This window comes from Dama dama, chromosome 21 (assembly GCF_033118175.1).
Source record: "Dama dama isolate Ldn47 chromosome 21, ASM3311817v1, whole genome shotgun sequence".
Taxonomy (NCBI): Eukaryota; Metazoa; Chordata; class Mammalia; order Artiodactyla; family Cervidae; genus Dama; species Dama dama.
Window position 1 is genome coordinate 74,527,180 of NC_083701.1, and position 64,123 is coordinate 74,591,302.

The 64,123-nt window shown below is 43.1% G+C and overlaps 1 protein-coding gene across 2 annotated transcripts; it reads right to left on the reverse strand.

The window, feature by feature from the left end:
• Positions 1-12,675: 12,675 nt before the first annotated feature.
• Positions 12,676-53,261, reverse strand: CA13 (carbonic anhydrase 13). 2 transcript variants are annotated; one of them, XM_061123835.1, is made up of 7 exons: positions 53,156-53,255; positions 45,173-45,370; positions 34,873-34,991; positions 28,284-28,379; positions 26,940-27,002; positions 26,254-26,409; positions 12,676-14,248 (listed from the first exon to the last, which is right to left on the reverse strand). In XM_061123835.1, the coding sequence occupies exons 1-7, from the start codon at positions 53,190-53,192 to the stop codon at positions 14,129-14,131; spliced, it is 789 nt and encodes a 262-aa protein (XP_060979818.1). In that variant the 5' UTR covers positions 53,193-53,255; the 3' UTR covers positions 12,676-14,128. The 2 variants fall into 2 exon arrangements, with proteins under 2 accessions (XP_060979818.1, XP_060979819.1); XM_061123836.1 differs by lacking the exon at positions 34,873-34,991 and having other exon boundaries at positions 53,156-53,261.
• Positions 53,262-64,123: the final 10,862 nt, after the last annotated feature.

The window sequence follows — 64,123 nt, forward strand, 5'->3', positions numbered from 1 at the left end:
TCCTAATGCCACCAAGAATCTCAAAAAGACTGTGAAGTGAAAGTGAAAGTCGGTGAGTCATATCGGACTCTTTGTGATCCCATAGACTATACAGTCCATGGAATTCCCCAGGCCAGAATACTGGAGTGGGTAGCCTTTCCCTTCTCCAGGGAATCTTCCCAACCCAGGGATCAAACCCAAGTCTCCCTCATTATAGGCGAATTCTTTACCAGCTGAAACACAACGGAAGCCCAGGAATACTGGAGAGGTTAGCCTATCCCTTCTCCAGTGGATCTTCCCGACCCAGGAATCCAACCAGGGTCTCCTGTGTTGCAGGAGGATTCTTTACTGACTGAACTATTTGAGGTGGTGCCAAACAGAAGAACAATATGGTAAAAATGACAGAAATGCCTTCATAAGTGGGTGCCTGATAAGAACGCTTTTAATGAGTAAATTTCTGATTATCTGCTGATGCATCCTGAACACTGCTTACAGATCCCTGACCCAGTCCATGCCTTTAGCAGAGAAAGAGAAGAGCACTCACAGATGAGACTTTATGCCATTTGTTAAAAAAAAGAAAAAAAAAAAAAAACAGGAATAAAGGATAACATATTTACAGAAGTGAAGAGCTGCAGCTCAGCTTTAAGGCAGGCCTGACTCCAGGAAAATGTCATCACCCTGAGGACGCTTTCCTGGTTTTGCACTAGTAAAGGTAGACTGCAGAGGGCAGGGACATCCAGTGTTTACTGTTAATGAGTGCTTCCTCAGCTTTCTCTCCCTGGCAGGGCAGAGGCAGCACAGTGGAATCTGTACTGGGCTCAGAGGACTACGAGACACCCAGAGCAGGGGGCAGGGCTGCACCCGGAGGGCACGGTAGCCTGGAGATGTACCTGAGGGAGAAGGGAGAAGAGGAGGTAAGAACAAAGGAGAAGGAATTAAGGACACCAAGTGCGAGCTGACTTAAACATGAGCACAAAGGAGACACTCGGTCTCATAATAAGAACTAAAGGAGGGGGCGCCTTTGGCAGGGACTGGAATCCTGCACCAGGAGGTGGAAGGAAAGCATGGGGTTCCCCTTAAAGGCCCAGGATGGGCGGTCTCCCTGCAGCCTCGCCACTCCCAGGGGAGCCCATCCGCTTTTCTTCTCCAACAGCACCATCTGGGGGCTAAAAACGGAACAGGTCGCGGCTATCCTGTGCCTGCCTCCTTTTTCACCCCTGAGGGAGATTCTGCTCACACAAATATTTCCTCTAAAAAGCTATTTTTTTTTTTTTTAAATTCCTGACAAAATTCTCTTTTTCTTTCCCCAAATGTTCTCCCTTTCAGATATGGACTGTTTACGGCAAGAACATGTTTCTCCTGCTCCGCGTCCTGTCCCGTGTGTCCTTTCTCTGCTTTCTCTCACTGTGTCTCTCATACGAGCAGCGCCGTTCCGGGAGCTTGTCTCTCAGCGTGTCTCTCACACTAGAGCCACATTGTTCCGGAAGGTTGTTTCCCAGTGTCTCTCACACGGGCACTGTTGTCTGGAAGGTTGTCTCTCAGCGTGTCTCTCACACAAGCAGCGTTGTTCTGGAAGGGTGTCTCTCAGTGTGTCTCTAACACGGGCAGTGTCGTTCCGGAATGTTGTTTCTCAGCGTGTCTCTCACATGAGCAGCGTTGTTCCAGAAGCTTATCTCTCAGTGTGTCTCTCACATGGGCAGCGTTGTTCTGGAATCCCGTCTCTCAGTGTGTCTCTCACATGAGCAGCGTTGTTCTGGAAGCGTGTCTCTCAGCGTGTCTCTCACATGAGCAGCGTTGTTCTGGAAGGTTCTTTCTCAGTGTGTCTCTTACACGAGCAGCGTTGTTCCGGAAGGTTCTTTCTCAGTGTGTCTCTTACACGAGCAGCGTTGTTCCGGAAGGTTCTTTCTCAGTGTGTCTCTTACACGAGCAGCGTTGTTCCGGAAGGTTCTTTCTCAGTGTGTCTCTTACACGAGCAGCGTTGTTCCGGAAGGTTCTTTCTCAGTGTGTCTCTTACACGAGCAGCGTTGTTCTGGAAGGTTCTTTCTCAGTGTGTCTCTTACACGAGCAGCGTTGTTCTGGAAGCGTGTCTCTCAGCGTGTCTCTCACATGGGCAGCGTTGTTCTGGAATCCCGTCTCTCAGCATGTCTCTCACATGAGCAGCGTTGTTCTGGAAGCGTGTCTCTCAGCGTGTCTCTCACATGAGCAGCGTTGTTCCGGAAGGTTCTTTCTCAGTGTGTCTCTTACACGAGCAGTGTTGTTCCGGAAGGTTCTTTCTCAGTGTGTCTCTTACACGAGCAGCGTTGTTCCGGAAGGTTCTTTCTCAGTGTGTCTCTTACACGAGCAGCGTTGTTCCGGAAGGTTTTCTCAGTGTGTCTCTTACACGAGCAGCGTTGTTCCGGAAGGTTCTTTCTCAGTGTGTCTCTTACACGAGCAGCGTTGTTCTGGAAGGTTCTTTCTCAGTGTGTCTCTTACACGAGCAGCGTTGTTCTGGAAGCGTGTCTCTCAGCGTGTCTCTCACATGGGCAGCGTTGTTCTGGAATCCCGTCTCTCAGCATGTCTCTCACATGAGCAGCGTTGTTCTGGAAGCGTGTCTCTCAGCGTGTCTCTCACATGAGCAGCGTTGTTCCGGAAGGTTCTTTCTCAGTGTGTCTCTTACACGAGCAGCGTTGTTCTGGAAGGTTGTCTCAGTTGTCTCTCACACCAGAGCCACATTGTTCTGGAAGGTCTGGTGTCCAGGGCAAAGTGACCACCTGAGTTGGAAATACGTCATCCATTCAGCCATGATGGAGGATCTTGGAGGGAATCAACGACTTGGTAGTAAAATTTATACACTTATACACTGCATGAAAACTTGCAAAAACCATTCGAAATACTAAAGCACTATTGCAAATAGTCTGTGCACATATATGTATATGCATTACTGTACTAACTCACACCTTAAAGATTGCTAAATCTTGAAAAAGGTTTTTTAAGGAATACTGCACACTGTATATGAATCCAAAGCTGACATTTAATTGTAAGTCTACACTCAGACATCTACAGAAGCACAAAACGGCTCCAGAAAATTAAAGATTATATTGTGAATCATGGTGTTATTTCACTTGTTTTTATTGCAATATAATTAACATACAACACTGTGTAATTTTAAGATGTACAATGTATTGATTTGATATATATTGCATTAGCTAACACCTTTCTCATGCCACATAATTATCACTTCTTTTATATGGTGAGAGCATTTAACGTCTAGTCTGTCAGCAACTTCAAAATGTATAACACAGTAGCATTGTCTATAATCACGGTGCTGTGCATCAGATCTTCAGAACTTTCTTTCTCGAGTTGCAAGTTGGTACCCTTCGACTATGTTTATTTTAAATTTGGGTGAAAAAAATATCCATTTGTTCATCAAATAAATATTTATTAATGTCTGTCATGTACCAAAGACTATTTCAGTGCTCAAAACACTAGTCAACAAAGTAAACCCCTGTTCCTAAGAAGGTTAACCTTCTTGTAGGAGATGACATTAGAAATGGACAATATTATGTTATATTAACTGCTATGAGAAAATAGGCAGGCTACCTCAGTGTGGTCAGGGAAAGCCTCTCTGAGGGGGTGACCTGCGGATTAATGAAGGAGTGATCCATGAGAAGATCCAAAGGAGGGCCTTAAAGGTGAAGAGACTGTGAGATGGAAGGACTTGAAAGGCCCGCTGGAGGAAGCGCAGAGGCGTGCGGGCAGCGGGGACAGTAGGTAGCAGGTGGGGGCAGCGGGACAGAGAGGCGGCCAGCACACGTTGCCACGGGCCCCAGCCCTGTGAGGACTTGGGCGTCTGTTCTGAGTGACAGGAAGTCCCTGAATGCGGCGCTCCACGGAACGAAGCACTTTGACCTACTGGTGTCCGTTTGAAGGTTTCCTCTGGCTGCTTTGTGGAGAAGGCAGTAGGCGGCGACAATGGAGCAGGGAACCCAGTTAGGAGCTGCTATTTAAGAGTCCACAGGGCTTGCTGAGAGACTGGCGTGGTTTGAAAGAGAGGGTTGAGGGATGGCCATGAGTTTGGAGCAGCTGGTGGTGCCGCTCCCTGGGATGGAGCTCCTGGGAGAGCGCAAGAAGCAGGGAAGAGCGGGGGTCTGTCCGGACGTGTCAGTTGTGGGTGTCCGTCAGAAACCCCATGCAGCTGTCCTACAGGCAGCTGATACATGGCTTAGAAGTTCAGAGGACAGGTTGGGGCTGGAATATACGTATGTGTATCATTAGTATATTTAAATGTTGTTTAAAGTCACGGAACGAGAAAACAACTCACCCACAGAGGGAGTGAAGAAGAGAGAAGACCAGATGGGAAAGATACAGCTGGAAAGGACAGAGGAAACCAGGAGGTGTGTCTCAAGAAAGTGGAGAGATGCCTACACGTGTGTGTGTCTGTGCGTGTGTGTAGGGGTCTGTGTAGGGCTTCCCTGGTGGCTCAGGCAGTAAACAATCTGCCTGCAATTCAGGACACCTGGTTCAATCCCTGGGTCGGGAAGATCCCCTGGAGGAGGGCATGGCAACCCACTCCAGTCTTCTTGCCTACAGAATCCCATGGACAGAGGAGCCTGGCGGGCTACAGTCCATGGGGTCACAAAGAGTCGGACATGACTGAGCAACCACTTTGACTTTCAGGAGTGTGTGTGTGTGTGTGTGTGTGTAGGTATGTATGTGTGTATATCGATGTATATATGTGTGCCTGTGTATGTATATATATGTATGCATGTATGTATATCCATGTCTAGTAGTAAATAATTAAATTCATAATTTCAGGGATGTGTGTGTGTATATATATGTATGTGTGTATAGAGGTGTGTGTGTGTGTGTATATAGATGTATATGTGTGTGCCTGTGTATGTATATACATGTATGTGTGTATGTATATCCGAGTCTAGTTTTTAATTAGTTTATTTAGTTATTAATTAGTAAATAATTAATTTCATAATTAGGCACATATTGTTTCTCTGATTCTGTCTCAAGACTACAGGAAATTAAAGGAAAGTTGGGGAGAAGGAGCACAGACAATTTGGGGCTTTGATTTATGACTTCATTGCAGAACATTCACATCTAAGCCCACATATCAGAAATTATTACAGAACAATAGAAGGTGATTAAGTTTTACCAAATAATTTGTAACATACAGTCTGACCTGGTGATTAATTGACACATCTACACATAATCTATTATGGGGACTAATTCAAGAATGAACTGTTATTGTACATTAGCAGTTTGGAGATGTATATGAAATAATTCTTTTATTAAAAATATTTTTAAAAGAATATGCCTCATAACCTTGTCAATCTTCCTAATTTTTTAAAAGGAATCATCTTCATTGAATGCTACAGAGACTTTCTTGCTTGGATAGCCATGTAGTGTATCTTCATAATAAAGACAGTAGGTAGAGTGCTCTGCTTCCTCCTTTCCTTAATATTGCTTGCAAAGCCAGATTTGGATTTTCTTTTTCTATTATATAAGAGAATAATCAGGGCTCAAATCTCAAAGTGATTAGTGAGTACATTTGGCCAAAAAGTGTGCTTCTGGGTAGTTTCAAAACACCACAGAAGCCTTGGACCTTCCATTGTTTAAGGAAGGAGCACTTCAAGCTTGTGTTTGTCCAGGCTCCCATTTCTAAAGGAAAAACACAGGAAGTATATTGACCACACAGCAAATAAAAGGAGCTTAAGGAATGATTGTTTCCCTGCTCTACTTCAGGACTGAGTGGCGGCTAGAAAACCCCACACCCCATAGCAGAGTTCCTATGACAAGAGAAAAAGGCATGGGGAGGTAAACAGTATTCGAGAGACCCCTTGGGATCAGGGCTGCAGGAGACTTCTGAATCCCAAAGATGTTTATTGTATAACAGACCTGAAAATTGTCTTTAAAAGCCTTTATACATGCAAAATCTTCTGTCAGAAAACTGGGAATAGTCTGATTTGTATTTACCACAGTCAATGCCTCCCATCTCTATCCCTGATTTCATCCTTTGGTTTCTCATCTTGACTGACTTAGTAAACAGTGCATCTGTCTGTAGCACATATTAGGCTTGCCCAACCTAAATGTCCGTCAAAGATGAATGCAAAAAGAAGATGTGGTACATATATACACAATGGAATACTACTCAGCCATTAAAAATAATGAAACAATGCCACATGTAGCAACATGGATGGATCTAGAGATTAGCGTGCTAAGTGACATAAGTCAGAAAGACAGACACCATATGACATCACTTATATGTGAGGTCTAAAATATGACACAAATTGATCTATCTACAAAACAGAAACAGACTCCCAGACACAGAGAACAGAACTGCCTTTGCCAAGGGGGGGAGGGAGGGAGGGATTGAGAATTTGGGACTAGGAGATGAAAGCAATGGTATACAGAATGAATAACAGCAAAGTCCTGTGATAAACCATCATGGAAAAGAATATGAAAAAGAATATATACATATCATTTTAATGTACAGTAGAAATTAACACAACATTGCAAACACAACATTAACTACACTTAAATAAAATAATTTGCCATCAAAGCTATGGTTTTTCCAGTGGTCATGTATGGATGTGAGAGCTGGACTATCAAGAAAGCTGAGCACCGAAGAATAGATGCTTTTGAACTGTGGTGTTGGAGAAGACTCTTGAGAGTCCCTTGGACTGAAAGGAGAGCCAACCAGTCCATCCTAAGGGAGATCAGTCCTGAATATTCATTGGAAGAACTGATGCTGAAGCTGAAACTCCAGTCCTTTGGCCTCCTGATGCAAAGAACCAATTCACTGGAAAAGACCCTGATGCTGGGAAAGATTGAAGGGAGGAGGAAGATTGAAGATTGAAGGGGATGACAGAGGATGAGATGGTTGGATGGCATCACCTACTCAATGGACAGGAGTTTGGGTAAACTCTGGGAGTTGTCAATGGACAGGGAGGCCTGGCATGCTGCAGTCCATGGGGTTGCAAAGAGTCAGACATGACTGGGCAACTGAACTGAACTGAACTGAAATAAAATAAAATAAAAGGTTGTTCCTAGGAGAAAGTCACCATAAAAATAAAACAGAATAAAGTGAAGAAAAGGGATATATTGAATTCTCTTTAGTATGCTGTCTCATTTTTTGTTTTCTTTTTTATCTATTCAGTAAATAGATTTAAACAATACCATTATTAGTCTTGAAAGATTTACTGAGACTTTCCAAGGGGAAAAAAAGCCTTGAGAATAAGAAAAATAAGTTGAAAAGTTTATGTATCCGCTAAATAGCTCTATGAGTTTGGTTTTATAATCTATATATTATGAATAAGAGCAGACATTTGAAAACTTTCCTTAAAGGGAAGAGTGGCCTTCAGATTTTAAACTCTAACTTGAGTGAATGTGACTTGTTCAAAAACAAGAGTGTGCCAACTAGGGCAAAGGTTGATTCGTCACAAAAGAACAGAAAAAAGGAAAACTGCAGAGGTGCATATTAATAAAGTTTATCCAAGCATGACCCAATGCTGAGAAAATATTAGCCAACAGACCAAAATCCTTCTGCCAAAATTTCCATATTTTAGAGGCAGTGCTGTGGAGATACAACCAATAAAATTCTATCATTATGGTCTCATTTTTAAAAGCACCCTTTCAGGGACTTGGATGTTTCATACTCTTCCAGGTCTAGTCATATAAAACACTTACTGCTTCTATTTATCCTCTTTGTTCTGAGTTCCATACTCACCAAGCAAACTTTTGATTCAGTTTTCTGTGTATGGTACCCTTCCTAGCGGAACTCAGTAAATGTCCCTTGAATGAATGACCCAGCTAAGGACCATACTCAAGGTCCAGCTTGAATATCCCAAGCTAAGGTAAGACTCGTATCACTCTTCCTAAATTAATAACTTGAGTTTTGTTTTATATAACAGCCTGCAAACTCACTTATTGTGGGTGTGCACTTGAAAAAGGTATTCATTGTTGTGATGAATTGGGTTTCAGACCTCGCAGAGTTGAGGCCCTTTGTCTAGACCTGGAAAGTTCCGTCAAGGCAGATCAGCTTGTGAGACTTCTTCGGAAAGTATTGTGTCCGCCAACACCTGGTCACACATCCCGCTCTTGTATTGCTATGACCCAGCAAGAAAGCAGAATTGTAACTGACCTGCCAAGACAGCTACTCTTTTCCAAGAGGAGAAGCAAGAACTGGAAGATAGAAGCCCTGGAGAGATAATACGGAAGAGAAGGAGATACGGAAAAGGGGATTGTTAAATGTAAAAGACGGGGTTAGGAAAGGATGTGGCAAGGAAACTTGAATGAACATCCAATCAGAAAAAGAGAAAGGGCTGCAAAGAATTTTTCCCAAGCTAAGTACTTAGAACAGAAAGAAGAGAAGTTTGCTAGGAGCAAAAAGTCAGTTGAAAATTTCTCTTAGCAGAACCCAGGGAACTACTAGGCCAGGAACTGGAGGGACTACAGTAAGTAGTGTGACCTTGGATTCAAGGAGTTAACCTAAATTTATAAAAAACTGTGTTGTTCCTTCAGCACCTAAACAAGAACTGATGCAAGTTTCTTGACCTTGAACTTGATGTTAGGAAGAATAAATCTAGAAGTACCCGAAATTAAGTAATTAATCCTATGTCAAATACGGTGAGACTATGTGACTACCATTTACCTTTTCTATGTTAGTAATACATATATATATGTACATATATACATATATATATGTACATGGGCTTCCCATATGGTGCTAATGGTAAAGAACCTGCCTACCAACGCAGGAGACTTAAGAGACATGGGTTCGATCCCTGGGTCAAGAAGATCCCCTAGAGAAGGAAATATCAACCCACTCTTGTATTCTTTCCTGGAGAATCCCACGGACAAGAGGAGCATGGTGGGCTACAGTCCATCGGACATAACTGAAGCAACTTAGCACCCACACATGCATATGTATGACTACTAATACCATTTATGGCCACAACCCTAATGCTAAGAAAGCAGCAGTTTTAAACATCATGGCTTTTGCACTAGCATTGCAAGTGTCCAGTAGTGAAAAAGGCAAATAGCTTCCTGGGACAATTAGACAATAGTTTTCTTTTTCTTTGGGTTTTGTTTTTTTTCCATTGTTGTTCATTTGTTTGTTTGCTGTTTGTTTATCTTTATTGAATTTGTCACAATATTGTTTCCATTTTTTATTTTAAATGCTTTGGCTTTTGGCTGTGAAGCATGCGGGATCTTAGTTCCCTGGCCAGGGATCAAACCCCCTGCCTTGGAAGATGAAGTCTTAACCACTGGTCTGCCAGGAAAGTCCCTGTTTTGTTTGGTTTATTTGCTTGTGCTAGGATCTTTCATATTTTCAGTGGTACCTGGGATCTTCGGTTGTGGCATGTGGGATTTAGTTCCCCGACCAAGGATTGAACCCAGGATCCTTGCGTGGAGAGCATGGAGTCCCAGTCACTGGACCACCAGGGAAATTCAGAAAATAGTTTTGACTTCACTGATCCCTTGAAACTGTCTCAGAACCCTCAGGGGTGTTCAGACGAGACTGAGGGCCACTGATCTGTACCATGTTCTGTAGAAGGAAATTCTCCAATTGTCCAGATGAGGGCTGTAGAAGGTTTTGCTCGGAGGAGAGGTATGAGAACCTTGGCTTTTGCAAGAAGGGCAATAACTTGTCTGGAGATGGTCCTGGGGTCCCTGGCGGCTCAGATCGCAAAGAATCCACCTGCAGTGTGGGAGACCTGGGTACAGAGTCGGACCGACTGAGCGACAGGCACAGCATATCCTGGGGAGAGGGTGTCCCGTTTGGTTACAACGCAGGAATGCAACCTAGAGCCCCTGCACATTTACCTCGGCTTGATTCCACGACTGGTAAAGTAACATCTCCTTTACAGAACAGATTGCTTGGATTTTTAGCTTCCCTGGTGGTTCAGGCAGTAAAGAATCTGCCTGCAATGGGGGAGACCCGGGTTCGATCCCTGGGTCGGGAAGATCCCCAGGAGGAGGGCATGGCAACCCACTCCAGTATTCTTGCCTGGAGGATTCCACGGACAGAGGAGCCTGGCGGGCTACAGTCCATGAGGTCACAAAGGGTTGGACACGACTGAGCTACTAACACACAGAGTTACAGATCAGTAACTTATGGGCACTCGCCAGTGTGTTGAGGAAGGACAAATTTCAGGATGTGCTAAGTTTACACAGAATCAGAGCAGTTATCCATTTGTGTGTTGACTGGTTAATTCTTTGGACAAATGCTTCTTGAGCCATCCATAAATACATCCTGTGACTCGTAGGCATCATCACTCCCCACTGGTTGATGGACAAACCCGAGGGAGGCTGAAAGAGGTCTAACCGAGACACCTTGCCTCCGGGAACTTGAGAGCTCACCGGGAGACAGACCACCGTGGTCAGAACCTGGTGTCTACACGCAGAAGACCCGCTGATCCGGTCGGCAAGAGTCTCTGTCCTGCGTAGGCCAGGTTACCCGGTTCCACTGTGGGTACCACATCTGCCGATCTCCGTTCTTCCTTCTCACTAGGGGAAAGGACCCATTTATCACTTCATCAAAGCATTAGTAGAAAAAATATTTTTTTTAAAATCTTGTGTCCTTTTTTTTTTAATGGGCTGGGGTTTTTTAATGTGTTTTAAATTTTATTTATCTGTTTGTGACTGCGCTGGGGTTCCATTGCTGAGTGCGGACTCTCTCCAGCTGCGCGGTCGGGCTTCCCCTTGCGGAGGCTTCTTGTTGTCGCGCAGAGGCTCCGGGATTCAGAAACTGCAGCGCAAGGCTCTGGAGTGGCGGCGCGTGAGTTTAGCCATCCCGCAGCGTGTGGGATGTTCCCGGGGCAGGGATTGAACCCGTGTCCCCTGAGTTGGCAAGCGGATTCCTAACCGCTGGACCACCAAGGAAACCCTCCTGTGCTCTTCTCCTCCCGCCTTCAATCTTTCCCAGCATCAGGGTCTTTTCCAAAGAGTTAGTTCTTCGCATCAGGTGGTCGAAATCATAAAACCGAAGACAGACTGAGGACCAGTGCCCAACCGAGAGAAGCATGACAACCGCAAGGAGATCCAACCAGTCCATTCTAAGGGAAATCAGTCTTGAATACTCATTGGAAGGACTGATGATGAAGCTGAAACTCCAGTACTTTGGACACCTGATGCGAAGAGCTGACTCATTTGAAAAGACCCTGACGCTGGGAAAGATTGAAGCGGGAGAAGGGGACCACAGAGGATGAGATGGCTGGATGGCATCACCGATTCCATGGACATGAGTTTGAGTAATCTCCGGGAGTTGGTGATGGACAGGGGAGGCCTGGCGTGCTGCAGTCCATAGGGTCACACAGAGTCGGACAGGACTGAGTGACTGAACTGAACTGAAATGATTGAGCTACTTTCAAATGTCATAGGCAGTGATAAAAAAGCAACATTAACCTCATGGAACTGACTCATTGGAAAAGACCCTGATGTTAGGAAAGATTAAAGGCAGGAGGAGAAGGGGACAGCAGAGGATGAGATGGTTGGATGGTTGGATGGTGTCACCAACTCAATGAACATGAGTTTGAGCAAGCTCCGTGGTGGACAGGGAGGCCTGGTATAATACAGTCCATGAGGTTGCAAAGAGCTGGACACAACTGAGCAGCTGAACTGAACTGAACTGAATCTCATGGCTATTTTAGACATACTATGGTTGTGTATGGTTTCCCAGGTGGCACAGTGGTAAAGATTTTGCCTGCCAACACAGGAGACATAAGACACACAGGTTTCATCCCTGGGTTGGGAAGATCCCCTGGAGGAGGGCATGGCAACCCACTCCAGTATTCTTGCCTGGAGAATCCCATGGACAGAGGAACCTGGCAGGCTACAGTCCATAGGATTGCAAAGAGCCGGACATGGCTGACTGACTGAGCGTGCGCACACACACACACACACACACATAGAGTTCTGTAGGATCATGTCCTAACTTGTGAAAATATACACTACGGGTTCTGAGATGATGCAGTAACCTGTTGGCAACTTTACTCTCAAATTCAGAGGGGAAAAAAAAGGTGTTTACAATTTTTCTGTGGATTTGAAATTGTCTTCTAAATACAGAGTGTAAAAGTGTAATTTCATTCTGTATCTTGCATCAACAAGTTCAAAATTTGTCTCATTATCTTTATTGTGATTGAATCCAATTTAAGTTAAAATACAAAATGCTTAACAAATATAAATCCAATCTAGGTGGGAAACAAAAGATTAGTATTTACAACTCTTTAATCTTTTCAAAAGATAACAATTTTGGATAACAGGTAGACCTTTTGCCTCTGAGAGATAAATAAATTAGCAGACAATCTTCAAGGAAATCAGTGCTGTGTGGACTTTTTTTGTCTACTAAAGTCCAATTTGTAGCATAGAACTGATGGAATACTGTGGCAGGAACCGTGAATTACAAAGTGGTAATGCTCATACCCAGTAATTAGAATCCCTGTCTTGCATGCTAGTTACTTTTTCTGAGAAAACAGACTTCTTTAACTCACTAGGGTACTTCACAACATGTCTTTCCAAACTAAATAAATTCATTCAATACTGGTCTTTCTAAATCCATTAGAACTTCTGGTTACACAGAGAGATTTAACAAGTATTCCTTTAAGAAAAAAATAATTTTCAAGAGATAAATTGCACTTTACTTGTTATATGAACTTAACAGTACATTTGATTGCAGGCAGCAACATAATTACCAAAGATACAAAATAAAGTTTTTCAAATATTCAATTAATTACATATTTATTATATGTCAATCTCCTACAAGGCCTCAAGCTAGATAACGTAAAGTGGAAAAGAAAATCAAAGGCATTTCATCTTAGGAGCTCGTCTTAAAGCAAACATATATGTCATTATTACACAATTTACTGGATACTTCCAGTTATGAAAATCTACAACCAGAGGAAGACAGGTGTCTGAAACAAATCATCACAATTAAGGAAACTCAATTAACTTCTTTCAGAAGATGACAGAAGTGTAGTATGTATTCGTCTTAAATTTGATTATTAAGTTAATGCTTAGTGTCACTCCCTTTGTCCCAGAAAGAGCAGAAGGACCTCTCCCTTTCTTCTTCACCAAAACCAAGCAAAAATACATGAGATAACAGATTAAAGTGAGAATCAAGAGCCAGCTTACAAAACTGCTTAAGAGATGGAGGGACATGTGCGTCAGGAGAGATAGGTGTTGCTATGGAAATGGTTGATGGGACTGTGGACTGAGTAAGTATTTGAGACTCAAGTAATTTTCCCCATTAGTTGACAAAACAGTGATCTTCACAGGCTGCTCTCTGCCCTGCTGCCAAAACACAGGGCAAAATCAGGCAATCTTTTCCTCGAGCCCATGGGCAGCTCTGCCTGCATGGTACCTCATTAGTTTCAAACCATGCCATGAACATCATTTATGCCATAAACTGACAATCACTGTGTCTGATCAATTATTAGCCAGTTTATTGTTAGCATCACCAAGGGAATGAGATAGATGCTGTAAGTCATTAAAGTTTAAATAGCTATTTATATCCTGGGGAAGTCCTCACAAACACTGGATGGGCTCTTCTTGAGCTGTGGAATAGATGCTTTAATTCACTATATCCCATCTCTCCATAGCTCTCATTCTGTTTGTTTTGTTAGAAGTACTCTGAAACGAAAACCAGCAACATAATCCAAATGCAAATTCACTTTAAAAGGAAATAGTATCTACTTTTATGAATTGGAAAGACATCAAGATATTCAGCAGAATCACTTGTTTAGAAAAAGGTACCACAATCCTATCATTCTGGGAATGAATTTAAGTATATCGCCAACACCCTGAGAGATGTGACTGGTCAGTCTGTATGGCAAGGGATGATTCCTAGTACATTCTGAGGTTTACAATGCCCGCCATGTGGTCACACAGGTTGAAACAGATGCATTCAATGGGCTTTAATACACATCAAACAAGGTTTGTTGCCTGTATACCCAAGAGTGCAAACCTGAGACAGGTGACTTAAGTCAGTTAGATTCAAAAGATCTGATTTTCTTTGGGCACAAGCTGATGGCAAAACGGCTATGTCACCCCATAAAAGGCACCCTATAAATTACAATTCTAGGAAAGAACGGTTAGTAGGGAATTTTGTGTTTGTTTTGTTTCCACAGACATGTCTGGGGTGGTCTCTTGGTGATGACTTTTAACGGAAAGAGGCTCTCACTTTTCGGCCCTTCAAAGGCTGTGGTGGACGGTGATTGCTCAGCAGAAACGCCGCTGCTTCACCCTCCCTGCTGCAGAGGAGGGTGCGGAACGTGGCCAGCTGTGGACGGAAAGAGAAGAATTATTAGTAGAAAGAGTCACGCCAGTGAGAATGAACTGCCTCCCTAGAAAGTTAAGAAGCGTATACGCTCTCTTCTACTAGGAATTGAATGTATTTCAATGAAAATTTTCTAAGGTATGGTTCATATATCATAAAGCAACTCTTCTGCTAGATTCTTACCACTATACAAATACCTATGGGTTCAAAAACAAGTACAGAAGCATTCTTCATTTAGAGATCAAATAAGAAAAAACATTCAGAATGTGGTTTAGAGAGAACATATGTAGAAATCAGAAAATGTGACCTCCAGTGGCAGAATGAGCGTGGGAAGGGCTTCCCAGGCCGGGTCCCACTCCTAGTTCTGCCACTAGCGAGCTGTGTAACCTCAGGAAATTCACTTATTGTCTTTAGTCTTCTCTTTCCTCACCTATAAAGTGAAGCATCGGGTTAGATTACCTCAACAGGAGCCATCAGCTCTTTGAATTACACTGAACACTTAGGAACACTCCAATATAACATGGCCCACACTTTCATGGGAACCACTTGGTGTTCATCCTATAGAATGTTCATCTTTTATGTACTTTTTTCCTTAAACAGTGATTTACCCCTCACCATAACTGTGCCTTATAAGCAACTAACTAGGGGAAAAGCCTACAGTCCTTCACTGCTGACAATGTCAATACAACTTAAGGCATATTTTTCATCACAAAAGTTTACCTTTCCTTATCACGCACATAACAAAATGCTTACTTACCTTATAAACTTCATATAGTACATAAAGTGTCAAGAAGAAAATAGAAATTACTAGTAATCATGTCATGAAATTTAACCACTGTTCACATTATGGAATATATCCTTCCAGAAGTTTCTCTATGTATAAACACTATGCACTGGTGCACGCATTTGACAATTTTAGTGCAAAATAAGCTCAATATATTTACTCATCTGAAACCTTATTTTTTCACTTAATATATATCCTTTGCATGTCAATACATATTAGTTTATGCCACTTTTTTTAATTGTTGAAAAGTTTATGTTATAAGCGTGTTTATGAGTTATTCAGCAATTCCTCGGTGATTTAACATTACTGTCTAAGACTAAGAACAGGTTTATAGTAGTAAAATGAAAGTTGGGTAAAGTATCTGGATAATTCTGCTGTCTCAAAAACATTCACTAAAAACATATTGCCACATGAGTAAGTTTTTGGTGTTTGTTTGCGTGTGCACAAATTATTAAACTGTTGAAAAGAGACTTTATTCTTTAAGCTTTGATAGTCATCTGATCAAAGAGTCACAGAAATTCAGACCAGGACATGTCACTTAGGTTTCCATCATTACCATTTATCTAAAGCCTAAAATAGTTCTCTTCCAGTACTAGCTGGGATGGGGGACAGAGGTGATAGCGGTCCTTCATAATAAATAGGCAACAGTTTATAACCACACTCTACAGAGAAAAGTTCAAGTATCATATACAAGCAGTCATGTGTTTCCACAAGTGATATTTTGAGGTGACTTTTCAAAGAGGAGAGATATGAGGAGGATAAGATAAATATTTACAACTTGCTATTACTCATGTTTCATTAGACCACATCACTATGGCAAAAGCAAGATGAGACATAAATAATTCTCTGGTAAAGTCAAGCTGGAATCAAGCTTGCTAGGAGAATATCAATAACCTCAGGTATGCAGATGACACCACCCTTACGGCAGAAACTGAAGAAGAACTAAAGAGCCTCTTGATGAAAGTGAAAGAGGAGAGTGAAAAAGTTGGCTTAAAGCTCAACATTCAGAAAACTAAGATCATGGCATCCAGTCCCATCACTTTGTGGCAAACAGATGGAGAAACAGTGGCAGACTTTTATTTTTTTGGGCTCCAACATCACTGCAGATGGTGACTGTGGCCATGAAATTAAAAGACGCTTACTCCTTGGAAGCAAAGTTATGACCAACCTAGATAGCATATCACAAAGCAGAGACGTTACTTTGTCAACAAAGGTCTGTCTAGTCAAGGCTATGGTTTTTCCAGTGGTCATGTATGGATGTGAGAGTTGGACTATAAAGAAAGCTGAGTGCAGAAGAATTGATGCTTATGAGCTGTGGTGTTGGAGAAGACTCTTGAGAGTCCCTTGAACAGCAAAGAGATCCACCCAGTCCACCCTAAGGGAGATCAGTCCTGAATGTTCATTGGAAGGACTGATGCTGAAGCTGAAACTCCAATACTTTGGTCACCTGATACGAAAAACAGACTCATTGGAATAGACCCTGATGCTGGGAGGGATTGTGGGCAGGAGGAGAAGGGGGCGACAGAGGATGAGATGGTTGGATGGCCTCACCGACTCAATGGACATGAATTGGGTAAACTCCGGGAGTTGGTGATGGACAGGGAGGCCATGCTGTGCTGCCCCAGGCCATGGGATCACAAAGAGTCAGACACAGCTGAGGGACTGAACTGAACTAAAGTGAAAGTCAAGTTGTTGTTGTTGTTGAGTTGCTAAGTTGTATCCAAATCTTTGCAAACCCATGGATGGTAGCCCAACAGGCTCCTATGTCCATAGGATTTCCCAGGCAAGAATACTGGAGTGGTTTGCCATTTCCTTCTCCAGGGGATCTTGCCGATCCCAGGATCAAACCGTCCTCTCCTGTATTGCAGGAGGATTCTTTACTGCTGAGCCACCAGGGAACCCCAATATACACCCTTAGCCCCCTTCAATGCCTCTGCAAACTGATAGTGGCTCCCTACCTCTGCAGCGGTTTAGCCTCATCAGTTTAGAACTGGAACAACGCTAGATCTTTCTCTGACCAGTGTGCTCATTTTGTGAAAGTCTCTGAGCCTGTCCTGATGTCTCGTCAAGCTCCTTCCCCTTCCGGCTCCGGCTCGCCCTCCTAGCCCCTTAGCCCAGCTCAGCAGACCCTGCATCTGCCAGGCCCTGCTTACATTGTTTTCTCTCGGCTGTGGGGTCCTCCACCGCCGCACTGGCTGCAAAATGCAGCCCCTTGACTGGCCACTACCGGCCTCCTGCCCGCCCCAGGCCTCTGGCTTCATTCCAGCAGAAAACCGGTCCCTCTGTTCCTCAGGCTGACACAGCCTCCTCAGAGCTCCTGCAAGAACCTCCGCAGCTCAGCTGGAAGGCTGAGGAAGGTATGACCTGTCTGTTTTCTTGGGCTCTAATACTGAAAGTTTACATTTCTTCTGTAGTAACCCCAGTAAGCAGAAATAGCTTTTCTAATGTTTTGGAAACAGTTTTTTGATTAGTCACTCTCGGGTTCGAATGTTTTTAATAGCTCTCTATTGCCTGCCAAAGTTGACTAACAATAAAAATAAGCTCTCTTATAAAATATGATGGGCCAGGTACTGTGCTAACTGTTTCACATTACATACTGCATTTAATCCCTGAAGAACACTATCCATGATATACTATTATCCCTATTCTAAAGGTGAGGAACTCGGTGGCTCGTTAAGAAATGTCAACAAATGAGCCTTCTGGTAAATAAGACATGCACTAACCACTGCACTACTCCGCATCTCTAAGTGTTGTTTTTGTTTTGTTTTTTCACCATTTTCTTCTGTTCTTTTCTTATTTATTTTTTATTATGGAAACTTTCAGACATACACAAAGGTAGATAGGGCAACATAATAAACCATCACCCAGCCTCGGCAGTCATCAACACATGGCCACTTCTGTTTCCCCCACACGCTCACCCATTCTCTCCCTCCATTTCTGAATCCTGCCCAAACTGTATTATTTTTTAAGCAAATTCCAACAATCAGGTATAAACATTTCAAAATATATCTCTAAAATATACGACACTGTGAACTTTATTCAGGCCCCAAAACAAACTTGTTGGAACAGCTGCTAAGCCTCTTGGCCACCTGATTCCAAATCATCTTTCCAAATCATCTCCTATTATTCCACACACAGGTCCCACTCTAAGGCAGTCTTGTGAAGAGGGTGGGGAGGGGGACCCAGAGAATCTGAATGAAAAGACTTTGGGGTTATTTTTAAAACTTCAGATTCCCGAACCTCATCTCAGACTGCTAAATCAGTTTTCTAATAAGGCTCGAGGACCCACATAGCTTTCTCAGGCGATTCTTTACATATATATATATAAAACTTTATGTAGCTGTTTTTGGCCGTGTTGGGTCTTCGTTGCCGTGAGCTTTTCTCTTGCCGTGGCCAGCGGCGCTCCTCCCCAGCCTCCCTGCACGGGCTTCTGATACGCAGCCTCTCTCGCTGGGGAGCAGGGCTCTGGGACCCGCGGGCTCCGCCGTTGCAGCTTGCAGACTCTAGAGCGCAGGCGCAGTAGTTGCTGTGAGCGAATTTAGACTCCGAGGCGTGCGGGATCTTTCCAGCTCAGAGCTGAACCGGTGTCTCCTGCACTTGTGAGGGGATTCTTCACAACTGAGCCTCCAGGGAAGCCCTGTCCGGTGATTCTTGCATACACTAAACTTTGAGATCCACAGGTGCAAAGTTACCCACATGGTTTTTGCATTCCTTCTTGCCTTTATTTATGCTACTCCTTCTTGAAATTACCCCCTTTCTTTTCATCCCCAAACAGCTCCCACTTTTGAAACCAACCCAAATGCCAGCTCTTTCATGAAGTCTTTTCCTGATTTCTCCACTGAGAATTAGTCTCTCCCCATCTGAACTTCCCTTAGACCTTATAATTCTCTTATGGTACCAAGCAAAACCACTGTGTTACAGTTTTTGTGCATTTATTGTATCCTCTGTATTAGTTTCTAAACTGCTGGAAAAGGATCTTTTAAACACTTGTCTGTATCTCTTGCATCATGCCTTGTAAGAATTGGCCATTATCAAACAATTCCAGAAATGACTTGTAGTATCTTCTGTGATTTAAAACTTTAATTTTAAAGCTAGGTAGATAGAGTTTTATATATTAGGTCAAGCAATGTTGAAGTGAATGAATTCTTTCCCCCATTTCACATATAGTCTAAAGAGGCAGAAGTCAGAAAAACTTTCCTGGACTGTTAATTATCATTAATTACAAAATACAAAATGTTACTATTAAAAAAGGACATTAGAGTTTTGATTCCAGATATATTGGACTAAAAACCCTCAGACAACCTTCCTATAGAAGACAACTCTAAAACCCAGACACCATACAAAAAAACAACCAGCTGCAGTTACTGGAGTGAACAGAAGTACAAGGATTCAGATGAGAAGCTCATGTTCACTCAGAAAGGTGGGTTCCCCTGTCTCTACAGTTTTTCCCCTGGACAGGGTGCCGTCTGCACTGGAGACATACCTGCCTTGCAAGGCATACCTCCCCAAACTCTACACCAAGAACCATACATGGCTCTACTGAGACTGAAACTACCGCACGAGAGAGAAAATGTCCAATTCAAGTCAAGCCAAGAAATGTATCTGCTAATACAAAGGAAACTAGTCATCAGAGAAAAACAACAGATCCAGAATCTCCACAACTTAATGTTCATAACATCTAGGTTGCGATACAAAGTTACTCAATGTACAAAGAATAAAGAAAATGTAAACATGATCAAAGAAAGAAAAATCAACGAAGTCAGACTCAAAATGAACCAAATGTGGAACTTACAAGGATTTTAGAATGACGGCTTTCACTACCTGTGAGCTACATGAAGTTAAATAAAGCATATTTCTTAGTGCATGAGAAATCCCAGTAGAGTAATGGGGATTCTCAGAAAAGAAATAGAAATAAGAAGAAAATGAAACAGAAATTTTAGAACTAAAAACTACAATTTCTGAAGCAAGAAATTCATTGGCTAGAATTAACAGTCAAATTGACACAACAGAGGAAAGATCAAATGACCTTGAATATAGATCAATAGAAACTATCCACAGTGAGCTCAGTTCAGTCTCTTAAGTCATGTCCAACTCTTGGCGACCCTATGAATCCCGGCACGCCAGGCCCCCCTGTCCATCATCAACTCCCGGAGCTTACTCAAACTCATGTCCATCGAGTTACCATCTCATCCTCTGTCATCCCCTTCTCCTCCCACCTTCAATCTTTCCCAGCATCAGGGTCTTTTCAAATGAGTCAACTCTTCGCATGAGGTGGCCAAAGTATTGGAGTTTCAGCTTCAACATCAGTCCTTCCAATGAACACCCAGGACTGATCTCCTTCAGGATGGACTGGTTGGATCTCCTTGCAGTCCAAGGGACTCTCAAGAGTCTTCTCCAACACCACAGTTCAAAAGCATCAATTCTTCTGTGCTCAGCTTTCTTTATAATCCAGCTTTCAAATCCATCCATGACTACTGGAAAAACCATAGCTTTGACTAAATAGACTTTTGTTGGCTAAGTAATGTCTCTGCTTTTTAATATGCTGCCTATGTTGGTCACAGCTTTTCTTCCAAGGAGCAAGTGTGTTTTAATTTCATGGCTGCAGTCACCATCTGTGGTGATTTTGGTGCCCCCCAAAGTAAAGTCTGACACTGTTTCCATTGTCTCCCCATCTATTTGCCATGAAGTGATGGGACCGGATGCCATGATCTTAGTTTTTTGAATGTTGAGTTTTAAGCCAACTTTTTCACTCTCCTCTTTCACTTTCATCAGAGGCTCTTTAGTTTTTCTTCGCTTTTTGCCATAGGGGCGGTGTCATCTGCATATCTGAGGTTATTGATATTTCCCCCAGCAATCTTGATTCCAGCTTGTGCTTCATCCAGCCCAGCATGCATTATGAAGAGCAGAAATTTAAAAATATTTAAAACTAATAGAGCCTTGGGGGATCTGTTTTGAAAAGGTCAAATGTATGCATAATTAGAATATCAGATATGGAAGAAATTTATGAATCCATCAAGAGATGAATGGATAAAGGTGTGGGGTGTATTATATATGGTACATATATACATACGGTGTGTACATATGTGTGTGTGTATATATATATATATATACACACACATACATACACAATACATATTACTTGGTCATTAAAAATGAAAATGCCATTTACAGCAATAGGAACAGACCTGGAGAGTATCATGTTTATAAAAATAAGTCAGAGAAAGACAAATATTGTATGTTTACACTCATATTTGTATCTACAAAATAAATGAATGAATATAACAAAACAGAAACAAATTTACAGATACAGAGAAGAAACTAGCGGTTATGGAAGGCAGAAGGGTGGGGAGAGGCGATACTGGTGGAGGTGATCAGATGTACAAACCATCAGGTAGCACAGAATAAACAAGTTACAAGGATATAAGGTGCAGCGCAGGGAATGTAGCCAACACTTCACAGCAACTTCACACAGAGTACAAACAAAAATATTAAATAATACATTGTACACCTGAAACTGATACAATGTTGTAAGCAAACTATGCTTCAACGTAAAAAAGAATATCAGAAGGAAAGGAAAGAAGATGGAGCAGAGCATACACAAAAACTGACTCATAAGTAATATAATGTAAGAGCTAAAACTTAAATGTAAGAGCTAAAACTATTACTTAAAGTAAGAAGAATATTTTGTGGCATATAGCTAGGCAAAGGCTTCTTAAACAGGACAACAAAGCACACACTATGAAAGGTATTTTAATAAAATGACCTTCATCAAGATTAAGAAGTTTTCTTTAACTTTGGCTCTTCAAAAGACATAGAGGGGGGGAAAAAAGACAAGTTTTTATAAAGTGTATGTTGAAAACAGGGCTTTTATCCAGATTGTATAAAAAAACTCTTGCAACTCCACCATGAGAAGACAAACAGTCCAATTTTAAAATGGACAAATTATTTGAACAAATATTTCACAAAAGAAGATATGAGCATAATCAATAATTATATGAAAAAATGCTCAACATCATTAGTCATCAGATAAAAGCAAATCAAAAATCACACACACCATACATACCCACTAGAATGGCTAAAAGTCAAAATTACGTACAAAATCAAGTGTTAACAATGATGTAGAAAAACTAGAAATCTTTTGCATTGCTAGTGCAAATGGAAGACCAAAGAGTCACTTTAGGAAACAACACAGCAGAACCTTATAAAAGTAGACATGACTAGTAATCCAGTGCTAGGTATTGCCACAGGAAGTGAAAATATGTGTCCACACAGAAGTGTATATGCCATTTATTCCTAACAGCTAAATATGGGTAGTTATTTTTCTAATGGTCCCAAACTGGAAGCAATCCAAATTGCTAATCAGTTAGCGAACAGATTAAAAAAGAATGCTGTATCCATACGATAAACACTGTATGCATACGTTAAGTTGCTTCCGACGTGTCCAACTCTTTGTGACCCCAAGGACTGCAGCCCATCAGGCTCCTCTGTCTATGGGATTCTCTAGGCAAGAATACTGGAAGGTGTAGCCATTCCTTCCTCCAGGGGATCTTCCCGACCCAGGGACTGAACCCGCATTTCTTACATCTAATCTGCTTTGGCAGGCAGGTTCTTTACCATGATCGCCACCTGGAAGGCCCATAAATATTACTCAGTAATAAAGAGGAAATCAGTATATCTTAAAAATATTATGTGAAATGAAGTCCAACACAAAAGTCCATGTACTGTGTGTGTGTGTTTGCTCAGTCTCTCAGCCACATCCGACTCTTTGTGACCCTACAGACTGTAGCCCACCAGGCTCCTCTGTCCATGGGATGTTCTAGGCAAGAATACTGGAGTGGGTTGTCATTTCCTTCTCCAGAGGACCTTCCTGACCTAGGGATGGAATCCACAACTCTTGCATTGGCATGTGAATTCTTTACCGCTGTGCACTTATGATTCCATTTCAATAAAACTCTAAAAAAGACAAAATTCTTGTGACATCTCAGCGGTTGCCTGGGGTACTTGTTGAGGAAGAAGTTGGAATATAAAGGAGCACAAGCAAACGTTTTCAGCCAAGGGATCTATTTCATACTTTGATTGCAGTAGTAGTTGTTGCAGTAATTAAAATCATCGCCTGCATACTAAAATTCATGAATCTTATTTATGCAAATATCATAATAAACAACAAAGATAATTTTTTTTTAAAAGGAGCTCAGAATTAAATTCTGCACATCAAATTTCAGCAGAAGCCAATTTAGATAATCTAGGATAAACCACAGAGACTTGGCAAGAGACGTCAGCCTTCCAAAGGATGACAGATCTGTTATCAGAAGTATCAAAAGCAGTGTATCTTTTTACTGGCCTGGCAGTTAAATCAAGCATTTCAGTAAATTACTCTAGGGAGAAAAATGGACTTGAATCAAGAAAAAGGAAATGGAAACCATCTGATTTGCCCTTTAGGTCAAACAGTGACTTGGCAAGAAATAGAAGAAGGAAAAAAACCTTGAACAAACCGGCACCAACTTACTAAAAAGAGGATTTAATCTTCACGACTAGTGACATTATATGGTGGATGGAATTGGAAAGGAAATAAAAACAATATTTTCCAGATTCTTCTAAAATAAAAGACTGCTAAAATTGGTATTAAAAATTACCTTTTGTAAAGTAACTCTCAAGTCAGTGGTGTACACACAAAGGACCTTCATTTTACTTTATACAAAAGAGCTAAGCAACTAAATAATCTCATCAACCCTCTCATGTGTTGGAATGTTTTAAAGTTTGCTTTTTACTTTAGAACAGTTTTAGATTTACAGAATAACTGCAAAGATAGAATAATTCTTGTACATCCCACAATTCAATTTCCCCTGTATTTTTTTTTTTTTCTTTCAGTCTTAAAGGATGCACACAGAAGTGCCCCCTGTTATTAACAGTCTGCATTAGTATGGTACATTTTTAACAATTAGTGAACCAATACCAATATTATTAACTCAAGTCCATCCTTTATTTCGATTTCTTCTGCTTTTACCTAATATCGTTTTATGTTCCAGGATCCTAACAGGAAATAAATTCATACTTCTTGTCTTGTCTGCTTGTGTATTTCATGATGATGACAATTTGTTATGTTTTTCACAACCTTGACAGTTTTGAGGATTATTGATCAGATATTTTGAGAACTGGGCACTGCCTGATGTTTTTCTCATGGTTAAAATGTGACTGGACTTCTAAAATATCTTTACTTCATTCTTTAAATCCTAAAATCACCATAATAATTTGGATTACTAAACTATTATTATCATCATAATAATTGTGATTACTACCCAAATAATCATTTCAATCTGACTGAAAATGTCTGACAGTGTTCCTGCTATAGCAGATTAAAGTGAATGTCTCAGAATGAATTATCACTCACATTAAAACTCTAAAATACAGCTATTATTTTGTAAACTCTAACTGCATAAACACACATTAATAATTAATATTAATAAATGGAACCTCAAAATGAATTATCTCTCACACTAAAGTTCTAAAATACAGCTATTATTTTATAAACTGCATAAAAACTACATTAATAATTACTGTTAATGATTAAAATGAGATACAATAGTGAATTCACATCTAGGCAGTCATTCCTACACTTTCAGGGTGTTATTTTTGATTAGGTTAAATGTATGTATTGTATGTGCCTAAATAATATTTTGACATATTCTTTTGCAAATCACAGGTGGATTAAAAAAATATATTTTCCAACTGGTTTTAATGGATAAAGTAATTCTTAAAATGTGAGAAAAAATACGATTCCCTTATTACTACTACCTTATTAACTCTTATTATTAACCTGTTCAAATTTAATAAAGAAAAGCAAAAGCAAACCATTTAGCGCATGAAGGGGAGAAAGATGAACTGCATTAACAAAGTCGCTGAATCCATGAGAGGTAATTTTTCTCATGATACAACTCACCTTATTTATGATGGAAAAAATCCACAGGAATTTCCATGTCAGTCAAGCTCTGGCTATCTACCCAGGTTTTTATAAAATGTTTTAATAAGTATGAGCCAGATTATTATCTGGCTTTCATCCTAAACACGAGGTCAACAGAAGCTGGATGATTCAACACCACAAAGGGAAATGTTACGTGATACGACCTTCGTAAAGGTGAACCAACTCTCGTCTTTGCTTAGGGGAAAGATGTAAACAGTTAGGTGTGTGGGCCAGCCCAGGATGGAAGTACATTAATAGCTGCAAAAATTACCAGGCTGTGTTCTAGCTAAGATTTCGCAGCATATAATTTGAAAAAGAAAATGATGACAAAACCAAAACCAAATCCATTAGGCAAACAGCATCCACCCGGCAGATCGGTCAGTCCCATGGTGGGCTTCCCTAGAAGATGCAGATTTGACCCCTGCATCTGGAAGATCCCCTGGAGGAGGGCACGGCAACCCACTCCAGTATTCTTGCCTGAAAACCCCAGGGACAGAGGAGCCTGGCGGGCTACAGTCCATGGGGTCGCAAAGAGTCGGACATGACTTAGTGACTAGTCCACCACCATGGGGGATCACAGCTCTAACTGGAGCCTCTGGGCATCAGAGACATATTGAACCTGCAGACTGTTGGGCCCATCGACCACGGGAGCCTGATCAGAAGGAGGAGAGAGGAAATGTGTTCCCAGGAAGAGCCCAGGCGGCCACCCACAGCTTCTTAGCAAATGCTTCTTAGCAAATGCTTTTCAGGCAGCTTCACAATAGCTTTGTCAACAAAAGCCAGAAGATCAGACGGATTTCTTCAATCTAGCAAGTACAGGAGTGCTGGGCCCACGGCTGTTCTCACTGTTCCCTTTCTGAACGTGAAATCTGCAGAGGCAGGTCCAGGCGCCGAGGTCAAAAAGGAGAATGTCGCCGTTCGAGGGAAGCCTCTCTCCTGATTTTCCCTTTTGTATCCCAGACCTTTAACACCTCGGACCACACAAGAGATGAAAGAGCAGAGCCCTTAAAGGGGCACGTCACGTCCATGCATGCCTGTCTGCACATTACATTTCTAAGAAATGGGAAAGAAATCATCTAATCATAGAAGGTCAAATAAGAAAGGAAGAGAAACCTCACTGGGTTCAACCGCTCATCTGACCAATGAAGTGAAAACACAGGCTTCATAACAGCGGAAACGAAGGGCAGGGTTTGAGACACACGCACACACAAGATTCAGGTCGGTTTCCTCCAGAGAGTCAGGGTCAGCGTGGAGGGAGCAATGTACCTGTTGGGAGCTGATGTTTATAGGCTGCTTTAAAATGATCCAAGTGACGCTCTCCAGAAGAGGTGGGACCGTAAGAGAGCCAGGATACGTCCAATAATCCCGGCACGGAGGAAGCAGACAAAGCGGGTCGAAATTCGTGAACCGAGTTTGTTTACCCTGAGGAAGAAAAGAGAATTCTCATAAATGACAATGGGATAGCTTTACACAGACCTAAAAAAAATAAATATCCTTGAAATGCTCTTTCACTGGAATTCTGTAATTCATGGAATGATTTAGTATCTGCTGTTAGGTCTTTAAAAAAAAGTATCTGCCTTACTCTAAAAATTGAAGAAAAAGTAGCACCTCACCTAGATTTATTTAAGCAGCACTGGACTTCTTTTTAATGTAAGTAGCCCTACATTATTTGTTTTAGATAATTTAAGATAGTTAGATAATTTTAGAATTTTTAGATAATTTACATAAAAATTAAATTTTAATAATTTACATTATTGTTTTAGATAATTTAAGACCCCTTCATAATTTTCAAGACATAAGTGGCAATGTTACTTCTGCTCTATTGGTCAAGGATGTTCCAAACCCACTTCCAAGCCAGCAGCATATGCTACGCCAAAGACTAACAGAACATAAGAGAATTCAGGAGAAATCAAGGAACGTATTAGTCACTGGTAAACAGTAATTAAATTTACCTTTTCTTTAATGGAATCCAAAATGTCAGTAATCTTTTGCAGTTGGGGATTATGTTCACCAATCTGAAAACACGAAATTGCAAAAGAAATGGTTATTGTCTGACTTACTCCATTTCAGTCACTATTTTTTTTTTTTAAACCCTAAGTCAGCTCAGAACAAGCAGTGATTGTTCCATAATGAGGCTCTCTTTCACCTGCCAGCCTTATCATACCAGAAAAGTCTAAACAACAAGATAATATTACAGGGCTCCTTGGCTGAACTATACCTTTGATTCCAAAGCTGGAAGCAATGACTTCATATTCTTCCAGCTTTATGAACGTTTAGGGTACAGGTTCTCTCGAGAGAAACTTTGCTTAGGAAACCCCTCTGTAACACCTGCCCTGTTTAACTAGATGGGACTTTCAGACCCTGATTCTTGGTGACATCAGACATTAGAGGAGACCATCTCCCACTTTCCGCTTAAAACGACTTGAGGTTCTGAATCAACAGACTATGTCATCATGAGGAGAAGCCTTCAGAAAATATATATGTGCTTATTATTCTCCTTTGTTTGGGGTGTCCTGAATTATCTGAAGGTTTTAAGCCATTCAGGGTTCAAGTATAATGCCTTTCCCCACTGGGACCTCACGGCCGCCCGCAGGCCTGGGGACCAAGAGAAGGAGCTGCTGCCATGCACGCTGGTGTCCGCTCTGCCCCCGGCTTCCCCAGCCCCCGTGCAAGTTACACCACACGCAGAGCCGTTGGCATCACGAGAGCACTCACCCTAAAGAACTGGCGCAGTGGGGGTTGAGCCGCCCAGCCCTTGCACGGGTATTAGGACGTGACCCTTGTCTAACCTCATATGAATACCAGACAAAGGAAAACACAACAGAATCTTTAAAATCGGTCAGTGCGTTTGGGATAATAAACCATAATAAACTAGTGGTCAAACTAGTGCTTCAAGAATCAGGAACTTGAACTTTACCCTAAACTATATCTCCAAATATTAAGCAATCAGGAAGAGCCTGTCATAAAGATTTTCTTCTCAAGGTATCAGTGTAACACTTCTGCTCTTAGGTAATACTTCTGCTATTATTGTTACTGCAGCTACATTTGCTATTCACATAAAACTGATCCGTGGACAATAAGACGAATCATAAGACAACCCTCCTAGGGTAGTTCTGCACCCTTAGATGAACCATAAACTAACATAAAATGAGAATATTCACTTCAAAAGGACAACATTAAGCCTAGAACAAGTTTACTACTATTGAATAAAAAGTGGTGGACTGTCTACTCCACAAGGAAACTCTTTATCCAACATGGCTGACTAGTTATTCAAAATGAAATCAATGGATTTTCACCTGCAAAAATATTCCCAAGACAGCTAGTCCATCTGGCTCATGAGCTGCCTCAACAAAGCTGGGGTATTTGTCTGAATTCCAGTGAACAACGTGGAGCTGAAAGGGAGGAAGATGACATAATTTAAACATTATTTTTAAAATAGCTTTAAAAACATAAATGCAAATAAAACATGTATATATATCTTCCTTATATATATATATATGTATATCTTACATATGCACGTATGTGTATAATATATTCATCACAAGAACCTTGGACAGAATCCTCCTATTTACTTTGGTCTGAAAACTACACAAGGGAAGGACCCTGTTGCTTATCTGGTCTGTGGTGTCCTGTGCTGAGGTCTACATCATAGAAGGTTCTGGAGCACCCTGCCAAGCCTCTGCAGCCCTGAAAATCTCCAACCATCGCTCCCAAGAGACTCAGGGCTCCCCTACATCCAAGTTCAGTTCAGTCACTCAGTCGTGTCTGACTCTCTGCGATCTCATGGACTGCAGCACGCCAGGCCTCCCTGTCCATCACCAACTCTCAGAACATGCTCAAAGTCATGTCCATTGAGTCAGTGATGGCATCCAACCATCTCATCCTCTGTCGCCCCCTTCTCCTCCCGCCTTCAATCTTTCCCAGCATCAGGGTCTTTTCCAATGAGTCAGTTCTTCACATGAGGTGTCCAAAGTATTAGAGTTTCAGCTTTAATATCAGTCCTTCCTTCCAATGAACACCCAGGACTGATCTCCTTGAGGATGGACTGGTTGGATCTCCTTGCAGTCCAAGGGACTCTCAAGAGTCTTCTCCAACACCACAGTTCAAAACACCCACATCCACAGATGGAACTGCAATTGCAGAGCCTTCCGTCAGACCCCTGCTGGCGGCCGAGTCCAGCACACCAGCTCACGCTCACAGGTGGGTGGAGAAGTCAAGCCCCCACAGAAGGTAATCAGGCACAGTCCTGCTGCTAAGCGGTGCCAGTTGTCCTTGAAAAGTTTAAAGTCTTAAAAGTTTAAGACTATTTATGGCTTGAAAACGCAAATTCACCTTAAAAATAATTGCTTTTAGCAATTGTTACATATATTCTACCTTTCTAAGAATGTTCAAATTCTTTGCTGAGAGGAAGTTTTAACAGGAGAAAGAAGTCTCAGGGTGTTGCAACCAGAGGCATCTCAGGAAGAAAATGAGATAAGGAGGTGGGGGGCCTGGCACTCTAGAAGACAGGCCTCACCCACTTCACAGCTCCGGCCCACAAGCAGCTGCCTGCAAGCTCCAGAGGTGGGCGCTGCCCTGTCCTACCCTGGGACGCAATGCAGGATCCCCGACTCACAAGCAAGCGTGAAGGGCTGTAAAGCAAGGCAGAAAGCCGTTCCTGGAGGATCTTCATTCCTGGCTAAGGGAAGGAAGAACTGAGACAGAAGCCAGAGGGCCATGAGGCTCCCACCCGACTCGGCCAAGGTCATGCTCAGCCTTGCTCAGCAGGGACCCTCCCTGAAGGACGGGCTTCAGGTACGACCTCCTCCAAAGGAGCCCTTCTGGTGCTGGGGGGGTGGGGGGTGGGGGGGCAACGCCTGTGAAGGGTTTCCTGCACAGATCACCCTTCTAGCTGTTACAGAGAGAATTTAGTACCCTCAAGTGAATGGTTTTACCCATTCCTTTCATTATAACTTCCTATAGGCAACTAATATGGGAAGATTGTAAGATAAATAAGAATTCTCCTGAACTGCGAACTATAACAACTTTCAAATAGTGCACCATCCGGAAACAATCAAGGAAGACTGTGGAATATCCAGACAGAAAATACAAGAGCGGATTCTTGTGGTGCCATGGTCCACGCTGATTTGAGGTAGTCGGGGGAAGCGCAAAGCCTGAAAGCACTGGATGATGAAACAAAATTCATCTGGCTCACATGAGACCAACGCTGTCCCACCGTGAGGGAGGGGCAGGCAGGTACGCGGAGGCTGTTTGAAATGGCTCCAGGACAACACAGCAGTTCCCTTAGTGAGAGATGAGAGCAGAGAGACAGACAGATGTGAAATGCCCTCTTTAGGTTCACAGCCCCAAAGGACTAGAAAATGAGTGTGTCACAAAGGAAATGGAAATCCATCCATCTATCTTTCCACTGGTTGAAAAGCAGCAAGTATTTGAAATACTATGGGAAATCTTTTGTTCATTTAAACGAGTCCTTCTCTCTCCCACACACCTTGCTTAACTGGAAGTGTCACCTAAGGGGAACTGACACAGCTTTTATTAGCATTTATATGTGAACTAAACCTCAAACAAATAACAAACGCACATTTCTGAACAGTCAGCCACAATGATTTGAACTGAATGACAAAAAGTTATCCAGCCGATGTTTAACTGGAAATAAGATTCTCCCCCACTGAAAAGCAGTTTCTAAATAACAGCATTATTCAACTTCAGTGTTTTTAAACTGCATGCTACTGATACATAAAATGAGCTCATTATGCTGAAAGTCCCCATTAATGTTGAAATCATAATTTTACTATCAACTACATAGTTAATATGCTTATCATATATTTGGTATAAATTATAATCAGATAAAGTTCTAAATATGCAATGGACTATTAGCCTACTTTTTTTTAATTAATAGATATGCAACTCGAGATAAAGTCTTCCATGATTTAGATTATTTTAATCTCTGTAATGTCACAAATCATTAGATTAGGCTCCAAATTAAACTTTTTATATAGGTTACAGCCTCAAAGGGCTTCCCTTGTGACTCAACTGGCAAAGAATTCACCTGGGTTTGATCCCTGGGTTGGGAAGATCCCCTGGAGAAGGGAAAGGCTACCCACTCCAGTATTCTGGCCTGGAGAATTCCAGGTGCTATATAGTCCGTGGGGTCGCAAAGAGTCGGACCCGACTGAGCGACTTTCACTCACAGCTTTAACTGGTTTTCCCTTTCATTTTTTTCTTCATATTTTTATTTTTTAAGAGGATCCAACTTGATGATAATCCTGAAGTTAGGTACAAAAGTAGCTGGAAAAACTAAGAAAACTCTTTGGAGTCACTTCTACAGCCAAGCACAAAGGGATATTTGTGAACTGAAACCAAATGCAAATGACTCCCAAATGCCTCCGTTGGCAGCTCCGACCTCTTCTTTAGACTCAGGGTCAGACCCAGTACCCTGCTTGAACTGAGCCTAGAATATCTCTGTTGTCGCTGTTTAGCTGCTGAATCACGTCCGACTCTTTGCGACCCCATGAACTGTGGCCCGCCAGGCTCCTCTGTCCACGGGATTCTCCAGGCAAGAATACTGGAGTGGGTTGCTGTTTCCTTCTCCAAGAGAACTTCCCCGCCCAGGGATCAAACCCCAGTCTCTTGCGTCTCCTGCACTGGCAGGCGGATTCTTTACCACTAGCCACCTGGGAAGCCAAGCCCGAGGCGTCTCCAGATGAACACATCCCAGCAGTTAATTCCTGTCTGCAGCCTGCTCCTGCCTGAACTTCCCCGTCTCAGCAAGAAGCACAACCATCCTCACGGCTGCTCAAGCCACAGTCTTTTGGCTTGAGTTTTCTTTTTCTTTCCTTCAGTCTAGACGCCCTTCTCCTGGACAGGTCGCACGGATTTTACCTCCCAAACATCTCCCTCACCTGTTAACCCTCTTCACCTCCACTGCCCCATGGCCAAGTCACCATCATCGCGCATGTGAACACATTCACAGCCTTCTAGTCTGTCTCCCTGCTTCCTCCATGCTTGCCCAACCTCTTTGCCACAGAGCAGCTAGTTATATTTTATAAAATATAAACCAGAATATGCCATTGCCCTACTCGAAACCCTCCACTGATTGGTCCTGTCACACAGCGATAAGCTGCAAGCTGCCCGCCAAGCCCCCAGAGCCCGATGCAGCGGGGTCCCTGGAGCCTCTCCGGGACACGACTTACAACTTCCCTCATCCACTCCAATCCTGGAAGCCAAGGTCTCTCTTCTTGAACATGCCAGCCTCATCGTTTGCCTGAGAGCCTTTGTACCTGCTATTCCCACTTACTAGAAAGATCTCCCTGGATCTCCTCCAGGTGGCTTCTTCCGGCCATTCAGTGTCAAAGATGATCACATATCATCCCAAAGAGGCCACCCCCGTAAGCACCCAGTCACTCCAACAGATCATATGGTGATGTTCCTGTTAAAGACTTTACCGCATGAGATTTATCTATTTGTTTACCGTCAACCCTGAACACCACCGAACCCAAGGTCTGACCCACACCGCCCCTCCCTCCAGTAGCCTTCCTGTCTCTCGCCAGAAACAAGGGTCCTCCCCCGCCTGCCCCTCACCTCCGATCAATCACCAAACCCCAAGGAAGCAGCACTTCCGTCCGCCAACCCTCCAAGGGCACCGTCTTCTGTTCCCTGGAACTTCCCCAAAGCCTCCTCACTGACTCCCCTGACTCACCCGTGCTTCAACCCAATCGGTTTTCAAACTGTAGCTTAAATGATATTTTTAAAGCCCAAAGATGATCACTTCTTTATTCAAAGACAGTCATCAGCTTCCCGTTTTCACTGAAAACTTGCGATCCTTACACGGTTCACCTGCATGTGATCAGGCCCCTCCAGCCTCCCTGACTTCACCCCTGACAACCCCCGCTGTGTTCTTCATGCTCCAACCCCACTGGCCATTCTGTTCCCCAAATGTGTGATGACAGGTGATACCTGTCCCCGCCCTGAGTGCTCACGCAGGATTCTCTGCAGCCCCCTCTCCGCGATGCCTGGCTCACTCCTGCTCCTCCTTCAGGCCTGGGGTTAGAAACCTCTCCCAGGAGGACGGGCTCCCTGACCGCCCCTCCTCGTTCCCAGGACTCCCTTCCTGATGAGCACGGGTAAGCGGGCCCCGGCTGGGGACACGCTAGGATCGCAAAGGAATGAATGAATGAGCGCACGCCTGAGCAGATGAAATAAACAGCCTGAAATACACACTAAGAACAGCATGAAATTCCAAAGCTTTAGCCAGGTCAAGAAGGAAAACCTAAAAAGATGGCCGTGCTCTACAAGCCAGGACTCTGAGCCTCTGGCGAATTTCAGGATCTGAGGGCCCTTTTCGGGAAGCCACTTGCCAGCTCACAGCCTGCCTCTCTCAGATGTGCTTTCAAGTGTAGGAAGCTACAAAGTGCAACCATAAAGCAACGTGACCGACTTGCCTAAGTGACTTAGGAAAATTACAAGACAGTGACCCAAAGCCAGCTCTCAGTCTCAAAAGATTTAGCCAAAATGTCAGATTTAGAACACAAAACTTTAGGAAGCAGACACGAAAACTATTCAGTAGGTGATATAAACTGAGACGTCATACAGATTCAGGAGTCCCACTTTCTACATTCCTGGCATTTTTTTGTCCACTTTAGACGTAGATCTTATTCCTCCAGCCCAGGGACAGGGCAGGTTACATACCCTAAGCACTTGGCCTCAGGCAAAAGTGCTTTAGTCAGCAAAAAGGACGTTTTGATTGATGGTCTCAGAGAGCAGAGGTACATGCTAATGGAAAAGTAAAACTGGAAAGAAGTCTGAATCTGAATCTCTGATCAGCAGGGCTATGAAAGCATACCTCAACTCCACAGCTCAGTAATTAAGAGAAAAATGAAGAAAAATTGAACCTGCTTGGTAACATTGCTCTGTCTTGCTGAGACGACTCACAAGACACATTATATATTTTCACTTAAGTGAATCATACAATGATTCACTTTCATCTCATGGTAAAACCAGGTGTAAGCAATATTTAACTGTATTAAAACTTGAAGAATAGTATGCTTTTTCCTTTAACCAGAGGATTAGAAAAAGCAGAATATAATTAACGACTATCGGGTACAAGGAAAAGAAGTAACTCCCCAATGGGAAACAAACAAGTCAAAGAACACTTCATCCTGTTCTACTTTACCAATGACCTGAAGAACTAACAGAGACTCCATTTTAACACTTGGGGTGGTAGAGGTAAGGTAGAGTTCAGGAGAGTTTGTGACTTTACTTTTTGTCCCTAAAGGAATTTTTCCATTTACAATTAACTCTACCATACGGACTTTACATGTGTGTACACAACTGGGCCTGAAACAAATGTTTCTTTCCCTTCCTTCCACTTAATCTGTCTGCAGTTCATTCATTTCTAAAATGGGTACAATAACCCTAAGCTTTAAGGCTCAGAAGGGGCGAATTTGTGGCTCTCATGTTGATAAACTCTCATACTGACAGAATAAAGCAATTTCAGCCACTGAGATAAACCAATCCGGTGTAAAGAGAGTTGTCTCATGTGTCCCTTAAATCCCATCATATAGTCAAGCTGCATGAATATGTATAACTGGACCACTTGAAACTAACAGCATCCTAAAACAACTGTACTCCCGTACTCCAATAAAATGTTTAAAAAACGATAAGGACCTACTGTATAGCACAAGGAACTCTACTCAATACTGTGCGATAACCTACATGGGCAAAGAGTCTGAAAAAGAACAGATAAATGCACATGCGTAACTGAATCACTTTGTTGTATACCTGAAAGTAACATGACATTGTAAATTAACTACATTCCAATATGAAATAAAAATCAAATTAAAAAGAGAAAAACTCTGAGCCACAAATACACGGCTGCTGACTCACCTCTGCAGCGTACCTCACGCCGTCCACCACGTGTTCGGAGCCGTGATCATCAGCGGACCCCCAGTGAAGGTGAAACTGCCGTAACCTGTAGCTTCCAGTGAGGGGGCCCCCACGCAGAACTACACATCAATACAGTTTAAATTGTTAGCAGGAAAAAAAAAAATATGTAAATACCCTGTCCACAAGCCACAACACTGCCCTGGATCATTCAACACTTCCATGTCCTCCAAGGGATTTTTTAAATAAATGTGTCATTCAGTTTGCTGACAAGAATACAACTTTTAGGTATGCAAGGAGTAAAACCAAGTGTTTTAAAAGGTTAGAGAAACCATGATAGATTTTTACGGAATATCTGAGAAATCAGATGTCTGGGAAACAGAATATCTGGGAAACAGACATGCTGGTTAGAAAGTAGAAAAAATGGGAGTTCATAGAGGTAAAGAGTTGCTCTGTGAAATGGAGGAGGTCAGCCTCTCTAAAAAAGAATGTGAACTGCAAACGTGGTGGACCAGCCCAGCATTCCAGTCCAAGAACAGGCCTCAGTGTTAGAAGACCTGGGCTCACACTCCATTTACTGGGTCATCTTGCACACACCCTCTAGTTTTGAAACCTCAGCTTTCGTGTCTATAACTTCAAGAGAATATACCTCCTCCTAACACTGCTGTGAAAACAGAAGGAAAAGTGGAGGCAAAGCACTCATCACTGCCTGGCAGAGAGGCAGCACGCTGGACACGGTAGCTATGACTGCTTTTTCACTGCGGTTACGATCACGACAGAAACTGGCAAAGTAAGCACATCTTTTACACTTGAATTCCATCCTCTTGGGGAAACATGAAATACAAAACAAAATGAACTCTTTTAAATTAATCCATCACATCTTTGTCACTTTGGCAGAGTATATTTTAGGCCTTTGCCTCAACACATATGATCTCTAAAACCGTGCCAACAGAATCATATCTGAAGTATAAGCTTCTTAGTAGAAAACAGTCCTAAACTGTCTCCTCCCAATTAATCTTTATTGGGCAAATCTTCAAAGGATATGTGAGGATAAGAAAGCAGGGCAGGCTGATTACATCAAAAGCATGACTAATCTCTCATCAACACCAGTAGGCTTGAGTGTGGATCGGTGAGGTAGAGCCCTAAACAGTAGCTTAATTTAAATGACCCTCCTCTTCAGAAGAAACATATATACATATATATCTCAAAATTCATCAAGAATGATCCACCTTATATAAGCAGCCAAAGATGTTAAGCGGCATCATGAAGTCTACAAACAACAAGAAATAAAAGACAAAACTATTATACAGAGTGAAGTAAGTCAGAAAGAGAAAGACAAATACTGTATATTAGCACATATATATGGAATCTAGAAAGATGGTATCGACGACTCTGTGTGCAGGGCAGCAAAAAAAGACACAGATGTAAAGAACAGACTTTTGGACTCGGTGGGAGGAGAGGGTGGGATGATCTGAGAGAAGAGCATTGACACGTACGTTACCATATGTAAAATAGATAACCAGCGTGAGTTCAGTGCTTGAAGCAGGGCTCCCAAAGCTGGTGCTCTGGGACAACCGGGAGGGAAGAGACACGTGTATACCAATGGCCAATTCATTCTGATGTATGGCAAAAAACCATCACAATACTGTGATTATCCTCCAATTAAAATAAGTAAATAAATAGCAACTTAAAAAAAAAAGACAAGGTAACACATTTGCCTAAGGCATACTCCTCTCTGAGCTATTCTGTAGGTGAAAGAATGATCCAGACTCCATCTGTTTTGACCAGTACAACTGAACTCATTTCTCCCCTGCTTGGTTTGACTCCGCTGAAGTTGAACACCAGTGATTAAGATCAAGGAATAGTCTCAGCTCAGCAACTAAACTGTGCCACGTTTCAAAACTCACTTAAGTGTCTAAAGTGTCTATGGGCTTCAGCTCTTGTCTGTATTTGTAATTGTATGCCTATTTTTAATTAGGAGACTGGAATGGATCATAGAAGTTAACTTCTACGATTCCCAAAACTGCCTAAGGAAAAACAAATTGGGAGCATATGGAATAAAGTCTTTTGTAAGGTTGAATGGTGGGGACTTCCTTTAGATTCATGTATGTCCAGATTTCTTTAAGATACGAAAAGACCGTTGAGTTCCAAGCCCTCTGAAGAGCAGAAGGGAAGAGAACCACTTCTACCAAACTCTAGAGCTCACTCTTCTGTTCCTCTGACACAAAGGGAAAATTGTAGTTTCCCCTCCCACTGGACGGGAGGACAGAGACTGTCTGCTTGGGTCCCTGCAGCGCCCTCACCTAGAGGGGCAACCATCACAGAGGAGATGTTCAGTAAATATTTGATGAAGGAATGAATAAAATAGTTTATTTGTATTTAGACAAACAGTTTCAAGGGTGATGCACAGATAAATTAATTTAAAAGGCACATTTCCCTAAGTGACTCCATACAGCATGGATGTTGCGGCATTTCAAACAAACAGAAATCAATACTCCTATTGTCTCTTTTTCCCTTGCTGTTGCATAAGAAGACCTGGGCTGAGCCATGAAGTCATTCCTTCACATGCAAAAAGCAGATTAGAGAGCCTGGGGGATCAACACAGAATTAACTTTGGAAGAAGATGCAAACACGCTGGCTCAGGAGAAAGACAGTTATATACAAAGTCACACACACACATTATTAGGGAATGTCCAGGAACACTGGGTGATCTCTTGAACGCTTGCTCTGAATCCAGGGTTTAAAAGCCAGATTAGCACAACTCTGCTGAGTTAAGCAATGGAGACTGCCTTACTCTTTACGTATCTGGACTTTGTTTCGATTAAAATGTCCAACCTGGGACTATGATGAGCAAATGTCTAATCACGAAGACCGTTCTCTAGGAGCAGTGCTCTACCAAAGAAACACAGAGTGGGAAAAAGTGAGTCCAAGCACCACGGTTCATCACAAGTGTTGAGATAGTCTATAACAAAACAGCTAACTAATGGCATAAAATGAATAATAGTGACAAAAATTATTTTTAATGAGGATGATTCAGTGTTTGCAAAAGTCAAATTACTCATCTTACTTTTCAACCTAGATGAAGAAATCTATATTGTTTCCATCCTAAGCTTGAGAATTAGCAATTATTTCACCAAAATCATATATATATATATGATCTCCAGGGGATCTTCCTGACCCAGGTATCAAACCCAGGTCTCCCATAATACAGATCTTTACCATCTGAGGTACCAGAGAAGCGTCATATATGTATATATGCCTCCAATAAGATTTTAAAAAACTATTTCAAGTAAAACTCATATAAGAGGTCTATACCAATTAAGAAAGCAGGGTTAACTTTAAAGTTTGGGAGATTTTAATAGCTTAGTAAATGGATGTCTGTCATTTGCTGTATGCTGCAAAGACCAACTGGAAACATATGTGTTACTCTGTTGAACTTAAATTTTTTTAATTGTTAGTACACTGTAGTCAGTTGCCTAAAATGATAAGCAAGACTGGCAAAACAAAATTAGAAAAGAATTAATTAAAAAATCGAAACACTTGTCTGTTCACACATTTACCGTCTATCTCGCTAGGATACAAACCCCCTGGAGGCAGCACTGACCTTATTCTCCTGGATAACCAGTGAGGATGACGGTGTCCGGATCAATGAACGTTATAAAGCAAGAAAGAGAAGCACTCCTTCACAACCCTCGGTTTGTAAGGGTGCTACTGAAGCAACCCCGGGCACCGCTAAAGGGCATAGTCTTAGGACTCGGTGAATCTAATGAACGCCGTGGCCTGATCATGGTGGGGTGAACAGCTCTCTGAAGTAAAAGTAAATGAAGAGCACATCTATGTTTTGGTTGGAATCTAGGAAAAGAGGAAAAGCACAAATCCGCCCGGATTATAGCAAGAGAGAGAGAGAGAGAGAGGAGGCAGGGATGGTCCTAGCTGCTGGGGCTTGAATTCTTTCTGGATCCAGCAAGTCTTCACAAGCCTGGCTTCCTCCGCTCTGACCACATGCCCGTCAGCTTCCTCTCTGCTCACTCATTCGTTCAGCAACCCTTAAGAGCTCCCAATGGGCCAGCAACTGTGTCCAGGGTAAGGACAGGTGAGCAGGGCCATCTCAGTATCTTGGCTGGAAAGGGGTGGGTGAGCATGGCTAAGGTATGCTCACATGGCCCTGTACCTGCTCCTGCTTCTTCTTTAATGTGTAATTTGAGATCCTGTAGGCTTGGTTAACTTCAGGCAGTTACCTAAAGCTAGATAACAGGATTCTAACTGAGAAACGGACAATTTTTAGAGTTGAAAAATTAAAGTACAACCACTGAATCCATCAAGTGACTCGTATTCCTTTGTTGCTCAGTCGCTCAGTCGTGTCCGACTCTTTGTGACCCCATGGACTGCAGCACGCCAGGCCTCCCTGTCCATCACCAACTCCCGGAGCTTACCCAAACTCATGTCCATTGAGTCGGTGATGCCATCCAACCATCTCATCCTCTGTCGTCCCCTCTCCTCCCGCAGTCAGTCTTTCCCACCATCAGGGTCTTTTCCAGTGAGTCAGCTCTTCACATCAGGTGGCCAAAGTACTGGAGCTTCAGCTTCAACATCTGTCCTTCCAATGAACACCCAGGACTGATCTCCTTTAGGATGGACTGGTTGGATCTCCTCGCAGTCCAAGGGACTCTCAAGAGTCTTCAACACCACAGTTCAAAAGCATCAATTCTTCAGTGTTCAGCTTTCTTTACAGTCCAACTCTCACATCCATACACGACCACTGGAAAAACCATAGCTTTGACTAGAACAGACTTTGGTCAGCTAAGTGATGTCTCTGCTTTTTAATACACTGTCTAGGTTTGTCATAGCTTTCCTTCCAGGGAAAACTAACTGTCTCTTAATTTCATGGTCGCAGTCACTGACTGTGGTGATTTTGGAGCCCAAGAAAACAAAATCTGTCACTGCTTCCACTTTTTCCCCTTCTATTTTCCATGAACTGATGGGCCTGGATGCCATGATCTTAGTTTTGTTTTGTTTTTTTTTTTGAGTTTCAAGCCTCCTTTTTCATTCTCCTCCACCCTCATCAAGAGGCTCTTTAGTTCCTCTTCCCTTTCTGCTAATAGAGTGGTACCATCTGCATATCTGAGGTTGTTGATATTTCTCCCATCAATTGTCAATCATAACACCAGCTTGTGATTCATCCAGCCCAGCATTTTGCATGATGTACTTTACATATAGGGCTTCCCAGGTGGTGCTAGTGGTAAAGAACCCGCCTGCTAATGCAGGAGATGTAGGTTCAACCCCTGGTTCCAGAAGATCCCCAGGAGGAGGGCATGGCAACCCACTCCAGTATTCTTGCCTGGAGGATCCCATGGACGGGGGAGCTTCACAGGCTACAGTCCATAGTGTAGCAAAGAGCTGGACATAACTGAAGCGACTTAGCACAACACCGCGGCACTTTGCATATAAGTTAAATAAGCAGAGCAACAGCATACAGCCTTGACATACTCCTTTCCCATTTTGGAACCAGTCCATTGTCCCATGTCTGGTTCTAACTGCTACTTCTTGACCCGCATACTGGTTTCTTAGGAGACAGGTAAGAAGGTCTGGAATTCCCATCTCTTTAAGAATTTTCCACAGTTTGTTGTGATCCACACAAAGTCTTTAGCATAGTTAATGAAGCAGAAGTAGCTGTTTTTCTGGAAATCCCTTGCTTTCTCGATGGTCCAACGAATGTTGACAATTTGTTCTCTGGTTCCTCTGCCTTTTCTAAATCCAGCTTGTACATCTGGAAGTTCTTGATTCACACACTGATGAAGCCTGACTTGAAAGATTTCGAGCATAACCTTGCTATCATGTGGAGTGAGTGCAACTGTGTGGTAGTTTGAACATTCTTTGGCATTGCCTCTCTTTGGGATTGGAACGAAAACTGACTTTGCCAGTCCTGTGGCCACAGTGAGTTTTCCAAATTTGCTGACATATTGAGCGCAGCACTTTAACAGCATCTTCTTGGGATCTGATATATAGCTCAGCTGGAATTTCATCACCTCCACTAGCTTTGTTCACAGTGATGCTTCCTAAGGCCCACTTGATTTCACACTTCAGGATGTCCTGCTCTAGGTGAATGAACACACCATCATGGTTATCCAGGTCATTAAGACCTTTTTTGCATAGTTTTTCTGTGTATTCTTGCCACCTCTTCTTAATAGCTTCTGCTTTTATTAGGTCCTTACCATTTCTATTCTTTATCGTGCCCATCTTTGCATAAAATGTTCCCTTGATAGTTCCAATTTTTTTAAGAGATCACTAATCTTTCCCATGCTGTTGTTTTCCCCCATTTCTTTGCATTGTTCATTTAAGATGGCCTTCTTACTTCTCTTTCTTATTCTCTGGAACTCTGCATTCAGTTGGGTAGGTCTTTTCCTTTCTCCCTTGCATTTTGTTTCTCTTCTTTCCTCAGCTATTTGTAAAGCCTTCTCGGACAACCTCTTTACCTTCTTGTATTTCTCTTCCTTTGGGATGGTTTTGGTCACTGCCTCCTGTACAATGTTACAAACCTCTGTCCATAGTTCTTCAGGCAGTCTGTCTGCCAGACCTAATCCCTTGAATTGATCCATCACCTCCGTTATATAATCATAAAGGATTTGATTTCGGTCATACCTGACTGACCTAGTCATTTTCCCTAGGTCTTTCTTCAACTTAAGTCTGTATTTGGCAATAAGGAGCTCATGACCTGAGCCACAGTCAGCTCATAGAGCTTCTCCATCTTCGGCTGCAAAGAACATAATCAATCTGATTTCAGTATTGACCATCTGGTGATGTGTAGAATTGGAAAAGGGCATTTGTGTTGTTGGAAAAGGGTATTTGCTATGACCAGCATGTTCTCTTGACAAAACTCTGTTAGTCTTTGCCCTGCTTCTAGGCCAAACTTGCCTGTTATGCTGGGTATCTCTTGACTTTCCACTTTTGCATTCCAATCCCCTATGATGAAAAGGACATCTTTTTTGGTGTTAGATCTAGAAAGTCTCATAAGTCTTCATAAAACTGGTCAACTTCAGTTTCTTCAGCATCAGTGGCTGGGGCATAGACTTGGATACTGTGATTCTGAATGGTTTGCCTTGGAAGTTAACCGAGATCATTCTGTTGTTTTTGAGACTGCACCCAAGTACTGCTTTTCAGATTCGTCTGTTGACTACAATGGCTACTCCATTTCTTCTAAGGGATTCTTGCCCACAGTAGTAGATATAATGGTCATCTGAATTAAATTTTCCGTTTCCTGTTCATTTTAGTTCACTGATTCCTAACATGTCGATGTTCACTCTTGCCATCTCCTACCTGACCACTTCCAGTCTACTTTAGTCATGGATCAAACATTGCAGGTTCCAATGCAGTACCGTTCTTTACAGCATCAGACTTTACTTTCACCCCCAGACACATCCATGACTGAGCGTCATTTCCCCTTGGCCCAGCCGCCTCATTCTTTCTGGAGCTGTTAGTAAGTGCCCTCCACTCTTCCCAGTAGCATATTGGACACCTTCTGCCTTGGAGGGGCTCGTCATCCAGTGTCATATCTCGCCTTTTCACAGTGTTTCATGAGATTCTCGTGTCAAGAAAACTGGAGTGGTTTGCCCTTCCCTCCTCCAGTGGCCCACGCTTGGCAGAACTCTTCACTGTGACCCGTCCAACACAGCTCATAGCTTCGTCGAGTTATGTGAGCCCCTTCACCATGACAGGGCTGTTATTTTATTTACTATATTCCAGGAGCTATTTCACTTTTTAAAATTTAAAAATTAGTACCACAGCCTATAAAAAATTCAGTGTTTGAACAATGAATAATCCACCAATGTTTAAGCTATTTATATATCAAATGGTAAATATTAATTGATTGCTGGTGGTTTATAGTTTTATTGAGACTTTGCCTACAAATGGCTTCTCTGGCGGCTCAGACAGTAAAGAATCCGCCTGCAGTGAGGAAGACCTGGGTTCAATCCCTGGGTTGGGAAGATCCCCTGGAGAAGGAAATGGCAATCCACTCGTTTTCTTGCCTGGAGAATCCCCATGAACAGTGGGGTTGGCGGCCACAGTCCACGGGGTCACAAAGAGTCGGACATGACTGAGCAGGCAAGCGCAGCACCTTTGCCTACATAAACCACAATGCCATATCATGGTATTTGCCATACCCTCCAAAAAAATCATCCTGAAGAAATATGCTTTTAACTAACTGAAACACACATGTATTGATGACTTTCTGTGTGCTAGGCGCCATGCTAGGTAGACGAGCAAGACGCCGCTGTTGTCGTGTTAGCTGAGTGGAAAGAAACCACTGGCAGTCAGGCTGCAGGGTGGGAAGTTCTGGAGGAGGGCGGTCTGGGATGCTACAGACCGCCTGGAAGAGCCGGTCAGGTGAGATTCCCAGAGACGGGATCCTGTCTGGTTTCAGAAAACCCAGAAGCTCGGGTGAGAACACTCTTGTCTTTCCTCATCAGATCACCATTTCCCTTACTATGGCCGATAGGAGTTCTTCCTGTGAAATTTCTTCCTGGGTGAATTTCATATCCACCTGTCCCCCTTTTACAGGACCATTAAAATTCGGAAAGGCAGCTCCCACAGGTTAATCACTGGTTGTGCAGCAGCCCATCAAAGAAGCGCCGCCAGGACCGTGCAGAAAGCTTCCTGCCTGTGGTTCTGTGACTGGTGGGATTCAGAGTTAGCTTGGGGAAGAACTGCTTCTTTACAAAGAGCAAACTGCTTTATTCAAATTAAAGTGACCTGCTACAAAAGTATCTGTGTTTTTTTATCACTTGTATGAGCTATGGTGGTCTCCACCTTTTAAATAATTTAACCCCTCAAATCACCATGAAACATCCTCTTCATTTATCGTGAGAACAAAAGAATGAGAATCGTGACCTATATTTATGCAGCTTCTGGATCAGAGGAATACAAAGGACCTTATGGTGATTTTCAATTAACCCTGGTAATTTCATTGTGATCTAGATAGGAGTGAGGTCCTCGCTTATGGGCCAAGGCACACACTACCCATCACAGACCCAGTGTCAAAGGTGGAAACAGACAAACGGATTCCACTGATTAACCCAAGGTTGAGGGAAAATAAGAGAAAGAGAGAGGGAAAGAGAGGGAGTGAGAAGACCCAGATTATCATTGCACAAATGAGAGGAAGAATTTTTGGTAACTAAGGTTTTTTATGATGAAGTACAAGCTAATCAGTTCTTACTGTAAAAGTCGGAATGGATAGCTTGTTTTTTGTTTGAAATATCATACACAGTATCAAACTACTATAGGGGGTATAAACTTTGTACTTAGAAACCTTGGACTATTATAATGTACCTATCACATCACTCATGTCTATTAATACAGGTTCATAAAGTTGAGGGCTTGAAAGACAATTTAATACATGTAAAAAGTGAGGTTGTTTCTCCCCCACTCTTATGCATTTTCTAAGATGTTCTGATGAAATTGAATCACTTTCATGAAGAAAGATGAGGAAGAAATGGAATGGGCTTATCATTCTTGCTAATGACATAATTATATAAACACAAGATATTACTTATCTAAATCTAAGCTTAATGAATAAATGGGGGATTCCCCAGTAGTCCAGTGGTTAGGACTCCTTGCTGCCACTTCAGGGGGCCTGGGTGTGATCCCTGGTTGGGGAACTGAGATTCCTTAAGTCAAGTGTCAAGGCCAAAAAAAAACGAATGTATGAAGACTTCTAACTAAGGATTTTTATAATTTAACTGTATTTCTCTTTAATAAATACAGCATCATCCTAATATTAGACTAAAGATGAAAATAATTTGTCAGAAACCTTTATAAGTATTCCAAAATATGATTCTCTTTAATTTTCTCTTTCATCTACTTTTAAACTTGGTATCATCTATTCTTTGGGCAAGAAGTATACTTGAAGGAGGATTAAATGTTCATTTTCAGGAAATGCTCTTTTCTACTTCATTCAGTTAACAAATAAACTAGTTTTTGTTTTTGTTTTTCCTGGTTGGTCCATTATTTATTCACAGTGTGAAAGACCTTATCCCATGAACTAATCAAACATAACTTTATTACAAGTTCTAGCAGAATACTAACAAGGATCACACAAGTGTTTCAAATGTGAAAGATAAGAATGTGCCATCCACATTCATGATTCATGATTCATGCTGATGTTTGGCAGAAGACAACACAACCCTGTAAAGCAATTATCCTTCAATTAAAAATAAATACATTTTTTTAAAAAAGAAGAAGAATGCGCCATGCAATCATCCAAGTTCCTCACCCCCAACCAAAAAAAAAAAAAAAAGGTAGAGCCAACCTGATTTGTCGTCCGTGTCATCAAAGTCAACATTGAAGGAGTGGCCACTGTTACTGATGATTTTAGCTGAGCTGGCGTCGTACTTGATACCAAGAGGTCGGAGGGAAGAATCATATCTCACTTCTTTGGTTTTAATCTCAATCGGAGATTGTTGATCCCCATCAGCAATAGGGAAAAATTCATTCCAATGAACAGGACCTTCAATATATAGGACCAAACGAAAAGGAAACAATAAGTTATTTCGTTCAGTCAAAGGCTTGTTGAGTACCACATGCTGTACTTGACTTTGACAAAAACACAAAGAGTAGGAAAAAACGATCTTTACCTTCAGGACTTTAACATCTAATTGTTCTGCTTTGTTTTACAAGTCCAAGTGCCTTTATTATAAGTATGCAAACCTCTTGGTTTGCCTTAACTCATCTTCAGAGTTAAACTCACCCTTGTTGACAAAAGAGTATGTAAGTTTCATAAAGTACTTTGCAAATGCCTTCTACCAAACTAAAAACAACAGTACAGTTCATCACTGAACACAAGGAGACTCAGTCTCAGCTCCGAGAATGAGCTGTGACCGTGCCACAGGTCAGGCTTCTGAGCTGAAAGATCTAATGCGGCTGAGAAGGCTGTCTAGTGAAGAAAGGGTGTCGTTCTTTCTAGTATTCTTCCCGATTTTCTATAATTCACTGTATCCCTGGGTATCACCCAGGCCTCAATTTAATTTCCTGTAAATGTGCAACAGACAAACTAAGGAAATAAATACATTTTTCACATAGCATAATCCTTATAAAATGACTACACCATGTCAGGAAATGTAATATGGCTGGTTTTCAGCAATAGAGTCAAGAAACAATTTATTTCTCTTTCTATATTCCAGAAGGTCCTTCCAGGGTTGTTTTGTCAATACTACATTTGAATTCCCACGCAAGGAACAACTGTCATCCCAGTCCTGCATTTATACTGAAAATTGCATTCAGTTCAGATCAGTTCAGTCGCTCAGTCGAATCCGACTCTTTGTGACCCCATGAACCACAGCACATCAGGCCTCCCTGTCCATCACCAACTCCCGGAGTCCACCCAAACCCATGTCCATTGAGTTGGTGATGCCATCCAACCATCTCATCCTCTGTCATCCCCTTCTCCTCCTGCTCTCAATCTTTCCCAGCATCAGGGTCTTTTCCAATGAGTCAGCTCTCTGCATCAGGTGGCCAAAGCATTGGAGCTTCAGCTTCAGGATCAGTCCCTCCAATGAACACCCAGGACTGATCTCCTTTAGGATGGACTGGTTGGATCTCCTTGCAGTCCAAGGGACTGTCAAGAGTCTTCCTCAACACCACAGTTCAAAAGCATCAATTCTTCGGCACTCACCTCTCTTGATAGTCCAACTCTAACATCCATACATGACTACTGGAAAAACCATAGCCTTGACCAGACAGACCTTTGTTGGCAAAGTAATGTCTCTGCTTTTTAATACGCTGTCTAGGTTGGTCATAACTTTCCTTCCAAGGAGTAAGCGTCTTTTAATTTCATTGCTGCAATTACCATCAGCAGTGATTTTGGAGCCCCCCAAAATAAAGTCAGCAACAGTTTCCACTGTTTCCCCATCTATTTGCCATGAAGTTCCCAAGTTAAGCATGTTTGGTAAATTGAGGTGAACCAATAAACTGGCTGAAAAACTCTGGTGGAATTTTCTGGTGGAAAAAAACTGGTGGAAAATTCTGAAAGAGATGAGAATACCAGACCACCTGACCTGCCTCTTAAGAAATCTGTATGCAGGTCAGGAAGCAACAGTTAGAACTGGACATGAAACAACAGACTGGTTCCAAATAGGAAAAGGAGTACATCAAGGCTGTATATTGTCACCCTGCTTATTTAACTTATATGCAGAGTACATCATGAGAAACGCTGGGCTGCAAGAAGCACAAACTGGAATCAAGATTGCTGGGAGAAATATCAATAACCTCAGATATGCAGATGACACCACCCTTATGGCAGAAAGTGAAGAGGAACTAAAGAGTCTCTTGATGAAAGTGAAAGAGGAGAGTGAAAAAGTTGGCTTAAAGCTCAACATTCAGAAAACTAAGATCATGGCATCCGGTCCCATCACTTCATGGCAAATAGATGGGGAAACAGTGGAAACAGTCGTTGACTTTATTTGGGGGGCTCCAAAATCACTGCTGATGGTGATTGCAGCCATGAAATTAAAAGACGCTTACTCCTTGGAAGGAAAGTTATGACCAACCTAGACAGCGTATTAAAAAACAGAGACATTACTTTGCCAACAAAGGTCCATCTGGTCAAGGCTATGGTTTTTCCAGTATTTATGTATGGATGTGAGAGCTGGACTAAAAAGAAAGCTGAGTGCCAAGGAATTGATGCTTTTGAACTGTGGTGTTGGAGAAGACTCTTGAGAGTCCCTTGGACTGCAAGCAGATCCAACCAGTACATCCTAAAAGGAAATCAGTCCTGGGTGTTCATTGGAGGGACTGATGCTGAAGCTGAAACTCCAATACTTTGGCCACCTGATGTGAAAAACTGACTCATTGGAAAAGATCCTGATGTTGGGAGGGATTGGGGGCAGGAGGAGAAGGGGATGACAGAGGATGAGATGGTTGGATGGCATCACCAACTCAGTGGACATGAGTTTGGGTAAGCTCCAGGAGTTGGTGATGGACAGGTAGGCCTGATGTGCTGTGGTTCATGGGGTCACAAAGAGTCAGACATGACTGAGTGACTGAACTGCACTGATCTGAACTGAATAAACTGGCAATTCCCTTGTCCAGTCTTTTCACGCCTTTGGGAGATTCATTCAAGCTCTGCATCTCAAAATCAACAGCAAGCCGCAACTTCAAGGAAGCTCCAAGCTAGCCTCCAGACTTCACAGGTTAGAGGTTCTTATTACCTTCTCTTCTCTGCCTGCAGTTCGCACAACCTCTACCAAGTCAGTAGAGAATGTCTGCTGAGTAAGCTTTTCCCTGCTCACTAAGCAACTTATTTGATTTTTCTAAAACTCAAGTACTTAGTAAAATGACACAGCATGACAATGCATTAAGCATTTGCTACTGACAACAACAAATAATTTTTTTAAAGATAAGATCTAGAATGAAATTTCAAGAAGTGCAAATATATCAGAGTATCAACAGCTTCAGTCTCTAAATCTAATGTTCCTTATTATTCATCTTTGCAAGGGAGATAGTATAAATTCTTTACTTCACACATGCATCAGATACAAAAAGTCAGAACATGAATACATAACCACACACATAACTTAGAAGTTGTTCTCTTATGAATCATACACTTTGGACTTGGAAGCAACTTGAAAACCAAAATTCCTTGGTTACATCTTATTACAGAAAAGGCACTACATTTCCTTATTTACTAGGTACTGTCCTTCACCTTTCTAGCACTCTTTTTGTATACAAGCCAGTCCTTTATCAATATGAAAAATAAAAATGTTCTATTTCACTGCCCACAAGTATGCATTAACCTACCGAGAATCAGACTTCAAATATACATGTGGGTCACAGTATGTTGTTAACTATTTTTCTAATTAGGAAAGAGTTTGTTTCTATTCTCAATTCCTTTACGCTTCTATTTCCAGTTCTTTATAGCCAGAACTAGTTTTTAAAACAGAGGCAAACCAAAATAAAATAAAAATAATATCATTTTGCATCAGTCAATACTATCTATTAAACACGATTTCCCTGACTCTTAAAAATGCCTCTTCCTCTTTTATAAATTCTCCATAACATGCAACTTTAAAACTCTTCTAAACACAGTTGTAGAGATACACGGTAGTTCTTTCACTGATTCAGGAACTTTTGAATACCCGTGGAGATATGTAGTCTTCAATGACTGTCACATTTCCTAAACTAAACTAATAAAATTGTCAAAGGTTCAGGGAAGAAGTTGCAAGTTATCTGTGAAGGTGGTGACATCATCCAACGCCTCCCCAATTTGATGTTCCATTTTATCATTGCTACTATTCCCAGTTTGTTTCCTTTTATCTCCTCATTCACTGCTCTTGCCAGTTTAAACTGAAAACAAGCAACAGAACTTGCCCAGTCAGGAAACAACACATTAATAGGATTTTGCCAAAGTTGATCTACTTAAAGGCGTGGTCCTCAGAAAGCTGTTGAATCTAAAATCAGGGAGTGTTAGTCAGTAGTATCCAACTCTTTGCAAATCCATGGACTGTAGCCTGGCAGGCTTCCTTGTCCGTGGGATCTCCCAGGCAAGAATCCTGGAGTTTCATTTCCTTCTCCAGAGGATCTTCCTGACCCAGGGATTGAACCAGGGTCTCCTGCATTGCAGGTGGACTCTTTACTGTCTGAGCCACTGGGCAGTCAAAAGCAGGGAATAGCCCTACAATTCTTAGCAGAAATATAAAATAACTCCTTGTTAATGGCTTTTCTAAGAAGGATTTTTCTTTTATGCTTTCATTTTTTGATTTTTTCCTCCAGTTTTATTGAGATGTGATTGACATACAGCATTATGTAAGTCTAAAGCGTACAGCCTAACAGTTTGACTTACAATACATACCCCATGATATGGTTGCCACAAGTTTAGTGAACATCAATCACCTCATACTGATACAGAATTAAGAACAGACAAAATATTTTTTCACTGTGATGAGAACTCCTAGGACTCACTCTCTTAACTTTTATATATAACATACAGCGATGTTAATCATATGTATCAAGTTGTACATTAAATTCTTGGTTGTTTTATAGCTGGAATTGACCAGTATCTCTTGACCACCTTTATCCAGTTTCCCTTCCCACTCACTCTGGTAACAACCATAAATTTGGTCTCTTTTTCTATCTGCTTGTTTGCTTTTGAAGCTTAATTTATCTACAACACTATGTTAGTACCTAGTGCATAACATAGTGATTTGATATTTTTATACACTTCAAGATGATCCCCGTAAGTCTAATCACACAGCACACAAAAACATTACATAATGTTTTACCACATTCCCCACGCTGTACATTTCATCCTCATGAATCATTTATTTTGTAACTGGAAGTCTGTACCTCTTAATCTCCCTCGCATATTTCTAAGATGGATTTTTAAAACTTCAGATGCACTTCACTGGAACCAATATTTTCTAACCTATTAAAGAGTAATCAATATTCATTGACTGAAAATACCCTTTTCCTTCCTAATCATAGCGAGGGCACTGTTAATATCTAGTAATTACTAAATAGGGAAGATCCCCTGAAGTAGGAAATGGCAACCCACTCCAGTATTCTTGCCTGGAAAATCCCATAGACAGAGGAGCCTGGTGGGCTACAGTCCATGGAGTTGCAAAGAGTTGGACATGACTGAGCATGCAGCCACACAAGTATTAAATAACAACAACAAAAATTATTCTGGCAAAGAGGGAAATTAAAAGAAATTTCAATTTTCCCAAACAAATTGAAGATTGGCAAAATGTAAGATTACAATTGTAGTGTCACTCAAAGAGAAATCCACCTTTTAAATAATACTTTTCACTATTAAAACTCTTTCACTTGCTGCTATTTTTCACCTGGCAAGTTTATCATAGTCTCAAAAATGCTACAATTAGAAATGAAACTCTTCTGTTTCTTTGTGAAAGTAAGCTTTCTATAAAACTAACTGTACTATATTGCTCAATAATATGCATGTTGATCCAAAGAAAGTATTATTACTATTATTATTCACAGATCTAATGCTGACAGTAAGACTTTCTTGGTGTCACTTTGCACATATTGGCTATTTGAAATAATCAGTTTAATGTAAAAAATAAGAAAAAATAGTTTACTTTTGATAACTTAAACTATACAAGAAGAAAACTATACATATTATTACTGCTGCTCTCATCAGTAAACATGTTTTGACCAACGCATTAAAATTCAATGATCCCTTGCTAACCCCCAGTCTCTGCAAGAATGACTGTGGAAGAAGAAAGAAAAAGCGTGGAGAAGTAGCTTAAAATATAACTTCATTTCTCAAAAAGAAACTAAAATCTTGCCAAAATCAGCAGTTTCAGGCAACCAACTACAGGTTGCTGGGGGGACATTTAATAGTAACAGCTATTAAGAAACTTTTGGTGCATTGGTTGCCGGGAAGACAACTTAAATCTCAGGGTTGCGATTCACGTCAATATATTGTCAGATATTGTCCATGATTTGCCTCCCCTAAATGAATAACTAGCTTAAAGGACTAAAACAGCAAGCTTGTGCTCAATTCATAGAAGTCTGCCGTCAGATCTGTGACTCGCGAGCCTTTGACGGGTCACTGGTTACTACAGCTCTTGGCTGGTCAAACGCCACGGAGCGGACGCTTCTGAAGGTGGGGGGCCAGGGTATGTGGACCGGGGTCACCCCCAGCACGGGCCGCGTCTGCACTGCGCTCAGCTGCCCCATCGGCCCCCGGCTCTATCCGCGTCTGCACGGCGCCCAGCCCCCCGCGGTCCCCCCGCGCCGTCCGCGTCTGCACGGCGCCCAGCCCCCCGCGGTCCCCCCGCGCCGTCCGCGTCTGCACTGCGCCCAGCCCCCCGCGGTCCCCCCGCGCCGTCCGCGTCTGCACGGCGCCCAGCCCCCCGCGGTCCCCCCGCGCCGTCCGCGTCTGCACGGCGCCCAGCCCCCCGCGGTCCCCCGGCTCTATCCGCGTCTGCACTGCGCCCAGCCCCCCGCGGTCCCCCCGCGCCGTCCGCGTCTGCACGGCGCCCAGCCCCCCGCGGTCCCCCCGCGCCGTCCGCGTCTGCACGGCGCCCAGCCCCCCGCGGTCCCCCCGCGCCGTCCGCGTCTGCACGGCGCCCAGCCCCCCGCGGTCCCCCCGCGCCGTCCGCGTCTGCACGGCGCCCAGCCCCCCGCGGTCCCCCCGCGCCGTCCGCGTCTGCACGGCGCCCAGCCCCCCGCGGTCCCCCCGCGCCGTCCGCGTCTGCACTGCGCCCAGCCCCCCGCGGTCCCCCCGCGCCGTCCGCGTCTGCACGGCGCCCAGCCCCCCGCGGTCCCCCCGCGCCGTCCGCGTCTGCACGGCGCCCAGCCCCCCGCGGTCCCCCCGCGCCGTCCGCGTCTGCACGGCGCCCAGCCCCCCGCGGTCCCCCCGCGCCGTCCGCGTCTGCACGGCGCCCAGCCCCCCGCGGTCCCCCCGCGCCGTCCGCGTCTGCACGGCGCCCAGCCCCCCGCGGTCCCCCCGCGCCGTCCGCGTCTGCACGGCGCCCAGCCCCCCGCGGTCCCCCCGCGCCGTCCGCGTCTGCACGGCGCCCAGCCCCCCGCGGTCCCCCCGCGCCGTCCGCGTCTGCACGGCGCCCAGCCCCCCGCGGTCCCCCAGCGCCGTCCGCGTCTGCACTGCGCTCAGCTGCCCCATCGGCCCCCGGCTCTATCCGCGTCTGCACTGCGCTCAGCTGCCCCATCGGCCCCCGGCTCTATCCGCGTCTGCACGGCGCCCAGCCCCCCGCGGTCCCCCCGCGCCGTCCGCGTCTGCACGGCGCCCAGCCCCCCGCGGTCCCCCCGCGCCGTCCGCGTCTGCACGGCGCCCAGCCCCCCGCGGTCCCCCCGCGCCGTCCGCGTCTGCACGGCGCCCAGCCCCCCGCGGTCCCCCCGCGCCGTCCGCGTCTGCACGGCGCCCAGCCCCCCGCGGTCCCCCCGCGCCGTCCGCGTCTGCACGGCGCCCAGCCCCCCGCGGTCCCCCCGCGCCGTCCGCGTCTGCACGGCGCCCAGCCCCCCGCGGTCCCCCCGCGCCGTCCGCGTCTGCACGGCGCCCAGCCCCCCGCGGTCCCCCCGCGCCGTCCGCGTCTGCACGGCGCCCAGCCCCCCGCGGTCCCCCCGCGCCGTCCGCGTCTGCACGGCGCCCAGCCCCCCGCGGTCCCCCCGCGCCGTCCGCGTCTGCACGGCGCCCAGCCCCCCGCGGTCCCGCGCTCGGCTCCGCGGAGCGCAGCTGTCTCCAAGAAGGACCCCAGAAGCCCCCTGGCGCGCGGACCCCCGCGCCCCTCCCCACCCCGGCCCGCGGGGCGCTCACCGTCGCGCTCGCCGTAGCCCCAGCTGAACCCCGACATGGCCCGTCTCGGCGGAGGCAGCGGCTGGCGGCCCGGCTCCAGGCCCCGCGGCCCCGCCCGCCCTCCTCCGCCCGCCCCGGGGCCGTGTCGGGGTTCAGCTGGGGGCGCCCTGGAGCCGCGGCCGGGCGAGGCGCGCGGGGCCCGTCCGGCCGGTTCGATCCAGGGGGAGAGATTGTGCTCGGCGGGGAGGCGGGGGCTGCAGACGGAGAGACGGAGGGGAGGGGGAAGGCTGCCCGGGGGGCTGCTTCTGAGCGAGGGTCCTGCTGGAAGGGAAAGGCTGCCCCACTGCCCCAGGGCCGTCGGGGACCGGGGAACCCCCCGGGCTGTTTAATGCAGTTTCATTTAATGTTTAAATGCAGTGTAGTTTATGAACAGATTTATGCAAAGAGCTTCTTAATTGGCATGGCATTACCCTTCGCATAAACCCTGACAGCTTAGTTGGTAAAGAATCCGCCTGCAATGCAGGAAACACAGGTTCAATTCCTGGGTCAGGAAGATCCGCTGGAGAAGGGATAGGCTACCCACTCCAGTATTCTTGGAATTCCCCTGTGGCTCAGCTGGTAGAGGATCCGCCTGTACTGAGGGAGATCTGGGCTCGATCCCTGAGTTGGGAAGATCCCCTGGAGAAGGGAAAGGCTACCCACTCCAGGATTCTGGCCTGGAGAATTCCATGGACTGTGTAGTCCATGGGGTCACAAAGAGTTGGACACGACTGAGCGACTTTCACTCACTCCCTTGTGTAAAAGACTAAAAGAATGACTGTTTGAAAATCTTTCATTTTCTCTTGCCATCCAAGTGGCTGCTGCATAATGTGGTAATTGCAAGTCCCTGGAGGTCCGGCTTTAGGTAATCGCTCATTTCTCAGGAACCACTAAGGATCAATTCGAACTGTTCTTCTTTGGACTTGATGTAAATGCTGTATAGTCAGCCAGTAGCTCCTTCTGCTTGTATAGATCTTAATGAGGTTAGAATGCAACAGAGTAGAAGAGAATGCAATTAAATACAATAAACAATGCTTCTTTCGCATCTAGGAGAAGGCCAAGGCTTTCATATTCCATAGTCTATGGCATAACTGGATTCATTTATGCCAATAATATAATAGGAATCAAACTTTTAAGAATAAGGTCTAATTGATATTCACTTTTCACCACAGAAGACAATATTCACATATATATTTATTTACACATATATGAGTACATATAGGGACTTCCCTGGTGGTTTAGACGGTAAAGCGTCTGCCTACAATGCAGGAGACCCAGGTTTAATCTCTGGGTCAGGAAGATCTCCTGGAGAAGGAAATGGCAAACCACTCCAGTGTTCTTGCCTGGAAAATCCCATGTACGGAGGAGTCCATGGGGTTGCAAGAAGTGGGACATGACTGAGCGACTTCACTTTCACTTTTCACTTTCATAGGGCTTCCCAGGTGGTACTAGTGGTAAAGAACCTGCCTGCCAGTGCAGAAGATGTAAGAGATGTGGATTCAGTCCCTGCGTTGGGAAGATCCCCTGGAGGAGGGGGTGACAACCCACTCCAGTCTTCTTGCCTGGAGAATCCCATGGACAGAGGAGCCTGGTGGGCTACAGTCCACAGGGTCGCACAGAGTCGGACTGAACTGAAGCGACTTAGCATGCATACACGGGTGTATATAAGATATAAAAGTATTTATAACATAGACATGTGTAAGATACATGTAAGTATCGTAAACTTATTTAAGAATGTCGTCTTGAAAAGTTAAGTCTGGGTTACTTAGCTAAGTGCCCTAAGTCTGCACTAAGTCTGTAGATATAGTTGGGGATGTATTATGAATGCTGTGAAGGAGATTGTGAAAGCTCAAAACTCCATAAACCACCTTCTCATGGTGTCCTTGTCTCAGATCAACTGCCTCATATTTTATAAACTCAAGGAGCCTCTCTGTAAGGAGCTTGGTGTCCCCATTTCCAACAACTCAGATGACTTAGCACTGCAAGGTTAATGATGGTCTGGTCAGTTCCTAGTGCTCAAGAATAATCCTTGGACGAATGAATAAATGAATGAATGGACGAAAATTGTTAAAGAAGTTCCACTTGGTGGGCTTCAAATCCTTCCCAAATTGTTCATTTCACTGCTTAGGTTCACAGTGTCCTCTGGTTTGAATTTATTGTGTACTCTCTCCAGTTTTCCAAAAGAGCAAGCGAACTATTGGAATCAGACTACCGTTTACAGAAACCAGTTAGATAATCCGTAGAGTATCCACACAATTAGCTACTGTCAATATTTGAAAAGGATGAAGAAGATCTCCATAAACAGAGACAGGGTGAGCCCTGGGACAGATCCAGTGGGGGGGGAGGTGGGGAAGAAGAGGGAAAAAAAGCAAAGGTGCAAAAGAATGTATGTAGTATGCTACATTTTCTTATTTTTAAAAAAGGTACATATGCACAATGGAATATTACTCAGCCATTAAAAAGAATACATTTGAATCAGTTCTAATGAGGTGGATGAACTGGAGCTTATTATACAGAGTGAAGTAAGCCAGAAAGGAAAACACCAATACAGTATACTAACACGTATATATGGAATTTAGAAAGACGGTAAGAATGACCCTACATGCGAGACAGCAAAAGAGTCACAGATGTAAGGAACAGACTTTTGGACTCTGTGAGAGAGGGCAAGGGTGGGATGATCTGAGAGAATAGCACTAACATGTATATTATCATATGTGAAATAGATCGCCAGTCCAGCTTCGATATATGAGACAGGGCGCTCAGGGCTGGTGCACTGGGATGACCCTGAGGGATGGGATGGGGAGGGAGGTGGGAGGGGCGTTCAGGATGGGGACACATGTACACCCATGGCTGATTCATGTCAATGTATGGCAGAAACCACCACAATATTGTAAAGTAATTAGCCTCCAATTGAAATAAATAAATTTATTAAAAAAATAAAAAAGACAAGTAAAAATTTCAGACCATCTGGTTTAGTTGGGTAATTATACTGAAATGAAGTGACGGAAAAGAGTATGTCGCGGAGCACGTTGATCTTTCTGTCGACTATCTGTAGGTTGAGGTTGTGCGTGGTACTGGCCGTGTCTTGCCACTCTGTCAGCCTTAGACTTGTGTGGGGTGACACTGCTGTTTATGGATCTATCTAAAAGAAAAGTACTATCAGCAGAACTTCCAGGTGAGGACACGTTACATGTAAATGACAGTTGGCCTGCCTTTTGTCATTAAAAAATATCAGTGGTTGCTTCCTGATTGTACCTTCAAGCCTTCTCTTCATTCTGGATCACTATCAAGTGGGAAAATAAGGGGCTTATTACACTCATAAGCTCATACCTTGGTTATCTGTAGCTTCAGTTCAATTCAGTTCAGTTCAGTCGCTCAGTTGTGTCCAGCTCTTTGCGACCCCATGGACTGCAGCATGCAGTCCTTCCTGTCCGTCACCAACTCCCGGAGTTTACTCAAACCCATGTCCATGGAGTCGGTGATGCTATCCAACCATTTCATCTGTGGCTTAGGGAGCAGTGTTCTCACAACCATCTCCTGGATGATAGATGGCTGATCTTCTAAAGTTTTTAGCTTTAACTACTTTACCAACTGAGCTATCAGGGCTTCCATGGATCGGGAAGATCCCCTGGAGAAGGGATAGGCTGCCCACTCCAGTATTCTTGGGCTTTCCTGGTGGCTCAGCTGGTAAAGAATCTGCCTGCAATGCGGGAGACCTGGGTTTGATCCCTGGGTTGGGAAGATCCCCTGGAGAAGGGAAAGGCTACCCACTCCAGTATTCTGGCCTGGAGAATTCCGTGGACTGTATAGTCCATGGGGTCGCAAAGAGTTGGACCCGACTGAGTGACTTACACTTTAACACAAACATATATAAAACTAATATATTCTCCTTCTTTAGTAAGTGATACTAAAATAATCATGGGCTTCCCAGGTGGCTCAATGTTATAGAATCCACCTGCCAATGCAGGAGACTCAGGAGACATGGGTTCAGTCCCTGGGTCAGGAAGATTCCCTGGAAAAGGAAGTGGCAACTTGCTCCAGTATTCTTGCCTGGGAAATTCCATGGACTGAGGAACCGGGTGAGCTACAGTCCATGGGGTTGCAAAGAGTCCTACAGGACCAAGCAACTGAGCATGCAAGCACACATACATATTTGCAGATTTTCTCAAAAAAAAAAAAAAAAAATGGTTAAAGCACAAATTACCAAAAATGGTTCCCTATAGCAGATGGCTGAGGACGGGGTGTAGGTATAAGGATGAGAGTGAGATTCTTAGAACATCTTTTTAACTTTCTCGTCATAAGTGTTTTATATTTTCAGAAAAATTAAAGATCAAAAACAAAACCTAAGATTGAATTTTGGCAGAAACTAATGAACTCAACTGTATATTAATGTGATAATGTAACCACACAGATATGTTTTGAATACAGTATTCTGATTGTATATCCTTAGTAGAATATATTACATATTAAGAAGAACAACAAAACAGTCTTGAACTTCACTGCCAGATTTAATTTTGATAATACTGTTAGTGTTGTGATTGAGAAACCATTTTTGTGTATACTTCTTAGGTTAAGAAATACCAGTGAGTAAATATATTGTTTTACACATTGACTTTCATTCTGGCTTATACAAATATGAAATGCAAAAGCTAAGATGAACACTGTGCTACTGGATTTGAATATTCTGTTCACTGATGCTGAAAACAATAATACCCCAATGCCAGTGAAGCTAAGAAAACAAACTTTATAGCTCATCGTTTATGGACCTCTTATAAGGTTCAATGCCTGATTTTATATTTGCAACTTTGCATTCCTCTTTTTAAAACAGATAGGTTCCAAAATTATTGGGTTGGCCAAAAGGTTCATTCGCTTTTTGTCACAAGATGACTGTAGTAGCCCTTAGTTGTTTTCACTTCATTTGTAGCACTTCCCATAGTACCATTTAATTATCTTTAACTTCCTTTGAAACAACTTTGTAAATTGTATTGTGTCAACATACATTTTAAAAATTATCAAAATTGGTGAATGTTTATGTAGCCATTAATATTGAAGATGGAAGAAAAAAGTAACATTTCAGTATGCTTCATTATTTCAAGAAAGATAAAAATGCAACCGAAATTTTTAAGAAAGATTTCTGCAGTGTATGGAGAAGGTGCTGTGACTGACCAAACATGTCAAAAGTGGTTTGTGAACTTTCATGCTGGAGATTTCTCACTGGTGGGTCAGATAGTCCTGTTGAAGTTGATAGTGATCAAAATCAGACATTAATTGAGAACAATCAACGTTATGCAATGCAGGAGATAGCCAGCATACTCAAAATATCCAAATCAAGTGTTGAATATCATTTGCACCAGCTTGGTTATATTTGTAGCTTTGATGTTTGCATTCCACATAAATTAAGCGTAAAAAAACCTTCTTGATTCCTATTTCTCTATGCAAACATAAAGAAAACATTCCATTTTTATGGATTAAAGATCTAAATGTAAGACTGGAAACTATAAAACTCTTAGAGGGAAACATAGGCAGAACACTCTCTGACATAAATCACAGCAAGATCCTCTATGACCCACCACCCAGAGTAATGGAAATAAAAGCAAAAATAAACAAATGGGACCTAGTTAAACTTAAAAGCTTTTGCACAACGAAGGAAACTATAAGCAAGGTGAAAAGGCAGCCTTCAGAATGGGAGAGAATTATAGCAAATGAAACAATTGACAAAGAATTAATCTCCAAAATATACAAGCAACTCTTGCAGCTCAATGCCAGAAAAATAGATGATCCAATCAAAAAATGGGCCAAAGAAGTAAACAGACATTTCTCCAAAGAAGACATACAGATGGCTAACAAACACATGAAAAGATGCTCAACATCACTCATTATCAGTTCAGTTCAGTTCAGTTGCTTAGTCGTGTCTGACTCTGAGACTCCATGAACTGCAGCACGCCAGGCCTCCCTGTCCATCACCAACTCCCAGAGTTTACTCAAACTCATGTCCCTTGAGTCGGTGATGCCATCCAACCATCTCATCCTCTGTCGTCCCCTTCTCCTCCTGCCCTCAATCTTTCCCAGCATCAGGGTCTTCTCAAATGAGTCAGCTCTTCACATCAGAGAAATGCAAATCAAAACCACAATAAGGTACCATCTCACACCGGTCAGAAGAGCTGTCATCAAAAAGTCTACAAACAATAAATGCTGGAGAGAGTGCAGAGAAAAGGGAACTCTCTTACACTGTTGGTGGGAATGCAAACTAGTGCAGCCACTATGGAGAACAGTGTGGAGATTCCTTAAAAAATTGGAAATAGAAGTGCCATATGACCCAGCAATCCCACTGCTGGGCATACACATCGAGGAAACTAGAATTGAAAGAGACATGTGTACCCTAGTGTTCATCACAGCACTGTTTACAATAGCCAGGACATGGAAGCAACCTAAATGTCCATTGGCAGACGAATGGATAAGAAAGCTGTGGTACATATACATAATGGAATATTACTCAGCTATAAAAGAGCATATTTGAGTCAGTTCTAATGAGGTGGGTGAAACTGGAGTCCATTATACAGAGTGAAATAAGTAAGAAAGAAAAACACCAATACGGTATATTAACACATAAATATGGAATTTAGAAAGATGGTAACGACCTTATATTTGAGACAGCAAAAGAGACACAGATGTAAAGAACAGGCTTTTGGACTCTGTGGGAGAAGGTGAGGGTGGGATGATTTGAGAGAATAGCATTGAAACATGTTTATTACCATTTGTGAAATAGATGACCAGTCTAATTTTGATGTATGAGACAGGGTGCTCAAAGTCACTGCACTGGGATGACCCTGGGGGATGGGATGGGGAGGGAGGTGGGAGGGGGGCTCAGGATGGGGACACACGTACACCCATGGCTGATTCATGTCAATGTATGGCAAAAACCACCACAGTATTATAAAGTAATTAGCCTCCAATTAAAATAAACTAATTTAAAAAATAAGTTAAAAAATTATATGACGAAAGAAAACATTCCGTTTTTAAAACAAATTGTGATGAGTGATGAAAAGTGGATACTGTACAATAATGTGAAAAGGAAGAGATTGTGGAGCAATCTAAATGAACCACCACCAACCACGAAGAAGGTGATGTTGTGTATATAGTGGGATTGGAAGGGAGTCTTCTATCATAAGCTCTTCCTGGAAAACCAAATGATTAATTCCAACAAGTACTGCTCCCAGTTAGACCAACTGAAAGCTGCTCTTGATGGAAAGTGTCTGGAATTAGTTAACAGAGAAAGCATAATCCTCCATCAGGATAAGGCAAGACCCCATGTTTCTTTGGTGACCAGCTTGGCTGGGAAGTTCTGATTCATCTGCCATACCCCCCAGACACTGTACCTTCAGATGTCCATTTATTTCAGTCTTTGCAAAATTCTTTTAATGAAAAAATGTCAGTTCCCTGAAGACTGCAGAAGGTACCCGAAACAGCTGTTTGCTCAAAAAGATAAGTTTTGGGAAGATAGAATTATGAAGTCGCCTGAAAAATGACAGAAGGTCATGGAATAAAATGGCGAATACATTGTTCAATAAAGTTCTTGGTGAAAATGAAAAATGTGTCTTTCATTTTGACTTTAAAAAAAGGAAGGAAATTTTTGGCCAACTCAGTATATTCGCTTCAGACTCCACAAAGCGGCGCCTCCCTCTTGCTGGGGAGCACCTGGCACCCAGACTTTGATTTCTGAACGCCCTTGCCCTTTACAAGGAGTCAGAGCCCCTTGGAGAAGTGGCTACTTTCAGAAACGGAACAAGGAAAGATCAAGGTGAGCCTAGAACATATTTTTTATGCCAGAAACCTAGAAAGTGCTAAAAAACTGAGTCAAGACAATGAGACTAGCCACAGAACTGGAGAAAAGGCTTTCAAAGGGCTGCCGTCCACGATAGACATAATACTCTTAAAACTTAACAGGAAGAAAATCACTTGATTTTTTAAATGTGCTAAAGAGCTTAACAGGCACCTCACCAAAGAAGATATATAGATGGCATACAGGCTAGTCACTTCTCACGTCTGACTCTTCACAGCCTATGGACTCTAGCCCTGCAGGGTCCTCTGTCCACGGGATTCTCTAGGCAAGAATACAGGAGAGGTTTGCCAGGCCCTCCTCCAGGGGCTCTTCCGGACCAGGGATCGGACCCACATCTATTACTTGTCCTGCATTGGCAGGTGGGTTCTTTACCACTAGCGCCACCTGGGAAGTCCTATATGGATGGCAAATTAGCACATAAAAGATGCTGATCATACGTCATCAGGGAAATGCAGAGTAAAAAGAGAGATACCACCTGTTAGAATTGGTGAAAACCCAGAACACTGACAAGACCAAACGCTGGCAACAGCGCAGAGCAAAATGAGCTCTCATTCCTTGCTGGTGGGGATGCAAAATGGTACCGCCATTTCAGAAGACAGTTTGGCCGTTTCTTACAAAGCTAAGCATGCTCTTACTGTGCAATCCAGCTATTACACTGCTTGTTTGGGATTTACCCAAATGAGTGGAAATGTGTGTCTTCACAGAAGGCTACACATGGATGTTTATAGCAGCTTGATTTATAATTACCAAGACTTGGAAGCAACTAAGATGCCCTTCAGTAGGTGACTAGATAATATTATTTAGGAGTAAGAAGAAATAAGCTATCATCATGAAAAGACACAGAGGTTCCTGAATTGCATATTGCTAAGTGAAAGAGGCCAATCTGAAATGTCTACATGATGTATGATTCCGACTATATGACCTTCTGAAAATGAAAAAACTATGGAGACAGTAAAAAGGTCAATGGTTGCCGAAGGGGTGCCAAGATGAACAGGCAGAGCACAGACGATTTTCAGGGCAGTGAAACCTCCTGAAACAGTGCAATATCCATACAGGATCACCACCAGCGAAACACTGTGTGATACTACTATGCTGAACACATGTTACTATAAACTTGCTCAAATCCACGGAATGTAAAACACCAAGAATGAGTCCTAATGTAAGCCATGGTCGTTAGGTGATTACGATGTGTCAAGGTAGGCTCATCAAAGATACCCTCTGGTGGGAGACCGTTGAAAATGTTTGAGGTTATCCACGTGTAGGGGTGAAGGGTGTTTGAAAACTCTCTGCACCTTCCTCTTAATTTTGCTGTGAACCTAAAACTGCCACCCCAAAATAAACCATTAAAAACTGGACCCATAAAAAAACAAATGGGGTCATGTAAAACACATACACCACCCCCCCCGCCCCCTGCCGTGTGAGCTAGCTTACAGGAGGTCCCACTGCCAAATTTGGGACAATTTGGCTATCAGAAAGAAAAATGATACTAATACATCAAACCTCTCTTTCAAATGTCTAGAGGTCCATAGTGGTACAGAACTAGAGAGAATGAGAGAACGTGAACTTCCTTATGAGAGAATAGCAACTCATACAGATGAAATGATAGAATTTTAAGCGACCATTTTTGCAAGGCCAACAACATGCCTATTTCAGGCAAGGATCAGCTGCTGCTGCTGCTGCTGCTAAGTCACTTCAGTCGTGTCCGACTCTGTACGACCCCATAGATGGCAGCCCACCAGGCTCCCCCGTCCCTGGGATTCTCCAGGCAAGAACACTGGAGTGGGCTGCCATTTCCTTCTCCAAGCACGCATGCATGCTAAGTCACTTCAGTCATGTCCGACTCTGTGCGACCCCATGGACAGCAGCCCACCAGGCTCCTCTGTCCCCGGGATTCTCCAGGCAAGAACACTGGAGTGGGTTGCCATTTGCAATGTTCAGTAGTGGGTGCTAAAACTTCTGGGTGGAAGATTTCATTATTGGTGAATAAGATATTCACACTGTCTAGGATTAAGAGACAGAAAGTACATATCAACAAAACACAATGTGTAAATGCTTAAAAAAAAAAACAACCCATAGTGTGTGACTTCAGTTACATTGTAGATTGGAGGGGGAAAGCTGTAACAGATGCTTTAGGGACAGCTAGAGAAATATAAGCACAGATGCTGTGTAATACTATTGAAATGATGTTAATTTTCATAGGTGTGATGGTGGTACTGGGAACACTTTAGGAAATGAATGTTAAAGCTCTAAGGCTGAACTACCTGATGCCGGCAACTGACTCTCAGTCAATAACTGACATTAGCTGAGGGATGTTTGGATGCTAATGATGCCATTCTTGCAATTTTTCTGTGGGTTTTAGCTTTCCAAAAGAATCTGTGGGGACAAAAACCTACTTGCTCAAAGCAATGAACCTGTTAACTTGCTAAGTAATTTATAACTCTGTGTGGACTTTCATTAACAAGAAGCCTCTGTCTCTGAGATCAAGTAAAGTGAGGTTAGCACTAGCCAGAGAACCCAGAAATCCTGACCAAGGACATGGTCATGCCCTCCACTTCACCCTTGAATGAGTTAATCCAATACAAGCTTCCTTTGCAGAAAAGCACACTTAGATCACCTCTCCTCATTGAATCAGATACTATACATATGTGAGGCACTCCTACGTAAGTTACCATCCTAGCCATGCAAATATTTAATTAAACATAGCATATTAAAGAAATATCAAAGTATGAATTAAAATTCTTTTGTTAGGGTACACACACAGACCCTTCCTCTGAAATACACATTCTTCTCCAGGGATTCTTTTTAGAAAGTCTAAATGTCAACTGAAGTGGCTATCTTCATCTGACTTTTGGTGGTGGTTTAGTCTCTAAGTCATGTCTGACTCTTGCGACCCCATGGACTGTAGTCTGCCAGGTTCCTCTGACCATGGGATTCTGCAGACAAGAATACTGGAGTGGGTTGCCATGCCCTCCTCCAGGGGATCTTCCCAACCCAGGGATCGAACCCAGGTCTCCTTACTCACCAGGAAACTGACCTGAGCAAGGTTCCTAACTCCTCGGTTTCCTGGAGAGGCAAGCCTCACAGGCAGGAACCCAGCCTCTGTCTGCAGA

What these genes read in the sequence shown, in the direction of transcription:
- CA13 (XM_061123835.1), bottom strand. Translation starts at nt 53,192, where the DNA reads ATGTCGGGGTTCAGCTGGGGCTACGGCGAGCGCGACG. An exon ending in GGGCTACGGCGAGCGCGACG is followed by an intron (nt 45,371 to 53,155) that starts GTGAGCGCCCCG and finishes TATATATTGAAG; the next exon opens with GTCCTGTTCATTGGAATGAA. An exon ending in GCGTGAGGTACGCTGCAGAG is followed by an intron (nt 28,380 to 34,872) that starts GTGAGTCAGCAG and finishes CCTCCCTTTCAG; the next exon opens with CTCCACGTTGTTCACTGGAA.